The following is a 72,089-nucleotide window of genomic DNA, read 5'->3' as shown; positions in this document are numbered from 1 at the left end:
CTGGGGTGATCTCGGCGGTGACCCAGCCAGGGCACATAAGCTGCGCATGCATCTGGAATCTGAGATAAAAGAGCACTCTTGGCCAAGATAATTGATTTTGTCTAATTCACCACACTCAGATCGAATAGCTCCTTCTTTTAAAAGAACTCTCTCCTATCTATCTGTTCCCTTCTCCCTCTACCCCAGCCGGCTTCATTAAGAGTTGATTTCCCTGTGCCTGCGATAGTTCCTGATGTGCTTCCTGAGCCATTCTTCTGGCTTTGGAGAAGGAAAAAATTAGCAAACGGGGGAAAAATAGTCCTAATCTGGAAGCTCAGATCAGAAGTGGCTCCAGTCCGGGCACAAGCAATCCACAGGCTTTGTCATTCACCCCTGCGTTGATCCAGGTGGCTCGACTACACCAAATATTACCTGGCTATTGTATTGCAAGGGCAAATCTGTTAGAGGTCTGACTGTAACTGTTTCAGCTGTGCGGTGGAGAACCAAGTTTTGGAGGTTTGATACCTATGAAACAGGGCCTTCACCTACCCACAGCCGGGGCCTGAGGACTGGAGGCTCCATCCCCTGCATAGCCACCTGTGAAAGGGGTCCAAAGATAGTGGTACCTTCCAGTCCTTAGAGGTATAAGCATTGGGTGCCTAAGGTACAGTTGCAGAGCGCACCCACCAGAGTGCTCTAGAGAATAGGGATGCTCCTTCCTCACTGACACCTCAGAGAAGCCTGCCAGCCCCCTGCCTCCCTCAGAGTGTGACCTCCTGCTGCTACCAGAAACCTGTGCATACACCCATCACCAATACTCCTCTAAGATAGTAAGTGAGAGCCTACACCACACACTAGATGACTGACTATAAGGACACCTGAGCTGAATCTATCCAAGAATAGTGAATGGACTCCCAGGCTTATATAGCTGGTAATAGCTCTAGCCATCTGGCAACAGGGCATTAGTGCTTCAAAGGCTCCAATAATCACGTTAGCTCACTCTAGTAGTCTATCTGAGTATATCAAAACAAAGCAAAGCAAGAAACTAGGGCACAGAGAGCAAAGAAAAAATAAATTAATTCAATCACTTATAGATGGCTGGAGACAACAGTCAGTATCAAATCACGTGAAGAAACAGACCATGATTGCTGCAACAAACTCCCAAAACAAAGAATCAAGGACTCTTCTGGATGAAAGATGTATTCCTGGAATTACCAGATGTAGAATACAAAAGATTAATATGCAGAACTCTTCAAGACATCAGGAACGACATCAGGGATGAGATCAGGCAACACACAGAAAAAGCCAAGGACCAGACAAATAAAGCAGTTGAAGAAATTCAAAAGATTATTCAGAAATATAGTGAAAAATTTAGTAAAGTGCAAGAACCCATAGAGAGACAACAATCAGAAATTCAGAAGATTGACAACGAAATTACAGAGTTGGACAACTCTGTAGAAAGCAGAGGAGCAGAATTGAGGAAGTGGAAGGCAGAATTAGTGAGATTCAAGATAAAACACTTGGCAACAATATATTTGAAGAAAAATCAGGTGAAAGAATTTTTAAAAATGAAGAAATCATAAGAATCATGTGGGACTCTATCAAGAGGAATAACTTGCGAGTGATTGGAATACCAGAACAGTGAGGGATAACAGAAAATAGAGAGAGAATAGTTGAAGATTTGTTGGGAGAAAACTCCCCTGACATCGTGAAAGATGAAAGGATATCTATCCAAGATGCTCGTCCAACCCCATACAAGGCAGATCCCAGAAGAAAATCACCAAGACATATTATAATCATAATCAAACTTGTCAAAAACGAAGATAAAGACAAAATTTTTAGAGTGGCCAAAAAAAACCAAAAAGTCACCTACAAAGGAAAATCAATAAGGATAAGGTCAGACTACTTGGCAGAAACCATGCAAGCAAAAAGGCAATGGGAGAACATATATAAAGTATTGAAGAACAAAAATTGCAAGCAAAGAATCCTATATCCAGCAAAACTTTCTCTCAAATATGAAGGCGAAATTAAGACATTTACAGTTAAACAGAAGCTTAGGGAATTTGTAAAAACCAAACCAAAACTGCAAAAAATACTAAAGGGAATTCTCTGGCTAGAAAATTTATAACATCAGCTATCAACCCCACATTAGAACACAGGACAGAGCAACCAGATATCAACTCAGATAGGGAACTCACAAAAATAAATCAAGATAACAAAATGCTCAAACAGGGAATCAGTGATGTCACATATAAAAGATGACAACATTTAATCAATAAAGAGGGACTAAATAAAGTAGGCATAGGTCTTCCATATGTAGTGGAAATCAAGGCGACATAGGGAGATACAAGTTAGGCTTAAACTTAGAAAAATAGAGATAAATATTAAGGTAAGCACAAAGAAGACTAATCACCCTACACTTTAAAATAAAAACACAAGAAAAACATAAACACTCACCAAAAACAAATTCAACTACAATGAAACCAGGGAACACACAATTTACAAAGAAAAACTTCTCAGGAGAAAAAAAGTAAGTGGAAAAATGAAACTTTCAAAAACACATACAAATCTAAGTCAATTGGCATAATAAAATCTATTAAGAAAACATTCTGCATCCCACTTTGAAGAGTGGCATCTGGGGTCTTAAACGTTAGCAAGCAGCCATCTAAGATGCATCAATTGGTCTCAACCCACCTGGATCAAAGGAGAATGAAGAACACCAAGGACACAAGGTGATTATGAGCCCAAGAGACAGAAAGGGCCACATGAACCAGAGGCTACATCATCCTGAGACCAGAAGAACTAGTTGGTGCCTGGCCACAACTGATGACTGCCCTGACAGGGAGCACAACAGAGAACCCCTGAGGGAGCAGATCAGTGGGATGCAGACCCCAAATTCTCACAAAAAGACCAGACTTAATGGTCTGACCGAGACTAGAGGAATCCTGGTGGTCATGGTCCCCAAACTTTCTGTTGGCACAGGACAGGAACCATTCCAGAGGACAACTCATCAGACATGAAAGGGACTGGACAGTGGGTAGAAGAGAGATGCTGATGAAGAGTGAGCTATTTGTATCAGGTGGACACTTGAGACTGTGTTGGCATCTCCTGTCTGGAGGTGGGATGGGAGGATAGAGAGAGTTGGAAGCTGGCAAAATTGTCACGAAAGGAGAGACTGGAAGGGCTGACTCATTAGGGGGAGAGTAAGTGGGAGCACGGAGTAAAGGTGTATATAAACTTATATGTGACAGTTTGACTTGATTTGTAAATGTTCACTTGAAGCTCAATAAAAGTTAATTAAATAAATAAATAAAGTGTTCTGTCCCAGGTGTTCAGCAGCTTAATTCTGATGTGTCTAGAATTTTATTTACTCTTTTTGGAATGATTAGACTTTTGAATCTGTGAGTGGTATCTTCTGCGTGCTGGAATTGCCTAGTCCCCCTGCTGTCCCTTTTTTCGGGGCTCTTATTAGATTCCTCATAGACTTCAAAGTCTATCCTCATTCCCTTCCCTTCACGGTGTGCATTTCTTTGTCTCCCTCTACATAGTTAAGCAGAGTCATCCAGGCTAGTTTCCAGTACACTAATTTGCTCTTCAACTGTGGCTAATCTGTTGTTAGCAACCAGTTATTTTTTTTTTTCATTTCATTGATATTTTACATTTTTATAAATACTATTTGGTTCTTTTAAAAATCTCTTGGTCATTTCTTTTCCTTTACACATTTCTGTTCCTTTCAGGTATTTTTTCATGTTGGGTTTTATTTGTTTAAACAATGTTTTGTTTTGTTAAATCCAATATCTGAAATCGTTGGGCGTCTGTTTCACCATACAGGTACTCTTCGACATATGGTTTCTCAAGTTACAACTAACTACACTTACTACCATCAGTGTGTCTGGATCATTGGGTCTTCCTGGGTGGAGGTTACTGGAAAATGCATGCAGGAGATATGGAAAAAATTCCTGAGTTATGTAAACATGCTCCAAACATTTGATTAAGATAATGTGATGGAAGGGATCAATGGAAGAATTGTCCATATGGCAAGAATGCTGAATTTGGAACTTGATACCACCAGTGTGGAATAGCTCATAGGTTAGGAAGAAGGGGAATTGACTGCTCAGGACTTAATGGATTTTGAAGAGGAAAGAAATTCCGAAGAAGAAAGAAATAATGAGGAAAGGGAAAGAGAAGTTGTCCAAAAATTTTAGTGAAAGGATTAGCTGGAGTTCTAAACTAAATTAGGGGCATCAGTTGCTTGAAACATGGACCCAAAAGCTGATTGCTTTGCTAAAGTCAGTAGGCAGATTCAGGAAGCAGTGAGATGTATGGCAAAATATATGAAGAAAAAAAGAATAGGATCATACAGACAACTCTTACCCCTCGCCACAGAGGTCACTCAGAGGGGAGCCTCTGGGGGGTCTGGGGCCCCAGACCCCCTTAGCCCTATGGCAGTCACGTTTCCCAGGGCACCTCTTTCTTTCTAGGCCCCTGTGTGAGCCACTAAGTCCCACTCATACAGTCTGTGTTGCATGTTATCAGCGTGACTACCACCCTGCCTCATTTTCTGCTTTCCTCCTCCATCCACCTTTGACCTGGTACTTCTCACACACACTCACTGCTCCTTCATTTTACCATTGGTCACACACGCACACACATACATACTCACACTCATACACTTTCACACAAAAAAACACATGCAACTTCCACACTCACGCAAACATGTAGACGCACTCACATACATACGATTCACGTGCAAGCACATTCACACATTGAAACATCCACACTCATAAAACATACACCCACACACATACTCACACACATGCTTATAAACACAAACACGTCTTCATCTCCATAGCCTACTTCACGGTGAAGAAATAAACTCCTCTTTGTTAGAGACATCCACTTGTGGTATTTCTGTTATAGCAGCGCTAGATGACATTTTACACTCCATCTGTTTCTCCCACATACATGCCCCACAGTTAAGAGCACTTTCTGTCCCTCACTTTACTTTTCCTCTACTCCTCATCCACCCCTGTCCCGGTTTGGGTAGCATCATTGAGTTCTCTATAAGTGCAGTCAGACAACCAACACAGAACGTTGTTCTACCTCCGGATTGGGGCGAGCCTGGGTCCTCTATCTGGCACTCACCCTGCGTCCATGTGCAGGACCTGGCAGCTGTGGGCTTCCCTTTGGCCTTGAGTTCTCTCAGTGGATGGTGTAGCTGGAGCACAGACTAGGGCCACTGACAGGTGGCAGGGACTCCTTGGGCTTCTTTCTGCTGGAAGGGACAGGAAGAAAGAAAGGCACTTCTATCCGCAAAGAAGAACCATCGCTTGGGGGAAAGCTCATTATGGAACGGCCTCAGTTTTGAGGTCCCCTTTACCTGCAGCACCTTAGGAACAGCAGCTGCTGGGAGCTTCTGTGCAACAGAGGAACAGTGGGGATAGAGCTCACGGTGTGAGGAAGACACAAAGGCCAAGGACGACTCAGTTGATGTTGAACTGGGAGACGCTTCACAGTCTCAGATAGGACAGCAGCAGCTGGTGGGATGTCTCAGGAGGAGAGAACAGGGCTATGCTGTGTGGGGTAGGGAGTGAGGTGTCTCTCCCAGTAGAGGCAGGGCACCCTCATCTGTGGGAACACAGAGGTCATCATGATCTCACAGTGAGCTGATAGTTCAAAAGAGGAACCACTGTTCCTTCTTTTCTCTCTCAACTCTTCCTTTTCAAAGAGGGAGGCTGGCACCAGACTAGAAATCCCCACCAGTGTCTCGGTGTGCCCACCACCCTCCCCTCCGTCTTGGACCCAGCACCATGGATGTGTCTGTGCAGGGAGGAGAGGCTGGGGCAGCCAAAGCAGCTGAGAGCTCTTTGTAGCTGCTCCTGTGGTCACACAGTTGGCAGATCCCCTTCATCTGAGATCTCAGAAGCATTGTCCATGGGGATAACCTGGATTCGAAGCACTGTGCCGGCACCTGGCTCAGGGGCCTCCCCTTAGGGGCTGCTTGGCTTCGGATTGAGGACAGAGCAGAGGCCAATGCTTGACTGCCCCTGAGCTCCCAAGGGGCCTGCGGCCACTGGGCTAGCCAGTGTGGCCCTGCACAGAGCCTCCTCCTCAGTGTCTTCTGGCAGCTGGTCGTGGGGGAGGGGGTCCACAATGCGGATGACCTGCTCTTCTTCTGGGTGGCTGCTCAGACTAAGGGTTCTGGACGTGGAGCTGCAGGGCTTCTGGCTCCTCTGCGGGACACTCTGGAGATTTGTGGAGGAGAAGCTGATGCCCGAGTGGGCTGAGTACTGGGGCATGAGGCTGGAGTGGCTCAGGTCGCCGGGCGGTATCTTGATGGATAAGGTGTCCAAGTTGAAGGACCCAGACAACATGAACGACTCCACTCCTGCAGAGCAAAAGAAGCATCACTGTGAGAGACTTCAAAGAAGATGGCAGAAGTGGGACCCCCATCCTAAAACACTAGGTCCAAGTGCATGGGGTCCAGTGGAAGCATGATAAGGACTGCTCTAGTGCTCTTGCTCTCATTTACAATTTTGAAATGAGAATAATTGCCTTCCTTGTACCTAAGCAAAAAAAAAAAAAATTTATTTTTTTTTTTTACCTGAACAGGTGAGGGGTAATATCCTGGAAGGGCTCCCAAGTTTGACCCAGGTGCCCCCTCTCAGTTGGGTCCTAGCGAGTTGCCCTCCTCCTGAGCAATGCCACCCTCACTACATTCAGGCCCCTGTGTACAGGCTTCTCTCCCAACCACCCTCACCTGGAGGTCACATTCCTTCCCTCCATTCCCACTCCTGTGACCACATCCTGTTCCCCTGACCACCACCCAGGGGGTCACATCTCCTCCCCTCCATTGCCACTTCCCTACACACACCTGGCTGGGTCGCCTACCCTCCTCACCACCCCCATTTGGGGGATCACAGTTGAAGTTTAAACAGATGGGGTTAGAATTTGTGAGTTTTTGTGGGACTTGCTTCTTTCACTCCATGTGATGATCTGTTACTAGCACTCATCCACATTGATGTGTTGACCTGTTTGGGATCCTCTTTTATTATGTGAATGCACCGCTGTTTGCTTTTCCAATCTCCTGTGCTGGGCATTGTAATTGTTCCTAGTTTGGGGCCATCATGCACAATGCTGGGAGAGATCTTCTTGATTTTCATCTTCTAACATTTCTTCCTGGTATGTAGAAATGCCTTTTTCATCCTTATCCTCATTCTTAAAGGCTACGTTAGGTAGGCTTAGAGTTCTATGTTGACCTTGTCCCCAGCATATTAAAAATATGATCATACTCTGTTTTGGCTTCCGTTAGTATGAAGTTAACTAATCAATAACTCCTTAGAAGGAAATCTGTCATTTATCACCTAATATTAAAAAAAAAAAATTGTCTCAGGTGTTGAGCCGTTTAATTATAAAGAGTTGAGAATTTTCTTCTTTTCTTGGGTTCACCGGAATGGTTTATTTACCAGTGGTGCCTTCGAGATTTGCTGGTAAATTCTCAGCTAACATGACTTCAGATATTGCCTTTTCCCAGCTCTGTCTCTTCTTTCTTTCTGGGTCCTGATTAGATTTATCAGAATGTGAAACTCTATTCTCAATCACACTCCTTCACAGTTAGCATTTCTTTGTTTCTTTATACCTGGCTAAGTAATTTCTTCAGGTTGAGTTTCCAGTTCACTTCAACTTTCAACTCTACTTAATATGTTCTTAAATCCGTCAAGTTAGGGTTTTTTTTTTTAATTATTTCAATGATTTTTTTCATTATTATTATTATTATTTTTTCCAAATGTCCTTGATATTTTTTCCTTTGTATTCTTTTACATGTTTTCAAGTGTGTCGTCTATGTAGTTAACTGAAATAATCATTGTTATTCCATGTTTTGTTCTTCTAAATCCAATATCTGAAATCTCTGTGAGTCTGTTTTGTTGAAGTTTGTATGTTCGTGTGTAATTAGTCATTTTTAATTGGGAGCTTCTCATGTTTTTGTAGCCTTACTGCTTTCACCCCTTCCAGTTGCACACAGTGAGGGCAGGGGAGCTAGTTCCTCTGCCCTCACGATGTTCCCACGAGCTCCACCTGCGCCTTCTCATGTTTGTCCTCCCTCAACTCAGCCATTTCTCTGCAGCGTCTATCTGCTCCTGCTCTGCTCCCAAGATTGTCTTTCTGCTGCCTCATGTACAGTGTCTTACAATCCTCCCATTCTCACACATCTCGCCTTCAGCTTGACTGACTTGTCTCACATATCTTTCACTTAATGACTTCTCTTCCTCTTTCCTGGTCACCGTGTGTTTGGCATCTCAAACATGGCTTTTCTGGGGATCAACCTGGAATGTCAAGAGCACCCCTGACCTGCTCCAGGCTCTGAGACATCTGCCGTGCTGGGGCAGCTGCCCAGGGCACAGAACATGGAATCTTACCACTGTCTTGATTTTTTCTCCTGGCCTTTGGCTTCTCCTGTGGAGATGACATCCCTCAGGATAAAGTACACCCTACTTTGTTCTATAGCTATAGCTGTTGTTTGGGTGGTACCTTCTAAGAAAGACTGAGCAGAAGGTGCTGAGTGGGGGTAGGTGGGGTCAGGGAGTTCATGTTAACTCAGAATACATACAGCATGGGGAGAGGGCTGAAGTCCCTTTTTTCTGCTATAATCCTATCTCAGGTTCCCCAACGGGGAGCAAGTTGCAGGAGAGGGTGAAGAACATGTTCCCCTGTCTTCAGGTTGACAGGCCTAGGGTATCTCCATAGCAGCGTATGGCTGGACAGTTTGCCAACTGTGTATGTGTGTGTGCTTTTGTGTGTGTGTGTATGTGGGTGCTTGTGAGATCAACTTCCTTTGGCCTTATGGTGAGTGAATTCCTCCCTGTGTCTGGGAGTAAGCTTTCCTTAGTAAGTTTTCCCTGCATCCTATGGCTCTTCTTACTTGTTTTTGCAGAAAGGAAAGCCACCTGAAACTGCAGGAATTTGTCATTTTTTAAAGTTCTTAGATCAGCAGGAGCAGGGAAAAATAATTCTTAACACAGACTTGAAGATGAGAATAAAAATCAGCAACTACAATCTAAAAATGTCCACTGTGGTGGAAACAATGAAAATAAATCACTATTTTCTGCAAGAGACTTCTTTTGGAAATGGACACTAAGCCATGTCTTTTCAAGATTGCCATTGGCATCAATAGGCAAAGACCTCAAAGATGCAGAGCAGCAACTACCAGTCACTCATGGCAGACGGAGCACATATGTTTGTACACTCCCTTCAGTAACACCACTGAAATGACAGCAAAGGAATATCACTGGATGAAAGCCACAGAGATGTGGAGAACCAGAAAACAGAGGCAAACAGTGAGAGCTGGCCATGCATTATTGGGAGATGGACGGCGACGGAATGAAGGACTAACTCTGCGGATTAGAGGAACCTCTGGTTTTGATGATTTCCCTTAATTTCTCTTTACCTGGAAATGTACTAAATTTGCTACCATATTTTTTTGGTTGGCAGTTTTTTTTTTTTCCTCAAAGTTTGATATACGTATCATCACATTACCTTTTTGCTTGTAGAGTTTCTGTCAAGTAATCAGCCCTTAGGGTTTTTCTTTCCCCTTTGTTTGTGCCATTTCATTTTTCTCTTGCTCCTCTCAGGGTTCTTTCCTTGTGTTTGGTTTTGGCAACCGTGATTATGATATGCCTTGGTGACTTTCTTTTGGAGTCAATCCTATATGGGATTCTTTGAGCTTCCTGGATGGTCAGCTTTTCATCTTTCATGATATGAAGGAAATTTTCTGCCAGCAAACTTTCATCAATCTTCTCTGTGTTCCAGAGCCCTGATTACAAGCAAACTTTTGGTCTGGATTGTGTCGCACACAAATCTCAGGTTTTTCTACATTCTTTTCTCTGATTTTTCCTGAAAGAAAGTGACATCCACGGATTTGTCTTCATTCTTGCTGATTCTGCCTTCCAGTGTTTCAAATTTGCTCCTAAAGCTTTCTATTGAGTTGTCCTTTTCTGAAATTTTGTTGTTTCTCTTTTGTATTTCTACTTGCTGTTTTTGTATGATTTTTAAGTGTTTACTTCTTTTGACATTTTGTCCTTGTATCATTTTCCTGAGTTCTATTGCTTTATCTGTGTTTTCCTTGATTTTGGCTGTGTTTCTGTTGGTTTAGTTGAGTTTCCCTTGATCTCTTTCCTAAGTTATTAAGGAGCCCTACGGAAGAGTATTTTGAATTCTGTATCAGGTACTTCTACTGCTTTTTCTCTTACTGTCAGGTTATCTGATTCTTTGTTTTGTTCTCTGCTGGAGCCATCTTGTCCTGCTTTTTAATTATGTTTTCATATTGTGCCTGAGACATAAAGGTAATATTTCATGTATTGGTTTAATGTTTGTTAGTTTCATCCTTTTTTTTTTTTTTTTTGATATGTCAGTGTGAGTGGCCCTGGTGTGCTTTAGTAGTTGGTCACCTTTGGATATGATAGCTCTTTCCACCTTGTACAGGTAGGCAGGGCACCAGCAGTCGTATCTAGCCTGCTTCACTGTACACTGGTTTGGCGAGATGGCTGAGGGCAGACTCAGAAGGTGCTACGTTCCTCTTGATGTTGGTCCATCAGTATAGAAACATTCAAAGCCCCTCAACAGATGGGGAGGGGTGTCAGACGGGGAGTTGTATGAGTCCACTTCCCACTGTCTAGCAACTAGACGAGTGGTTGGATTTGAGGAGTGGACTGGGCCTGGTTCAATGTCAAGAATGAGTGTTGGGGATGCTCTAGCTGTGGTGTAGTTGTGTGGGCCAGCAGCAAGTGTGGGGGAGGCCACAAGGGGCTAGAAGAGAGGGAGAAAGGATGGAAAAGAAAAAGAAGAAAAAAATGTGCAGTGTGGTGGTAGCCTGTGTGGTTGGGGTGGTCGATTGGCCGGAAAAGGGTGATGTATGGGACTAAATGGGAGGGGGAAAGAAAAGAAAGAAAGAAAAGGGAAAAAAGAAACCGTAAATAAAATAAATGGTTGCATGGTCGAGGCCTGCATGCAGTGTTGGGGCAGGCCAAGTGTAGCAGCTGGCCAATGCTTTGGCAGCACTCTGTTTATGGCTGTTCAACAGGGGCCAGTGGGAAGCGGGGGAGGTGGTATACAAAGCTAGATGGGAGGGAGACAGAAAAGGAAGAAATGAAATAGGAGAAAAAAGGAACAAAAAAGTTAGGACAGTGGAGGCTGAAGGTTTGGGTGGAGTAAACCCGAGGAAGCAGTGAGTTGTTGGCTCTCTAGCTATGGTGGTGGAGTGGGAGTCAGTAGGAAGAAGGGGAGGTGGTCTATGAAATTAGGTGGGAGGAAGAAAGAAAAGGAAAAATGAAAGAAAAATTGTGGCAGCATAGAGTGGATCTATGGGCTGGGGCCACATGGAACTAGGGCAGCTCTGAGCTGGTAGCTCTCTATCTGCAGTGGTTTTTAGGGCTGACAGAAATAGGGGGAGGTGGTATACAGGGTTAAGTGGGTGTTAGAAAGAAAAGAAAAAAGAAGAAAAAAAATAATGTTTCTGCAGGAACCAGTGTATTATGTGTGGAGGACTTGGGCAGTGGCTAACTGGTGGTTCCCTTGATGAGGCTGCATGCACATTTTGTGGGGAGAGGGGTTGGTGATGTGTGGGGCTAGGTTGGAGAGAGAAAGAAAAGGAAGAAATAGGAAGAAAAAAGGCAGGCTGAAGGAGTTGTCAGGTTGGGCCTGGATGTCTTCGTATTGTGGACTCCAAAGTCGGGGCTGTTGAGGTCCTGGGTGTCATGGATTAAATTATGTCCGCCCCCCCTAAATGTGTGTATTAACTTGGCTGGGCCATGATTCCCAGTATTCTGTTGCTGTCCTACATTTTGTGACTGTAATTTCATGTTAAAAAGGATTAGGGTGGGATTGTAACACCCTTATCAGGCCACATCCCTGATCCAATGTAAAGGGTGTTTCCCTGGGGTATGGCCTGTACCACCTTTTATCTCTCAAGAGATAAAAGGAAAGTGAAGTACGCAGAGAGTTGGGGACCTCATACCCCCAAGAAAGCAGCATCAGGAGCAGAGTGCGTCCTTTGGACCCGGGGTCCCTGCACCTGAGAAGCTCCTTGACAAGGGGAAGATTGAGGACAAAGTCCTTCCCCCAGAGCCGACAGAGAGAGAAAGCTTTCCCCTGGAGCTGACGTCCTGAATTTGGACTTTTAACCTACTTTAATGTGAGGAAATAAATTTCTCTTTGTTAAAGCCATCCACTTGTGGTATTTCTGTTATAGCAGCACTAGATGACTAAGACAGGGGGTTCTTGCTTCAACTCACCAGAAGGGTGAGGGATGGGGAAACACATTTTTCTGGTTACCCCTTGCTTTGTCTCCTGTTGGAATCTCTGTGAATTTGCCTTCTGGTACTCCTGATCTGGGGTCATTGCTGACTGTGTTCCAAAACGGTGATGCTGTGCTGTGTTAGTTGGCAGGTGACCTCTACTCTGCATCCCTCCTCACTGTCCATTTCCCCTCATTTTATTCTTCCATTTGGAATTTGATTTATTCTTTATCTCTTCATTTGGTGCTTAGGGTTTCAGAATTGACAACTGTATTTGCTTTACTTGGTTTTTCAGGTCTTTGCTTCAGAGGCACAGCACAGTGCACCCGTCTAAGGCTCCATGTTGGCCTATATGCAAGTTTTGTAAAACTTCAAGGAAAAGAACATCCCAATTTTATACAAATGCTTCCACAAAATATGAAGAGTGGGAATGTGCCCACCAACAGCCACGAAAAAACACAGTCACGCAGAAACATACACACAATCTCTCTTACATACAAAGATGTACACATACACACATACACACCACTCACAAACATACAGTCAGATAAACATAGAGACACTCACACACTCACACGCACACACACTCGCATACACGTGCACATTCACACACACAAACACACTCATTATTTTACATTTCCTTATCCCTATCCATTCCCTACACATATAGTTACTCCCTGATGTTTCATTATGAAAGTTTTTAAATATACGGAAAGGTTGGAAGGGTCATTCAGAGAACAACCACACACCAATTACCTAGATTTTAGAACTGCTGACACTTTGTACTATAACCTTTGTCACAGTACTGTCCACTGCGACTTGTGTTCATGGTGCATCAAAGCCAGCCACAGGTTTCATGCGGTTCAGTTTTCACACCAATTTTGTACTCCATTTTTTTCTGTCTCACACATTCATGCCCCATGGATAAGAACAGTATATGTCCTTACTTTTCTTTTCCTCTACTCTCCACCCACCCTTGTTCCAGTTTGAACTGCATCTGGCTTCCCTGTGAATGCAGTCAGACAAGCAATTCAGTAAGTTGTTCTACCTCAAGTTAGGAGGAAGCCTTGGAACCTCCATCAGGCACTCATCCTGTGTCCATGCACAGTGCCTGGATCTCTGGGCTTACCTTTGAGCTGATGAGGTCTCTGGATGGATGGTGTTGTTGTAAGACGGACTACTGCCACTGACAGGTGTCAGGCACCCCATGGGCTTCTTTTTGCTGATGAGGCAGATGGAAAGAAACACACACCCATGAGCAAATGGGGACCCTCTTTAGGGGTAGAGCTCATCACATAATTGTGATGCCCTTTTTACCTACAGAACCATGAGAATCAGTAGCTCCTGAGAGGTTGTGTGTGACACGGGAAGAGTGGGAATATAGGTCACAGTGTGGGGCAGAGACAGATATCGAGGGGGACTCAGTTCGTTTTGAATGGGAAGAAACCCCAGAGCCTTGGCCAGGGGGACAGCAGCTGTGGGGAGTCAAGAGAGAGAAGACAGGGCCGTTTGGGGTGGAGCAGAGAATATGGCAACACCCCAGGAAGTGCAGAGCAGCCTCAGCTGTGACAACACAAAGGTCTTCACAATCTTATTGTGAGCCAAAAGCCCAGAAGAGGAGGGTTGTCTCCTTCTTTGTCTTCACTTATAGAGGAGGCCAGTGCCAGGCTGAGAAATCTTCTTTGGGAAGTGGCCATCTGTTTGACACTGTGGGTGTGTCTGTGCAGGGAGGAGATGTTGGGTTGGATGGCATGAAGTTGGCGGGTTGCCTTCATCTGAGATTGCCTCATCCCTGGGGATAACGTGGAGCCGCAGATGTACACATGCCACTAGCTTGACGTTCTCCCCTGAGGAGTAGTAGGACTTTGAACCCAGGATAAGGGAGAGGTCGATGATCATCTTCCCCAAGCTCCAGGAGTTGCTGTGGCTGCTGGGCTGGAAACCCTGTACGCAGCCTCCTCCTCAGCCCCTTATGGCAACTGGCCGTGCAGGCAGGCAGTCCACCTTGTGGACGTTCTGCTCCTTCCCCAGCTGGCTACTGAAGGTGTGGAGTGTCCAGCTCCTCTGGAGGAGACTCTGAATCTTCTATGAGGACACATTCCAAGTGGAGTGAGTGTAGCAGCCTAGGGCTCTCCCTGGTCAGTCCTGGGTGAGATCTCAATGTAGGAGAAGTTCAACACTCCTGCAGAGCAAAGAAAATATCACCCTGTGAGGTTATAAGGTGATAGAATCAGGACGCCTACCCTGATAGACCACCACAGCCTCTGGATGTGTGATGAAGGCCAGTATGTGGCCCTTGGTGCACCTTTTATCAAAGTGTCCTTGTGCCTGGACAGGTGGGGCTAATGTCCTGGAAGAACCCTTGGGTGCAGATCCAAACTCTCCACTCTCAGCTAGGTCTCAGGAAGTCACCCTCCTCCTGAGCAAGGCCCCTCTCTCTACATGTGGGCCTTTTTTGCACAGGCTGCCCTCCTAGCCACTGGGAGTCTCTTTCCTTCTCTCTACCCGAACACATGTGAGCACATCCACCCCCACTGGTCTCCACCCAAGAGGTCACAGCCTCACCCGTCCACTCAACCCAGGAGCTCATATCCCTTCCTTCCACCCCCATCCAGGAGTCACAGATGAAGTTTACACAGATGGAGTCAAAGCAGGCATGTTCTTGTGTGGCTTGTTTGTTTTACTCCATGTGAGGTTCCATTAGTGAGACTCATCCACACTGATGTTCTGGGCTGTAGCTCCCTTGTGTCACTATGTGGTCATCTTTCAGTATACGAATGTACCCCAGTTTTCTTACCCAGTCTCCTGTGATGGGTATTTTAATTGTTCTCAGTTTGGGGTGATTATCCTGGTGTGATTCATTTTCTAATGTTTATTTCTGATAAGTAAGGATCTCTATTAGATTGTCGTTCTTAAAAGCTACATTAGCTAAGCATAGAATTCTAGATTGACTTTCCCCTAACATTTTAAAGATGTGATTCCCCTCTGTTCTGGCTTCCATTAGTATGAAGTTAGCTAATCAATAATGCCTTGGAGAGGCAAGGCCAAGACAGCGAAGTAGTCAAATGCTTCCAGTGTTAAGGAATTGGACTGAGTGAGGGAGGAGGGACAGATGATACAGGAGTAGCGAGGAGTTCCTGATTCCGTGGCAGGACCTCAGCTCCCATTCCCTGGCAAGTTCCTTGGCGCGAGTTCGACGAGGCTGACGGTAGTTTCCTGGGACACAACCACTTCAGCGAAAGCACTCAAGCAGAGTGGTGCACCCCTGACCTTGTGGTTTATCTACAATGGGGCTGGCCTTGGCATTTAAGAAGCGGCTGCTTCAGTGAAAGAAGGCAGTCAAAGTGCCAGCACCACTGACCCCCTGGTGTGATGGCTGTGTGACTGGAGGTGGTGTTTAGGATACAACCGCTTCAATGAAAGAAGGCAAGTGGGGAATGCAACTCTAACCCCCTGGGGTGATCTCGGCGGTGACCCAGCCAGGGCACATAAGCTGCGCATGCATCTGGAATCTGAGATAAAAGAGCACTCTTGGCCAAGACAATTAATTTTGTCTAATTTTCCGCACTCAGATCTAATAGCTCATTCTTTTGAAAGAACTCTCTCCTATCTATCTGTTCAGTCCTCCCTTTGCCCCAGCTGGCTTCATTAACAGTTGATTTCCCTGGGCCTGAGATAGTTCCTGCTGTGCTCCCTGAGCCATTCTTCTGGCTTTGGAGAAGGAACAAATTAGTGAGCAGGGGAAAAATAGTCCTAATCTGGAAGCTCAGATCAGAAGTGGCTCCAGTCCAGGCACAAGCAATACACAGGCTTTGTCGTTCACCCCTGCGTTGATCCAGGTTGCTCGACTACACCAAATATTACCTGGCTATTATATTGCAAGGTCAAATCTGTTAGAGGTCTGACTGTAACAGTTTCAGCTGTGCAGTGGAGAGCCAAGTTTTGGAGATTTGATACTGCTCTGCCTATGAAGCAGGGCCTTCGCCTACCCACAGCCAGGGTCTGAGGACTGGAGGCTTCATTCACGCACCTAGCCACTTGTGAAAGTGGTCCAAGGATAGAGGTACCTTCCAGTCCTTACAGGTATACGCATTGAGTGCCTAAGCTACAGAGCCCACCCACCAGAGTGCTTTAGACAACAGGGATGCTCCTTCCTCACTGACACTTGGGGGAAGCCTGCCAGCTCCCTGCCTCCCTCAGGGTGTGACCCCCTGCTGCTACCAGAAACCTGTGCATACATCCATCACCAATACTCCTCTAAGATAGTAAGTGAGAGCCTACGTCACACACTAGATGACCGACTATAAGGACACATGAGCTCAATCTATCCAAGAATAGCGAAGGGACTCCCAGGCTAATATAAAGCTGGTAATAGCTCTAGCCATCTGGCAACAGGGCATTAGTGCTTCAAAGGCTCCAATAATCAAGTTAGCTCACTCTAGTAGTCTATCTGAGTATATCAAAACAAAGCAAAGCAAGAAACCAGGGCACAGAGAGGAAAGAAAAAACAAATTAATACAATAAGTTATAGATGCCTGGAGACAACAGTCAATATCAAATCATGTGAATAAACAGACCATGATTGCTGCAACAAACTCCCAAAACAAAGAATCAAGGACTCTCCTGGATGAAAGATGTATTCCTGGAATTACCAGATGTAGAATACAAAAGATTAATATACAGAACTCTTCAAGACATCAGGAACGACATCAGGGATGAGATCAGGCAACACACAGAAAAAGCCAAGGAACACACAAATAAAGCAGTTGAAGAAATTCAAAAGATGATTCAAAAGCATAATGAAAATTTTAATAAACAGCAAGAATCCATAGACAGACAGCAACCAGAAATTCAGAAGATTGACAATGAAATTACAGACTTGGACAACTCAATAGAAAGGCAGAGGAGCAGAATTGAGGAAGTGGAAGGCAGAATTAGTGAGATTCAAGATAAAACACTTGGCAACAATATATTTGAAGAAAAATCAGGTGAAAGAATTTTTAAAAATGAAGAAATCATAAGAATCATGTGGGACTCTATCAAGAGGAATAACTTGCGAGTGATTGGAATACCAGAACAGTGAGGGATAACAGATTATAGAGAGAGAATAGTTGAAGATTTGTTGGGAGAAAACTCCCCTGACATCGTGAAAGATGAAAGGATATCTATCCAAGATGCTCGTCCAACCCCATACAAGGCAGATCCCAGAAGAAAATCACCAAGGCATATTATAATCAAACTTGTCAAAAATGAAGATAAAGAGAAAATTTTTAGAGCAGCCAGGGATAAGCAAAAAGTCACCTACAGAGGAGAATCAGTAAGGATAAGGTCAGACTACTTGGCAGAAACCATGCAAGCAAGAAGGCAATGGGAGAACATATATAAAGCATTGAAGAAGAAAAATTGCAAGCCAAGAATCATATATCCAGCAAAACTGTCTCTCAAATATGAAGGCGAAAATAAGACATTTACAGTTAAACAGAAGCTTAGGGAATTTGCAAAAACCAAACCAAAACTACAAAAAATACTAAAGGGAATTCTCTGGTAAGAAAATCGATAATATCAGCTATCAACTCCACACTAGAACACAGGACAGAGCAACCAGATATCAACTCAGATAGGGAACTCACAAAAATAAATCAAGATAACAAAACGCTCAAACAGGAAATCAGTGATGTCATACATAAAAGATGACAACATTTAATCAATAAAGAGGGACTAAATAAAGTAGGCATAGGTCTTCCATATGTAGTGGAAATCAAGGCAATATAGGGAGATACAAGTTAGGTTTAAAATTAGAAAATATGGATAAATATTAAGGTAAAAACAAAGAAGACTAATCACCCTACACTTTAAAATAAAAACACAAGAAAAACATAAACACTCACCAAAAACAAATTCAACTACAATGAAACAGGGGAACACACAATTTACAAAGAAAAACTTCTCAGCACAAAAAAAGTAAGTGAAAAAATGAAACTTTCAAAAACACATACAAACCTAAGTCAATTGGCATAATAAAATTTATTAAGAAAACATTCTGCATCCCACTTTGAAAAGTGGCATCTGGGGTCTTACACGCGAGCAAGCAGCCATCTAAAATGCATCAATGGGTCTCAACCCACCTGGATCAAAGGAGAATGAAGAACACCAAGGACACAAGGTGATTACAAGCCCAAGAGACAGAAAGGGCCACATGAACCAGAGACTACATCATCCTGAGACCAGAAGAACTAGATGCTCCCCGGCTACAGCCGATGACTGACCTGAGAGGGAACACAACAGAGAATCCCTGAGGGAGCAGGAGAGCAGTGGGATGCAGACCCCAAATTCTCATAAGACCACACTTAATGGTCTGACTGAGACTAGGAGGACCCTGGTGGTCATGGCCCCCAGACCTTCTGTTGGCCCAGGACAGGAACCATTCCCGAAGCCAACTCTTCAGACATGGATTGGACTGGAAAATGGGTTGGAGGGGGATGCTAGTGAGGAGTGAGCTTCTTGGATCAGGTGGACACTTGAGACTATGTCAGCATCTCCTGCCTGGAGGGGAGATGAGAGGGTGGAGGGGGTTAGAAGCTGGTGAAATGGACACAAAAAGAGAGAGTGGAGGGAGAGAGCGGGCTGTCTCATTAGGGGGAGAGTAATTGGGAGTGTGTAGCAAGGTGTATATGGGTTTTTGTGTGAGAAACTGACTTGATTTGTAAACTTTCACTTAAAGCACAATAAAAATTTAAAATAATAAAATAAAGGACAAGGAAGGATCCCATCTTCCTCTATTCTTTAAGAATTCACTTTAGATAACTGGTAACAATAGAATCTTTGTCCTTCTGAAAAATATGTAAATCAAGGATGTTTCCCCGAATCTGGGAGCCATCTTTTTTGAAATGTAATCATCCAGAAAGCTCACACCCTATACCTCCCAGATTCCTGGAAGCAAATCAGCATAACTTCAGGTACCCTGCTAGAGAGAAACTGGAAAATTAGCAATAGTGTCTTAAACATGAATGCACTGAGTGGTATCTACTCAGCTATATAAAGGTGAAGATTTCTGTCTTTGCAATCTCTTTAGCAGACTGCCTGTGACACATTACATTCTGCTTTAATGCTTATTCAGTAATAAAACTTTACTTTCCACAACAGACAACCCCTGAGGGAGCAGGAGAGCAGTGGGATGCAGACCCCAATTTCTTGTAAAAAGACCAGACTTAATGGTCCGACTGAGACTAGAAGGATCCCAGAGGTCATGGTACCCAGACCTTCTGTTAGCCCAAAACAGGAAATATTCCCAAGGCCAACTCTTCAGACAGGGATTGGACTGGACTATAAGATAGAAAATGATACTGGTGAAGAGTGAGTTCCTTGGGTCAAGTAGACTCAGGAAACTATGTGGACAGCTTCTGTCTGGAGGGGAGATTAGAAGGCAGAGTGGGACAGAAGCTGGCTGAATGGACACAGAAATAGAGGGTGGAGGGAAGGAGTGTGCTGTCTCATTAGAGGGACAGCGACTAGGAGTATACAGCAAGGTGTTTATAAGCTTTTGTATGAGAGACTGACTTGGTTTGTAAACTTACACTTAGAGCACAATGAAAATTAAAAAAAAAAGTACAAAAAGGCATCAAAATGACTCATACCTACGTATAATTATGCTGAATGTAAGTGGAAAAATTGCATCGATAAAGAGACAGAGAGTTGCAGAATGAATTAAAAAAAAAAAACACAATCTGTCTATATGGCGCCTACAGGAGACACACCTTAGACTTAATGACTCATCCAAACTAAAATTCAAAGAATGGAAAAAAACACATCAAGCAAACAACAATCAAAAAAGAGCAGGAGTGGCTATAGTAATTTCTGACAAAACAGACTTCAAACTGAAATCTACCACAAAGGATAAGGAAGAACACTATAGAATGATTAAAGGGACAATAAACCAGGAGGATATTACCATATTAAGTATTTAGGCACCCAACAACAGGGCTTCAAGATACATGAAACAAACCCTAACAGTGTTGAAAAGTGAGATTGACAGCTCCACAATTACAGTAGGAGACAACACACCACTTTCAGTGAAGGACAGAACATCCAGAAAGAAGCTCAGTAAAGACATGGAAGATCTAAATGCCACAATTAACCAACGCATGAGACTATGTGTGCAGCTCTTGTCTAGAGGGAAGACGTGAAGGCCAAGGGGGACAGAAGCTGGCTGAATGGACACAGAAATACAGGGTGGAGAGAAGGAGTGTGCTGTCTCATTGGGGAAGAGCAACTAGGAGTATATAGCAAAGTGTGTATAAGGTCTTGTGTTAGAGACTGACTTGATTCGTAAACTTTCACTTAAAGCACAATAAAAATTAAAAAAGAAATTCCTTGGAAAGAAACCTTATTATCACTGGATATTAAAATAAAGTGTTCTGTCCCAGGTGTTCAGCAGCTTAATTTTGATGTGTCTAGAATTTTATTTACTCTTTTTGGAATCATTAGACTTTTGAATCTGTGAGTGGTGTCTTCTGCGTGCTGGAAAACTCTCGGCTATCACTTCAGGTATTGCCTAGTCTCCCTGCTGTCCCTTTTTTGGGGGACTCTTATTAGATTCCTCATAGACTTCAAGGTCTATCCTCATTCCCTTCCCTTCACGGTGTGCATTTCTTTGTCCCCCTCTATGTAGTTTTTTTTTTTTTAATGTAGTTAAGCAGAGTCACCCGGGCTAGTTTCCAGTACACTAATTTGCTCTTCAACTGTGGCTAATCTGTTGTTAGCAACCAGTTATTTTTTTTTTCATTTCATTGATATTTTTCATTTCTATAAATACTATTTGGCTTTTTAAAAATCTCTTGGTCATTTCTTTTCCTTTACACATTTCTGTTCCTTTCAGGTATTTTTTCATGTTGGGCTTTATTTGTTTCAACAATGTTTTGTTTTGTTAAATCCAATATCTGAAATCGTTGGGCGTCTGTTTCACCGTACAGGTACTCTTCGATGTATGGCTTCTCAAGTTACAACTAACTGCACTTACTACCATCAGTGTGTCTGGAACATTGGGTCTTCCTGGGAGGAAGTTACTGGAAAATGCATGCAGGAGATATGGAAAAAATTGCTGAGTTATGCGAACATGCTCCAAACATTTGATTAAGATAGTGTGATGGAAGAGATCAATGGAAAAATTGTCCATATGGTAAGAATGCTGAATTTGGAACTTGATACCGCCAGTGTGGAATAGCTCATAGGTTAGGAAGAAGGGGAATTGGCTGATCAGGACTTAATGGATTTTGAAGAGGAAAGAAATTCTAAAGAAGAAAGAAATAATGAGAAAAGGAAAGAGAAGTTGTCCAAAAATTTTAGTGAAAGGATTAGCTGGAGTTCTAAACTAAATCGGGGCATCAGTTGCTTGAAACATGGACCCAAAAGCTGATTGCTTTGCTAGAGTCAGTAGGCAGATTCAGGAAGCAGTGAGATGTATGGCAAAATATATGAAGAAAACAAGAATAGGATCATACAGACAACTCTTACCCCTTGCCACAGAGGCCACTCAGAGGGGAGCCTTTGAGCGGTCTGGGACCCCAGACCCCCTTAGCCCCATGGCAGTCACATTTCCTAGGGCTTCTCTTTCTTCCTAGGCCCCCTGTGTGAGCCACTAAGTCCCACTCACACAGCCTGTGTTGCACGTTATTGGCGTGACTACTGCCCTGCCTCATTTTCTGTTTCCTCCTCCAACCACCTTTGACCTGGTGCTTCTCACACACACTCACTGCTCCCTCATTTTACAATTGGGCACACACACACACACGTACATACTCACACTCACACAGATACTTTCACACAAAAAACACATGCAACTTCCACGCTCACACAAACATGTAGACACACTCACATACATACGATTTACATGCACGCACATTCACACACAGAAACATCCACACTCATAAAACATACACCCACACACATACTCACACACATGCTTATAAACACAAACACGTCTTCATCTCCATAGCCTACTTCACGGTGAAGAAATAAACTCCTCTTTGTTAGAGACATCCACTTGTGGTATTTCTGTTATAGCAGCGCTAGATGACATTTTACACTCCATCTGTTTCTCTCACATACATGCCCCACAGTCAAGAGCAGTTTCTGTCCCTCACTTTACTTTTCCTCTACTCCTCATCCACCCCGTCCCAGTTTGAGTAACATCATTGAGTTCTCTATAAGTGCAGTTAGACAAGCAACACAGAACGTTGTTCTACCTCCGGTTTGGGGGGAGCCTTGGTCCTCCATCTGGCACTCACCCTGCGTCCATGTGCAGGACCTGGCAGCTGTGGGGTTCCCTTTGGCCTTGAATTCTCTCAGTGGATGGTGTAGCTGGAGCACAGACTAGAGCCACTGACAGGTGGCAGGGACTCCTTGGGCTTCTTTCTGCTGGAAGGGACAGGAAGATAGAAAGGCACTTCTATCCGCAAAGAAGGACCGTCGCTTGGGGGAAAGCTCATTATGGAACGGCCTCAGTTTTAAGGTCCCCTTTACCTGCAGCACCTTAGGAACAGCAGCTGCTGGGAGCTTCTGTGCAACAGAGGAACAGTGGGGATAGAGCTCACGGTGTGAGGAAGACACAAAGGCCAAGGACGACTCAGTTGATGTTGAACTGGAAGACGCTTCACAGTCTCAGATATGACAGCAGCAGCTGGTGGGATGTCTCAGGAGGAGAGAACAGGGCTATGCTGTGTGGGGTAGGGAGTGAGGTGTCTCTCCCAGTAGAGGCAGGGCACCCTCATCTGTGGGAACACAGAGGTCATCATGATCTCACAGTGAGCTGATAGTTCAAAAGAGGAACCACTGCTCCTTCTTTTCTCTCTCAATTCTTCCTTTTTAAAGAGGGAGGCTGGCACCAGGCTAGAAACCCCCACCAGTGTCTCGGTGTGCCCACCACCCTCCCCTCTGTCTTGGACCCAGCACCATGGATGTGTCTGTGCAGGGAGGAGAGGCTGGGGCAGCCAAAGCAGCTGAGAGCTCTTTGTAGCTGCTCCTGTGGTCACACAGTTGGCAGATCCCCTTCATCTGAGATCTCAGAAGCATTGTCCATGGGGATAACCTGGATTCGCAGCACTGTGCCGACACCTGTCTCAAGGGCGTCCCCTGAGGGGCTGCCGGGATCCGGATTGAGGACAGGGCAGAGGCCGCTGCTTGACTGCCCCTGAGCTCCCAGGGGGCCTGCGGCCACTGGGCTGGCTGATGTGGCCCTGCATAGAGCCTCCTCCTCAGTGTCTTCTGGCAGCTGGTCGTGGGGGAGGGGGTCCACAATGCGGATGACCTGCTCTTCTTCTGGGTGGCTGCTCAGACTAAGGGTTCTGGACGTGGAGCTGCAGGGCTTCTGGCTCCTCTGCGGGACACTCTGGAGATTTGTGGAGGAGAAGCTGATGCCCGAGTGGGCTGAGTACTGGGGCATGAGGCTGGAGTGGCTCAGGTTGCTGGGCGGTCTCTTGATGGATAAGGCGTCCAAGTTGAAGGACCCAGACAACATGAACGACTCCACTCCTGCAGAGCAAAAGGAGCACCACTGTGAGAGACTTCAAAGAAGACGGCAGAAGTGGGAGCCCCATTCTAAGACACTACTGAAGACCAGACCTAGGTCCAAGTGTGTGGGGTCCAGTGGAAGCGTGATAAAGACTGCTCTATTGCTCTTGCTGTCATTTACCACTATGAAATGAGAATAGTTGCCTGCCTTGTACCTGAGCAGGTGAGGGGTAATGTCCTGGAAGGGCTCCCAAGTTAGACCCAGACCCCCACTTTCAGCTGGGTCCTAATAGGTTGCCCTCCTCCTGAGCAATGCCTCCCTCACTACATTCAGGCCCCTGTGTTCAGGCTTCTCTCCCAACCACCCTCACCTGGAGGTCACATTCCTTCCCTCCATTCCCACTCCTGTGACCACATCCTGTTCCCCTGACCACCACCCAGGGGGTCACATCTCCTCCCCTCCATTGCCACTTCCCTACACACACCTGGCTGGGTCGCCTACCCTCCTCACCACCCCCATTTGGGGGATCACAGTTGAAGTTTAAACAGATGGGGTTAGAATTTGTGAGTTTTTGTGGGACTTGCTTCTTTCACTCCATGTGATGATCTGTTACTAGCACTCATCCACATTGATGTGTTGACCTGTTTGGGATCCTCTTTTATTATGTGAATGCACCGCTGTTTGCTTTTCCAATCTCCTGTGCTGGGCATTGTAATTGTTCCTAGTTTGGGGCCATCATGCACAATGCTAGGAGAGATCTTCTTGATTTTCATCTTCTAACATTTCTTCCTGGTATGTAGAAATGCCTTTTTCATCCTTGTCCTCATTCTTAAAGGCTACGTTAGGTAGGCATAGAGTTCTATGTTGACCTTGCCCCAGCATATTAATAATATGATTATACTCTGTTTTGGCTTCCGTTAGTATGAAGTTAACTAATCAATAACTCCTTAGAAGGAAATCTGTCATTTATCACCTAATATTAAAAAAAAAATTGTCTCAGGTGTTGAGCCGTTTAATTATAAAGAGTCGAGAATTTTCTTCTCTTCTTGGGTTCACCGGAATGGTTTATTTACCAATGGTGCCTTCGAGATTTGCTGGTAAATTCTCAGCTAACATGACTTCAGATATTGCCTTTTCCCAGCTCTGTCTCTTCTTTCTTTCTGGGTCCTGATTAGATTTATCAGAATGTGAAACTCTATTCTCAATCACACTCCTTCACAGTTAGCATTTCTTTGTTTCTTTATACCTGGCTAAGTAATTTCTTCAGGTTGAGTTTCCAGTTCACTTCAATTTTCAACTCTACTTAATATGTTCTTAAATCCGTCAAGTTAGGGTTTTTTTTTTTTTTTTAATTTCAGTGATTTCTTCATTATTATTATTTTTTTTCCAAATGCCCTTGATATTTTTTCTTTTGTATTCTTTTACATGTTTTCAAGTGCGTCTTCTATGTAGTTAACTGAAATAATCATTGTTATTCCATGTTTTGTTCTTCTAAATCCAATATCTGAAATCTCTGTGAGTCTGTTTCGTTGAAGTTTGTATGTTCGTGTGTAATTAGTCATTTTTAATTGGGAGCGTCTCATGTTTTTGTAGCCTTACTGCTTTCACCCCTTCCTGTTGCACACAGTGAGGGCAGGGGAGCTAGTTCCTCTGCCCTCACGATGTTCCCACGAGCTCCACCTGCGCCTTCTCATGTTTGTCCTCCCTCAACTCAGCCATTTCTCTGCAGCGTCTATCTGCTCCTGCTCTGCTCCCAAGATTGTCTTTCTGCTGCCTCATGTACAGTGTCTTACAATCCTCCCATTCTCACACATCTCGCCTTCAGCTTGACTGACTTGTCTCACATATCTTTCACTTAATGACTTCACTTCCTATTCCTGATCACCGTGTTTTTGGCGTCTCAAACATGGCTTTCCTGGGGATCAACCTGGAATGTCAAGAGCACCCCTGACCTGCTCCAGGCTCTGAGACATCTGCCCTGCGGGGCGGCTGCCCAGGGCACAGAACATGGAATCTTACCACTGTCTTGATTTTTTCTCCTGGCCTTTGGCTTCTCCTGTGGAGATGACATCTCTCAGGATAAAGTACACCCTACTTTGTTCTGTTATAGCTGTTGTTTGGGTGGTACCTTCCAAAAAAGACTGAGAAGAAGGTGCTGAGTGGGGGTAGGTGGGGTAAGGGAGTTGACTTTAACTCAGAATACATACAGCATAGGGAGAGGGCTGAAGTCCCTTTTTTCTGCTATAATCCTATCTCAGGTTCCCCAATGGGGAGCAAGTTGCAGGGGAGGGTGAAGAACATGTTCCCCTGTCTTCAGGTTGACAGGTCTAGGGTATCTCCATAGCAGCGTATGGCTGGACGGTCTGCCAACTGTGTATGTGTGTGTGCTTTTGTGTGTGTGTGTATGTGGGTGCTTGTGAGATCAACTTCCTTTGGCCTTATGGTGAGTGAATTCCTCCCTGTGTCTGGGAGTAAGCGATTCTTAGTAAGTTTTCCCCGCATCCGATGGCTCTTCTTACCTGTTTTTGCAGAAAGCAAAGCCACCTGAAACTGCAGGAATTTGTCATTTTTTAAAGTTCCTAGATCAGCAGGAGCAGGAAAAATAATTCTTAACACAGACTTGAAGATGAGAATAAAAATGAGCATCTACAATCTCAAAATGTCCACTGTGGTAGAAACAATGAAATGAAATCACTATTTTCTGCAAGAGACTTCTTTTGGAAATGGACACTAAGCCATGGCATTTCAAGATTGCCGTTGGCATCAATAGACAAAGACATGACCTGTGTCCACTCCTCTCACTTCCCGTTGGTGATTTTCTCTTCTTAGACAATATTTTAAAACTGGGAAACCTGTCTTGGGCAGACCTGTGTAGGGTAGATCTGAAAGTTTCTCACCTGTGGCCAAGTCTCCGTCGACCACCTCTTTTCCTTCCACAGGATTTCTTGCTCCTTGGGCCTGAACCACCACCTTCTACAGAAAGAAAAGTAAGCGGGAGTATACAGTGAGCCCATGTTGTACAGAAAAAGGGGCCAACACTCAGCAACAAGAGTGCATTTTAGAGACACGTACACTTGTTCTCCTTTTGGTCAGCTCAGGGACGTGGGCTCACTGCCCCTCTCTGAGTTCCAGAACACACACATGTCCTGTGGGGGAAGGAACATGATTGCATTGGCCATAGTGTGTTGGTTGTTCTTCTGTGTACTCATCAGGATGGAGACATGCTATGCTTTTCCTAATGAGCACAGGTTCTTATGGTAGACATGGATCCCTTTCTGTGTTTGTGTTTCAGGCTGAAGAAGAGAAGAGCGTGGTACACACATAGGTCTTCTTATGCTTGGTGCCTTCTCTACACACTCAGGCTTGCTGGTGGTGAGTTCTGGCTGTGTGGGCGCTCCATGGGTTTCTACACCCACATCTGAAGTACAAGGTGTCAGTGTTCCTTGTTCTGAAGTTAACCCAGCTCATCCAAATGATGACTGTATTGCCCCAGGTACCCCACCTAGCAGACAGCAGGATTGAACACAGTTCCTGTACAGATTTGCTAAAGTTGTTCTCATTTTAACTTAAAAAAAACTAAAACAAAAACAAAATCCGGTGCTAAATTTGGCAGGAACCAGAGACTAGATCTGTAAGTGGAAAAGTTACCAAGAGGCTTTGAATATAACAGCAGACCTATCATACGCTAAAGTCTCCATTCCCCAATCCAATCCTTAAAGAGTATTGTTAGCATGTAAAATGATGCACAAATGAGTAAGGATATAACTTCATAGGAAAACAAGAAGGGGAAACCTTGTTTTTCTGTAAACTACGAGGACGCCTCGAAGAGAGAAATCAAATGGGAGCCAATGGCAGTACAGGAGCACATGGTCAGAAGAGTGCACTGGAGGAGACGGGAGTGACCTCAGGAATGACTGTCAGGGAGGGAGTGGTGTCGAGGGGGACAGGATAGTGACAGTGAACTGGTGGTAACAGGTGGGGATACAGGTCTGTGGGAAGGGCATATAGGTGACATGGTGGGAAAGGTACGTTTAAGTCTGTAAGTCAAGGTCTAAATCTCTGGAAGAAGTAACATCAATTCACTGGGAAGGTAGCTCCTTTCCTTGAGTGAGAACTCATCGTTCCACCTTGGAAGAATTAGAATTAAGTGTAGAAACTTTTAAGAAAGCCAAGCCCATAATATTAATATTTTACATTACCCAGTCAATTACATTTGATACTTTCTGCTCTTGAACGCAGGAGAGCAATTGTCTTGGTGAGGATGGGCTGGGGAGAGTGTAGGCCCTCTCAGTCTCTAAGGCAGTGAGCGTGGCCTTGTGATCTAAGCGTGGCCACCAAATGAGGGGAGGTGAGTCCCATCTGGGGGAATCCTGAGCGGGATAAATCTCGTGATTGATGATAAGTAGCTGGCAAAGGGCCTTCCAGGTGGTGAGTTCAGTGGTGTCCCTGTGGCAGGCTGTGGAAAGGTGTCAGCGAGCTGACTCTGTGACACCTCGTAGAGTGTGTGCTGTCACTCCAAATGTGGAGAAGGGGTCTAACAACGTTTCCCCTGAATATACCTTTACAGTTCAGCAGAGAGCAGGGTCAGCAGGATCATATCACTTGCTTTTTCAGAGCCATCCTTCCTGTCGCTCCGAGGACCCTGTCCTTCAGCCTTACAGAGGTGAGGAGCCAGTTGCTCAGGGCACTAATGGACACTGGGTCAGCCGTGGCTACTTCTGTGGGCCTGGAGTGGAGTGTTGTCCTCATCCTCCTCGTGGGCTGGCTCTGGGCTCAGCTCCAGTCATGGAAGTAAGAGGCTCCCCACACAAAGGTACCCCAGGTTGCAGAAGGTAGAAGGAAGGATCAGTCTGGCCATGGACTTAGGCTCTGACTGGTTCAGCCACCACAGTGTCCCCAGCACTCCACCTCTATATGACTCAGGAGGTGACAATATTGTCCTGGCGTGTTCCTTCAGACCTGGACTCTTGTCCCTCCCTGACTTGAGAGACTCTCATGGGAGCCTTTCCACTGCCCTCATAAAGGGGTGCTGAGGTCACATGGTCATGGACCTGAACAACAGCACCCTAGCTCAGATGTGGCCAAGTGACGTCAGGAGCATGCACACATTTCTACATGGAAGACCTGCCCACTGGAGCCGTGTTCCTGACCTTTGTTGATGATGCAGTGATTTCATTGAGAGCGACCAGCCAGTCATTTTCCCCCGGAGGATAGCCGGTTCCCACCCTTTTCTCAGAGTTCAATTAACAGTTTGGGATTAGGTGAATTCATTACTCACTTTGGAAAACCTTCTTTCCCTGCTCAAATCAATTTTAACTGGACCCCTAGGAACCTCCATAATGACTTACTTGAACAAAGTTTTCCGTATAAATCTGGCACCTTAGGAGTAAAGACAACTGCCGCTGGGATTTGCAGAGTCAAGGACGGTGTTTTCTGCTAGGAGAGGCTTTGCTCAGTAAAGTCCCATTATTTTCAGATGGAGTTCTTTTCAAAGCTACAAACTCTGAACAAAGTCTCCTTTCCATAGCCTGTCCTGGATTCCGTGATGACTCTGGGTGAGAGTCATAGCGAGAACCTCACTTTTCTGGCTCAGACAGGAAATTGTGGTAGGTTAAATGTAGGTTGGAAACTCTGGTGCTGTAGTGGTTAAGAGCTACGGCTGCTAACCAGAAGTTGGCAGTTCAAACCCACAAGGCCCTGCTTGGAAACCCTATGGGGCAGTTTTACTCTGTCCTATAGGGTCACTAGGAGTGGGAATTGACTCGATGGTAATGTTTTTTATTTATTTATTTTTTAAAACGTATGTTAACTGTATAATTCATCATCCAGACCGAGATACATTGAGAGTCAAGGGGACATTTAATGATCACTCCAGGATATCAGGTATGGACTGGGGCGTTTCCAAGCAAACAGAACATAGGTTCTCTCTGGCTATCAAGGTAAACCCAAAAAACCCATTGCCATCGAGTCAATTCCCACTCATAGTGACCCTATAGGACATTGTAGAGCTGCCCCATAGAGATTCCAAGGAGCACGTGGTAGATTCTGAACGGTTGACCTTTTGGTTAACAGCCCTAGCACTTAACCACTATGCCCCCAGGGTTTCCGGCTATAATGGGTATAATGGTAGCTGGGAAAAACTATAGCCTCTTGCTCAAGGTTTGGAGTGAGGGGAAGTTTTTGTGGCTGAGTCTGTGTATTGACAAGGTGAGGTCATGATAGACAGTCTCCACTAAATGGGTCTCCAAATTTTCAATAGCAAAGACTTTGCTTGCAATGTCACCTCCTTTCCCGTTTGTCGTTCATTACAAACAACCCTTTCTATTTGATCCCTACAAGGACTGTGGTGGCTGAAACTCCTACTGCAGAAAAGGTGGAGGCACCGGTAACCTTCAGAAACCAACAAAGGAAAAAAAACCTGCCCTAAACAAAAACCAGAGCCCCGGGAAACAGTCATCTGGAATGGGTGCAGAGGAGGGTGCGCCCAAAAGGAGCCGGCCCTCCTGGCTTGATTGAATGAAGAGTGGACAAGGAAACCACAGAGCACACTACACATGCATGCACACACAGACACACACACTCACGTGCACTCACACCCACACTCACATGTACTCACACTGAACCTCACAAGCACTGACACCCACACTCACACACTCACAGGTGCTCGCACTCAGTTTCACATGCACTCACACCCACACTCACACTCACATGCACTCACACTGACACGCACTTAACCTATCCACACACCCTCACATACACTCACACCCATACTCACACACTCACGTGCACCCACACACATTCACACTCACATGTGCTCACACTCACTCCCACACTCACAAGAACACACAGATGCACTCACACCCCTATGCAATCACACCCATCCACACACACTCACATGAACTTACACACATACTCACATGCACTCACACACCCCCACACACTCACACCCACACTTAGCCACATGCACTCACACTCACACACACTTAAGCTCTCAAGCACTCACACACACACACTCACATGTACTCCTGTACACACACTCTCTTACTCTGATACACATATTCACACAAACACACTGACACACTGAAAATTGTACTCATACACATGCATATGCACATATACTCACAAACACACACTCACAACCCTCCCACTCTCTCATGTACCCTCACACACATACCCTCACACGCATATGCACACACAGACAGCCTCACACACACACTCAGTCACACCCATACAAATGCATGCACACGCATGCACGCACACTCACGCACACACACAATCATCCGTGTAGCAATGCAACGAGCCAAGCTAGGTAATTCCAGACATGTGACCACTCTGGGTTGTGTCCACAGCCACGATAGACATCAGTGGTGACACAGAGGAGCACGTGGTACCTGTGCATGGCCTTCCTCCATCTGGGCCAATGGCTGTTTCCTAGGTCTTGAGTTTTCCCTGCTCTTACTGCGCCCTTGCTTTAGGTACTCCAGTGTGGTCAACCCCTTAGCTCCTAGGAAGAAGAGAGAAGAAAAAGGGTCGACAGTCACCATCCCCCATCAGAGGGCACATGTGGCCATGACTTCTCAGCGAGGCCAACAATCCCTGGACTGGCCCCAGGCATCTGAGAGCATTGGAACTGGATTCCTAACTGACACACTGTGGCCCTGCTGAACTTCTGGGTGCGTGCGGGGGAGGAGTGACCCTTGGCCACTCCAGTGCCCAGCTGGCCTTTGAGAGCACCTGCTCTTACCTGTGCTACCTGCTGGCCGAGCCCCAAACTCTCCAGCAGTGAGGTCACCATGGTCTCTGTGTACCCTGTCGCTTAACCTCTCTAAGCCTCTTGTTTAAACTCCGTACAGTGGGGGCTCAGTCTGCTCTGCAGATTTCACAGGGGACTATGAAGTGAGGCAGGGCTGGGAGTGGCAAGTGCCCCATGGCCTGGGAACAGCGATGCAGTCCCGCCTCATTACCTGACCCAGCAGCCAGTTTCAGTAGCAGGAGGTAGTAGGGGGAATCTGTTCATCTTGGGGGGACAAGTCTGTGCTCTGTGGCCCCAACAACAGCTTGTTAAGTCCATGTTTCCAGGGGGATGTGAAAAGAGAAGCCTGTCCGTGGTCACCTCTCCCTGGGCCCCTAGGCCTTGCCCTGGGGCAGCCTAGGAGGACCATGCAGAAACCTGGGGGACTGCGAATGAGGATTGAGGGACAACTCAGAGAAAGGCCTCGCAGCCTGCATGGAGAAGTTCAACGGCCAAACAGCCCCAGGCAGAGGAGTTTGCTGAATGTGTCCACAATTTGCCCGTTGCTCCAGTGGCTCACGCAGTGTCTCACCTGCTCACCTGTACTTCCCCCTGTGTTTTCCAGAGGGACCCGGCCAGGCCCAGAGCAAGGACAGTTTGAGCAGGTCCCCAGGGAGTGTGCAAAATAGTGCTGCATCTGGGGACAGGAGCTGACTCCTGGCACTCTCAGCCCTAACTGAATTCCTAAAACTATAGTCTTCAGTCACATGCCCCCAAGGGGCTGTGGGCACCTGCCTCCCAGGTCACCAGGCTCCAGAAGTGTGTCCAGGCATGGGGTTCCAGGAGCAGAGGCACTGCTTCCACTCATCATGCACTGGTCCTATGTGGACAGGAGGGGCACAGACCTCACCCGACCTGGAGTGGGCTGGCGGTACTCACGGATATACACGTGGAACACGAACAGATACCCCAGGATCAGGAGGCCTGAAAAGACCAGCACCAGCACGGCTGCCCCGATGGTCAGGAGCACTGGGGCCTTAACTTTTAGAGGAATGAAGGGGAGGAAGAGCAGCCAGGTGTTCTCATCCGTGATCTCTGTCAGAGACAAGGGAGAGACCACGTAGGCTCAGCGTGGACTGGGCACGGGTGGATGGGGTGGATGGAGGAGGACTGGGTAGAAAGGGAGTGAGTGTGGGTGGACAGGCAGTGGATGGGTGTGTTCACAGTGGTCAGAGGTGGATGTCGTGGACAGAGGTTGACAGGGTGTGGGCGGGGTGGATGGAGACTCGATGGGGAATGGAAGGGGTGTAGAGTTATGGATGAGAAGTGAACAGAAAGTGGACTGAGGAGTGGGTAGGGTAGCAGGGAGTGGACAAGGGTAAATAAGGAGTGGAAAAAGGAGTAGACGGGTCTGACAGGGAATTGACAAGTGGATGAGAAGTGGACAGAGAGTGGACTGATGTGGGCAGGTGAATGGCAATGAACAGGATAAACGAGGAGTGGATGTGGAGTAGAATGGAGAGTGGACGAGGGCGTGTGGTTAGTGCACAGAGTGGAGAGTGTTGATTTGAAGTGGACAGGGAGCGGACAAGGAGTGTCTGTGACGAGGACGGGGTGTGGATGGGGTGTGGAAGAAGATGCACAGGGGAGAATGGGGGTTGATGACCAGTGGATGGAGGTGGGCAAGGAGTGGATGGGGCTGGAGACACATGTAGCAGGGTGTACAGGTAATGGAGGTGGAGAGAAGTAGGCGGGAAGTGGGTAGGGAGTGGAGGGCAGTGGGCAGGGAGAGAGGCCCCACTTCCTGTAACTGACCCAGCCTGACCAGCACAGCCTCCATCCAGCTCATGGATGTTTGACAAGCTTTGGGATGAAGGTTGGACACTGATGCTGCCCCCAGCTCAGGGTGGGAGCCTGCCAGGGAGCATGGGTGAGGAGCCCCAGGACATCTTTCTGCTCAGGCCATGCCTGGCTAACTTGCCTGCATGGGGCCAGCCTGGCTGTCTGGCTCTCACACTAGGAAGGTTTTGCCTGGAATGATGGTCACAGGGTAGGGCTAAGAGGCCAGCTCTAAACCCCGAGTCACCCCAAGCTGAAGTAATACAAGAAAGGGCCACTACATACTTTGAAACTGGGGGTCCGAGCGAAGTGCCTCCTGGTCCACCCAGTATATTATCATTACATGGGTGACAACGGCCATTAGGCAGAGGAGGCAGGCCACGGCTGACAGCACAGATGTGAAGAACCACCTGAGAAAGAGAACCAGAGACAAGAGCTGTGAGACAAGCAGAACTCACTGTGCTGAAACTTGCCAGCATGAGGATTCAGAACTGGTCTCTGGCTCCACAGCTCATGGCCTCACTGTCCTTCCTGCCTCCCATGTTGTACAAACCAGGGCTTCTTCTGGTCATGAGGGGTATGCTCCCGTCACTCCTATGATGCCCAGGGGCCAAGCCTGTGCCTTCAGCTGAGGCCCTGCCAACCTGGCACTGCCCAGCTTCGGGGCCCATCCACTCCCCTCATGACAGGGCCATACACCCCCACCTTGTTCCTAGACAGAACCCTCCCAAAGGGTGTCTGGGGCCTGAGGGCCTGAGCCATGTGGTGACAAGCAGTGCCGACAGAGGTTCCTCAAGGTCCATGCAGGAGGGGCTGCAATACCAGTGTGGGACCTGCCCTCCACGGTGACCAAGTGTCCTGGGGTTCCTCCCCATGGAGGCAGGGGTCTGGGGAGGCATCAAAAGGTCCTTTCCCCAGGCAGCTCTGATGGTGCTGGTTCAATTGTCAGGGCCTTGGCTTTCCTACTGCTCAACAAGGGCACAAACCTTGTCACAGGAAGCAGGGATCTGTGTTCTCATATGGCCTCAGTACCCTGTCTGATCACAGGTATTCTGAGACCATGTCTGCTACAGAATGGCAGAGGAGCAAATAGATTCGAGTCTCCACGGAACATGTCATGATACATGGTCCTCAGGAGGCACCCTCCACCCGCACAGCACCCTAGAGGCCTAGTCCCAGGCCCCCAGCAATGGTCTTTTCTTGGTAGTATTGCATAGGTGAACAGAGAAGGTGGCTGACTGTCAGGGAAATTGCAGGTCTCTGATGCCTGGAGGTGTTCAGAAACTGAGCCTAGAGCATCAGGGTCCTTTAGACCAACAGACCAGCCCCTCCTCAGAGAGGAGCTGCCTCCCACCCCGAGCTGAGATTCTCATCCCCACCCAGCCTGGGACAGCAGTCGATGGTCAACCAGCTCCCTCTGCCGTGTGGCCACTTTCTCTGTGAGCTCTGTGTCCAATAACTGCCTTTTTTTAACAGGTTAACTGTGTGTCTATTTAACTGTTGGTCTAGGGGCTCACAGCCTGTTTGGACAGAAGCAGACACAGTACGACAATGAGCTCAGCAGCCCTCAGCTCCTGTTCTTTCTGTGCCCCCAGGGGAGAGGACCCCTAGCAGGGATTTCCAGGCCAGCATCAGGGGAGTTCCTGTGCTCCTGTGGTCTGAACACAAACGCTCCTGGTACTAAGGAGCTAACTGAGCACGTCCAAGAACGACTCCACTCAGGATGGGTTTCAGGACCCCACAGAGGAGGCTGCTGGGTGTGGAGCTGAATTCCTGCCATGTGGGGTCTGGCCCTTGAGCCCCTGCCCGCTCGCCCTTGGCCAGGCTCACCAATAATTCCTGCTGCCCACGCAGTTGTTTAGCCACTTGCAGTGGTGATCAAAACCTGCAGTGCACTTGTTGCAGGCCCTACAGTGTTTTGCTCTCGCGCTCCTGGAAGAAAGGGTTCGGGAGAAGGATCTGTCACCCTGCACTTGAGGGCCAGGTGGGATCAAGTGGGGTCCCACCAGCAGGAGCTGTGCAGGTGAGGAGGGGATGTCCTGCTTCTGGGCTCCTCCTCCTCAAACCCCAGCACAGACACTGTCAGCTCTCAGTTCTCCTGAGCTAGCATCTGGGAGGAAAGAATGAGGACCCTGGAGGAGAATCAGGAACAGTTCTGGGCAGAAGCATCCATGGGTTCCTAGAGCAGTTGAGGGCCACCCTGAAACCCTGAGAGCCTCCCTACATCAGCCTCAGGCATGAGTGTTCTGGGCAGCCTGGTGCCTCCAGTGGAGGTGATGATGTCGTGTGTTTCCAGGGCCTGGATTTTGGGCTCAGATGCCACCCTGAGCCCTTTGGGCTTCCTGCATCCCAAATCAGTCAGATTGACCCCCAGGACCACATCCCATAGACTGTCATGGCATCTGGAGACCTCAGACCCGGCTAGGCCACGGGCTTATGATTCCTTCCACCTCCTCACCATGGGGGTTGAAGAAACCCAGGGAAGACAGCCTGGTCCCTCCTCCTTGGCTCCAGGAGAGAGAAAGGAACCCGTCCTGCACAGGAAGACATTGAGATATGGGAACACTTTCTAAGGACCCCTGTTCCTCATTTAAGAGGAAACACCTCTTTGGAAGGGCACAAAAATGGGTGGCCCCCACAAAGCAGACCTTAACCTTTCTCAGCATCAGCTTCCACATCCGTAAAACGGGGACAACGGTGGTATCCACTCATGTGGGGAAGTGAGACTTTAAATGTGGAAGTCTCTAAAAAGTGGGGACACAGTGTCTATGCCAGGCAAGAGTCCCCTAAATGTCAGCTCTGGTCCCACCCAGGGCCACTGCACGGGATGGTAGTGCTTCCAGAGCACTGGACATGACCACGACATCACAGGGAGGCCAAGAGTTGGGGTACTCACACAGTGACCCCGCAGAGGTGGCAGTAGCGGGTCTCAGTGAAGAGCAAGAGCTTAGACCGGTCAAAGATGGTCCTGGGCCTCCTGTAGTTCTTGCGGCGAACATTGGGCTCCGCTGGATCGATGGTAATTGTAGCCACAAGAACTACTAGATGGAATAGGAGGAGCCCACCGGTCACCTGCGAGTGTGTCAAGGAAACTTGGCCTCTGGTTGTGGTCAGACTGGACACTGGGGGCCAAGTCTGAGATGGCAACTGGTGCTGGGGCCTGTCTGTCTGTCCAGGCTGTAGATGGAGCTCCCTCCACATTTGGCTCAGTATGAGCATCTCAGTGATGTCTGGATCTAGTGACAGCCCTCCTTTCCCCTTCCTGTGGCCAAGAATCCCCAACCAGCTAAATCCCCACACGGTTTGGAGTGGCAAACTGCCCACCCAGACACATGCTTCGTCCTCAAGTCTAGGATAGAAATCAAAGGCCTCGACCTCCACTCCAAGCTCGCCAGCAGGCGATTCCTTCTAGGACCCAAGACAGCAGTCTGTTGAGCAATGGTGCTCTAAACTGAAATGACTGACCAGGACACTGACAGACTGTTCAGATGAAGGTCTAGACTCCACCTGCATTAGTAACACCTGGGCAGGCCACAGTGACACAGAGACATGTCCTGTCACAATGCGATGTTAGAGTGGAGTGTCTTTCCCTGAGGGGACCTCATGTAGGAGTGGTTTGAAGAGAGAATTATTTCAAGAAGAAATAAACACATGCATGCTTGTATGAATGAATGAATGGTTGAAACAGCGAATTCAATGAGACTTTTTAGGACAACAAACTTTCGAAAGGGTGGACGCCTGTGTGAGTTGGCCCGGTGTGACCAAGGCTATGAAATGGATTAACACTGTGAGTGGTGGTCCTGGGACTCATAGGACTGATCATTCTATGTGTTTCTGTGAATCTGGATGGAAGGTGGTATCCTTGGGGAGCTTCATCCCTGGGAAGCTCCTCCAAATGTCCTTGGGCAACCCTCTTGACAGGGACATGCTGGCCAAAGGCACCCCTGACATTTCTGTCCCACCTTCCCTTGACCCTGATCAGACCCCAGGGCGCATGACCGCAGGCCTGTGAAAATCACGTTTTCCACTGCTTTCCCTAGGGAGGAGGGGGGCAAAGGGGGAGGCTGGCCATAGCATCCCAGCATGGTCAGTCAAGACAGAGAGACTGGCTGTGACGTGGGTACTCCTCACACAATTGAGGGTGGCTTTGACAGGAACCCTGGTGTCTCCTGTTTACTTTGTCCTTCGGCCTCCAGGGCCTGGTTGTCCTAGGTTAGGGTCAGGGCAGACCCTTTCGCTGCTCAAATGTCAATGCTCGAGGCAGTCACGTGACTGAGGTGGAACCTGCGTGATAGTCCCTCAGATCCCCTGTGTGTGTGGTCACAGGACACTGGGAGTGTGTCCAGAGTGGCAAGATGATAAGACTGGGTGGGCTGGATGGGCAGGAAGTCCACTGTGGGCCCCAGTGTGGCTCCTTCTGCAGTGCAGAGGGGTGGGACAGGGATGGCTGGGCAGAGGCATCAGTGACAGCTTGCAGTGAGATGGTGTGGAAGAATGTAGAAAGGCTGGATTCAGAGTAGAAGTGAGGTTCCTGGGAACAGAGGGGTGGCCAAAATGGGAAGGTGGGTGAAGCAGGTCAGAGTGCCTAGGGGTTGGGGGTCCTCCACTCGGGGCAGCTGATGCCTATACTGGGAAGCTGCCTGTGCCCTTTGTCTTAGGACCTGTAGCAACACCACCTTCTCCTAGATTTCAGGGCTTCCACACTCTGCTCCCTGGGCCCACAAGGAGACTGGCCGCCCTACCTCTTGCTCTAGAGACCTGTGAGGCTGCAGCAGGGGCCACAGAGCCTAAGTGCTTGTGGGCTGACAAAGCCGGTGTCCTTTCTAGGCTGGACGTAATGAGCAAACCCTGCAAGACTGCCCATGGCCAGGTTCTCTAGCTGTCCCCACACCCGAAGGTCACAGCTGTGACTGTGAGGAGACCCTGAGGACTCCCATTGAGGCACAGAGAGATGGCCTGTTCTTCTGCCGAGTGTCAGCATGGAGGCGGGTCTGTGATCATCTGTCTGCTTCTGTTCCATGTTCCACCAGCCCTGGGGATCCCAGCCGTGGTCCCTCTGAAGTCTGTTCAGAACAGGGCTGCGTCTTGAGCCCGACCGGACCCCACCTCCTTGGGGCACGGCTGGACTGTGGGTCTGGGTGGTCACCTCTCCTACCCACCCTGTTCCTGCCTCAGATGGATGTTGGTGCCCCCCAGTGGCCAGGGCATTGTGGGAGGGGCTCCTGGTCTCTGGGACTGGGGGACATCATGGGAGTGGGAGGACAGTGGGGTGACACTGGGCTCTGGAGTCCCAGATCCATGGTAAGAGTGATTCTGTTGGAAACTGAGCCTGCGTCCAATCACTGAGGACTTGGCGCTGAGCCTCCCTCTGGCAGGGAGAGGACTCAGGCCTGGGCTCCTGAGGAAACTTGACTCCAGATGTGTACAGGGGTATAGGTAGCAGGTGGACCAGGGCAGCTCTAGAGAACCCCGTGGGACAGAGGGCTATGATAGGGGTCAAAGGAGAATGGTGACGATGGAGTGAGCACTGGGAGTTATGAATCCCACAGCCCCAGGGTGATGTCAGAGGAGAGCCTGAGTGCAGGGCAGGGAGTGTCCTCGTTGCAGATGGGGGCCAGAAGTGAGGCAAGGCCAGAAGGAATGTCGCTCTCCCACCAGCCCCAAGGGCACTGCAAAAAATGGCCCCACACATCTCATCATCTGCTCAAAGAGATTTCTAGCTACGACGGAGGAGGGGTCTTCTTAGTGGAGAGTCTTGGGAGGAGGTATCCCATACAGGCAAGAATGTGGCAACTTGGAACTGGGACCCAAGCACCGCTGTGGGGACGAGGAGCCCTATCCCCTGGTACTTCCAAGAGACCTGATAAGTGCCACCTCCCCTTCCCTCTGGGAGAGACCTCCAGTCTAGGCAGGTTGGAGTTGTCCTCGGACACGATGCAGTCATCCCACTGTAACCACAGGCAAGGTAGGCACTCAGTGTGTGAGAACTGGGTGGGAAAGACATCCTGTGGGGCCACAAGGGTTCTGTGTGAGATGTGGAAAAGGCCAGGGGCAGAGTGGGAAGCTCAGCTCGTGGGATGATTCATCCTAGTCTTCATGGGACAATACAAAAGTGCCTCAGTGCTCCATCTACTGTGGAAAAGGCGGCTGTCTCCTCCCTCTCCTCGAGCTTCTTGTCCCCTCCTGCCCCTCACCCACATCATACTCCCTCTCCTGTCACCCAAGTTCAGGATCCGGTGAGGGCAGATGAGGAGCAGTCCCTTCACATGAAAGTGTGTCCTTTCTACCAGGACGTGAGCCCATGAGCTGCCCAGAGAAGGAATGCTGTTGGGGATGTCCTGGATACGGGACAATTGGGGCATTGAGGTCAGAGGCCAGGTGGAATCACACCTGCAGGTTGGCTCTGCACACAGAGAATGACAGAGGGCCCTGCAGCAGCTGGGGAGGTGGTCCGGCCTAGGAGGGATAACTAGGGACACACAGCTCTGGGTCTAAGGCAGTGATCCCACCACCGGCTCAATTAGAGGCACCCTCAGCACCTCTCCCCAACACTTACAAAATAGGTGGCCAGGGTGAGCCTCACCAGCGAAAAGGATACACTGTATGCAACAAGCTTCAGGCCATAGGGCAGCAGGGGGATGAAGATGCCAAAGCCGGTGAAGGCCAAGGCCAGGAGACTGGTCCAGACTACCACCGGCGGGGTGTGGATCGGCCGGGACCAGCCATTCACTCTGGGCCGAGGTGGTGGAGACCTGGGCTTTGTCATGCTAGAGCCAGCTTCCGGGGCGACCCGTTGACTGGTCCAGCCACAGAGGTCCATCTGCAGGAAGGGGCAGGGAGAGCACCAAGAGCCTGCCTAAAGTCCTAGGTCTCCACCCCCACATCTTAGCCTCAGGCCCCAGTTCTCCCATGGGTTCTTACCTGCAGCCACCCACACCCCACGGGGGTCTGTGCCCACAGCCACCAGACCCGCAGGAGGTCTCACCTGCAGTCCCAGCCCCCACATTGTCTCTACCTATGCAACTGCACTTAAGAGGGCTCCACTTGTCACCCATAGGCCCCAAGTAGTCTCTGTCCTTACCCCCGGAGCCATCCTTCCTGCAGTACTGCTAACCAAGTGCTTGCCCCTCCCACCCTGCTTGGGGTGTTCTGCACAGGGACTTGGGGCTGGCTGGATCAGCATCCCCACTACCATCAAGGAGATTAACAAAGGGATATAAATGGGCCATTTGCCAATGGGATAATCCAAACAATCAAAAGCAGGTAAAAGCCTACCCTCACCCATAAATAAGTACAATCTGAGGAAACGATGAGATAGGACTTGTGGCCTATCGAACTGACAAACTTCATAAAACTGTTCAGTATGTTGGCTGTGGGAGGCTTTGCATAGAAGACCTTGGCCTTTACCACTAAGGAACCCACCCCTACCTGGGACCTGAGCCCTGGAATTCTGGGCTCCTCTGGCACCAAGCCCCCATGCTCTCTGGATGCCCTGCCCCACCCAGACTGGCCAAGGCTCTGTGAGCAGGTGGCTTTCTCTGTGTTCCCTCTCCTCTGTCCTTCCAGCCCAGCCCAAGCTTCCTGGGGGACGGTTCAGGCTTCTCCCCTTAACGCCACCCTCATGAGCTCTCTCCACAGTGGTCCAACCATCCCACAGGAAACTCAACGGCTTTTGAGTTGTTATTTCCTGTGTGCGTGTTTGGTCCTGAACGGGCTTTAGGAAGTCCAGAGATTAAAGGTGCCAGGACACAGGCAGGAGTAAATTCAGCTCTACTACATTCACCACTAGATCCTGCCATGCCATCCTCACCTCCGAACAGGTTCAAACAGACAGAGCAGAGTGAGAGCCTTCCTCATCGGTCCAGGCCAAAGAGGAAAGTGACCCCTGCCTGGTTGACATGGCAGCCGTGGAATCCCAGGACACCTCATAAAGCACTGTCCAATCGGAGGAATCACCCTGCTGCAGAGCTCAAGAGGCCTGAAATACATGGAAAATGGGGAGGGGCAGTGAGCGAGAGAAGGAAGGAGTTAGGAAGTGGAAGGTGAAGGAAGGTGAAAGAAATGGAGGAACGTAGGGGTGGGGGGAGAGAAGAGGAGAGGGATGTGGATGGAGGAGAAGGGAAGACAGAGTGGAACAGGAAAGGGAGGAAAGCGGAAGAGGAAGAGGAAAGAAGGTGAGGGTTTAGGAAGGGGTGACGGGGAGAACACCTCCTCGCTCCCCTCACCTTCTCCCTGCAGTAAACTCACCTGGCCAAGCCCAACCCAGGTGGGAACTTACCCCTGCCACTTTCATCTCTCTGAGCAGCTGATCCTGGCTGGAGAAAAACACAGCTTGGGACAGGGCAGAGGTGTCTAGTATCCATCTAGGACTAATCCCCTTCTTTCTTAGGAAACAATCTGGGTGTTATTTGCAAAGATCTCATTTCCACCTGCAGTTAAGTTGGCCATAGATGTGAGCAGAAGTCATTGGGTGGGCCATCTGGGAAGCTCTGTGAAGGGAATCACTCGATAAGGAGAGTAGGTGCTTCTTCATGCTTGGCTTGATTGTACTTCCTCCCTAGGATAGAGATGTAATGGCAAGAGCTTCAGCAGTCATTTTGACACTAAGAGTTGAGCTTGAAGATGGAGGCACATAGGATGGATGGTGGAGCAGAGACAAAAGGCACATGGTCCTTTGTTACAACAGCCCTGGACTGCCTGCCTCTGAGCTTTATTTCATGGATAAAACAACTGCTCTTTTGTTGAAATCACTGCAGTTGGGTTTCAGATTCTAAAAGTCATGTGTAATTTTTAGTCCACACTCAGGGGAGGGGGGTCCTATGTTACCTCATGTCCACAAGCTACACATGTCCTGTAGGGACTAACAAGCAAGCACTGAAGCTCTGTCTCAAGCAGGGCTCCAAGAACAGACTTGGAGATGGAAACTTGGGTGCCAGGTTTCCTCGGGTGCTCTCGGGACCCACACCCAGGACAAAGTGGGAAGGGCAGGGTGGGAAGAAGAGGAACTTGAATGTGGTTACCACCAAGCCTCCTCTGCCCATGGGAGCTTGGAGCAGGATGGGCCTGTCCCTACTGTGGGAGGGGCTGATAAGTGTGCTCTCTCTCACTGTGGGAAGGGGCTACAAGACCTCAGGCAATTCCCAGCTTCTCTGGGGACTATCCTGGAAGGGGGATATTGGGGAAAGGAAGTTGGTGCAGGGAGGGAGCCATACCTGTGTCCTCTCGACAGGCCATCAGATCAAGTCCCTCCCCGAGCTTGGGGGTGAGACAGCCATTCTTCACTTATGCTCTGAACTTACCACCTCCAGTCCTCTAAGGGGTCTGCCTTGAGATTCTTGCCCTTGTCCCCCACACCAGGTCTTGTGCCCACCAACCCTATAGCTACCCTCACTCTCTATCTTGTTTGTAGGCAAACTTCTGCCTATTTTGTCCTGTCCGAGGTCTTTCTCCCCCCGTTCCCTCTGGAGTGCTTGTCTCCACCTCTCCCTCTATTCTGTCAGCATTACCCAAGACCCCCAACCTTCCCCCCCGGCAGAAAGCTCTTGCTGGTCCTTGGCGGTTTGACTGGACTGGACATTGCATGCCCCCCAGGAATGATGCTCTGGAGCTTTGGGAGAGGAAGGCACCTCCCGCTCCCTCACTGGCTGCTCCTACTGCCTCCACTTCCTCACCTGGGGAGGTGGAGCCTCAGGTGTATTCTGGCCCTTTCCTCTTTCCCAGCCTTTCACTCCCAACCTCTGGCCCTGTCACCTCTGGTGCGTTCTGCCCCCTGACACACCCATGACACCACATCTGACTTCTGTAACCCTGAACTAACCCCTGACTCAGATGTACACACACTGCTCCACCTCAGCCCTCTTCTCGGTGATAAAGGCCCCTGACTTGGCCCTTGTCAAATGGAGCTCTCCATGCCCCATCTGACCTCTGTAGCTGTGACCTCTTCCTTGACTCAGATGTCCACATACTGGTCTACCTCAGCCCTCTTCACGGTGATAAAGACCCCCTGACTGGGCGCTTGTCCGATGGAGCTCTCCACGCCCTGTCCTTCTCCGTCAGTAACCCTTCCTATCTCGGGACATGGGACAGAGCCATGGAGGTGGGGCCCCAGCATGTCCCAGGGGCATCTTTGCTCTCCGTTTGTGGAGAAGACCCTGGAGGCCTCTGGTGGTCAGAGAGGTCTGGGATGCTACCTTCCTTGTGGCTATGTGTGGTAGAGAAAAGGGTGTGACCCCTGATACTGAGAGGGGCCTCAGTGGACCAGGGGGACTGAACATGCATCTGCCGGAGAAGGTACCACTGCAAGCCGTGGTGGCGCTGAGCCTGGGCAGTGACTGCCCCCAGTCCTGGGAATTGAATCTCCTTGCCCCACCCCGTGATGTCTGTCCAGGGTGCTCAGGAAGGCCCTGCCAGGACAGGGGGCCCAGGAGAAAGCTGAGGGTGTCCAGGGAGTAGCTGTAGCAAGGGGTCTCTTATAACACTCAAACATTTCCCATGAGGTAAAGAGTCATTTTAATCCTCTTCCAGGTCCAGGGAATTCAAAACCAAACTGGAAACAACCAGCCAGGTAAGGACTTCTCTGCCCCTTCCACCTGCTCCCTCCTGTAGACTTCACCCTTTCTCCTCCCCCTTCTCCCCCAGCCACATCCTCTGCTCTCTCCCCTACCTGGAATTTGGCCTCCACAGGACCCTGTGAGAGTCTCAATAGGGGCTCTCCTCCAACTTGCCTTGTCCTCACTTCCCAGATTTGTAAGTTTCCTAGCCCTCAAACTTGGGCACTAAAAACAGCAGAAATTTATTCTCTCATGGTTTGGAGACCGGAAATCCAATATCCAGGTGTCACCAGGGTTGCATTGCCTCCAGAGTCTCTAGGGGAAGGTTCTGCCTTGCTTCTTCTAGCTTCTGGTGGACTCAGGTGATCCTTGGCTTGTGGCTGCATCACGGCCATCTCTATCTCTGTCTTCACATCGCCTTCTCCTCTGTGTCTCCTCCCCCCTCTTTTCTTCTAAGAAGGCCTTTCAGTGAATTTAGGGCCCACCAGGTTAATTCATGATGCTCCCCTCATTTCAGACCCTTACCTTAATTACATCTGAAAAGACGCTGTTTTCAAATAAGGTCACATTCACAGGATCCAACTGGACATTTCTCTCAGGGAGCTACCATTCATCCCATCCCCCAGCAAATCTCCTTCTCACTGGGGTTGGGGACAGATAACGGCAGGTTGGGGACTGTGTGGGGCCTTTTCCTTACTCACCATGACTTCTCTGACTGGTGAAAGCCTCAGGTCCCCGAGACTTTGCCTTGGGCCGAGGTCAGTTTCCTGGACCCCAGGTAGGGTAGAGGGATGACCCAGGCAGAGGAGCAGTCAGGGAGCTGACTCAAAAGGGAATGTGCCTTCAGGCTCTGCTCACATGTACGTGAGTGTGCAGACCTCGGACAGCTTTGGAAGATCACAATCACCACGCCAAGGTGCTGACAGGTTGGGTTCTCAGTGGCTCCAAAAGTGGGGCTGGGCCAGCCGGGAACCAGGTGTCCTGCTCATACCTGAGAGCAAAACTGACTCAGACAAAGCAGTGGTTAAGGCAGCTACAGCTGAATGTGAAACAGAGTTTTCTTTTTTGAAAATCTTTCTACAAATAAAATTCATTAAAAAATATAACTAATGATTAGTGCATATGGGCCTTTACCATTTTAATAAGTTTTTAAATTTTTGTTGTAGGTCCCTGAATGGCACAAACAGATTTCTCTCTGCTGCTAAGCTACAGGCTAGTGGTTTGATCCCACTCAGTGGCACTGTGGAAGAAAGGCCTGGCATTCTACTTTTGAAGATTTATAGACTAGGGAACTCAGTTCTATTCCGCAATACATGTGGTCACCATGAGTCCAAACTGACTCCACAGCAGCAGGTTTTTGTTGTTGTTCTCAAGAAAATCGAAGGAGTAGAAAAGCTTAATGTCAAGCTGTCTCATTCAGTGAACACACCCAAGAAATTCCATGACCAAGACAACATGATCAAGGCACCGTGACTGCCTATAACCACCTTCCCTAAACCCAATTCAGAGTTGGAATAACGTTTCCAGGTCTAACCTGACATCTAATGTCAACCATCGACCAACCAACCTATCCATCTAACCATCTATACTGCCATTCATCCCTCCATCCATCCATCCATCCTGATCCATCATCCCATCCTTTCATCTATGAACTCTTGATCAATCTATCCACCTAGCCTTCCATTTCCTCTTCATGCATTCCTCCCTTCATCTACTCCATTACCTACCCATCCATCCATCATTCATTACTCTATCCATCCATCTACCTGTCTGTCTCTCCATTATTCCATCCAACCATCCATCTCTGTGTCCATCCATCCATCCACCTGTCCATCTATTCAAAAAGTGTTTATGGAATACCAACCCTGCCAGACATGGCACTATTGTCAGAAGTTTGGGAGTAGAAAGAGGCTTAATACATGGTACCTGCCTACCAGCAATTTGAACTGAGAGGAAACACAGATACAAGTACACTAACAGTTCAAGACTACAGGGCGTAAGTGCCAGGACCTTGTTTTTCCACAGCTTCACAGGAATCAGAAAGAGAAGAAAAAGCTCAGACTATGCCCAAAATGGGAGACCGATTAATGGTTCTCCCTTCATAAACCTGGAACCCCCAAATGACTATGCCCTCATTGGACTTTATTCTGGTACAGCTTGTGTTTGGGTGGTGCCTTCTAAGAAAGACTGAGAAGAAGGCACCGAGCAAGGATGGGATGAGGTTGAGAGAGCTCACTTTGACTCAGAATGCAAACAGCGTAGGGAGATGGGTCAAGTCCCTTTTTCAGGTACAATCATGTCTTATGTTCCTCATCTGTGAGGAAGCCATAGGGGAGGGCAAAGAACATGCTCTCCTGTCTTCAGGTTGACAGGCCCAGCCTAACTCCACGGCAGTGTGTGGCCAGATGGTTTGCTGACTGAGTATGTGTGTGTGCTTCTGTGTGTGTGCTTCCGTGTGTGTGTACGTGGGTGCTCGTGAGATCAAATTCCCTTGGCCTCATGCTGAGAGAATTCCTCCCTGTGTCCAGGAGTGAGTGATCATTAGTCCCACAGTAAGCTTTCCCTGCCTCCAAGAGTCTTCTCACTCGTTTCAGCAGAGAGCTTGGAGAGGCAGTGTGATAGCTTTTCAAGCAGAAGCCATCTGAAACCACAGAAATTTGTCATTTTTAAGGTTCTTAGATGAGCAGGATCAGGGAAAAATAATTCCTAACACAGACTGGAAGGTAAGAATAAAAATGAGCAGTTTACAGTCTAAAAATGTCCATTGTGTAGAAAACAATCAGAATAAATAAGTTATTTTCTGCAACACACTTTTATGGAAATGGCATGGCATTCAAGATAGCCATTGGCATCAAGAGACAAAGGTGTGACCGGTGTCCTTGGCTCTGATTTCCCGTTGGTGATTTTTTTCTTTTTAGACAGTATTTTACAACTGGGGAATCTGTTTTGGGTAGATCTCGACATGACACGAACCGTAAAGTTTCTCACCTGTGGCTGAGCCTCTGATGTCCACCCCTTTTCCTTCCACAGGATTTGTTGCTTCTTTGTGCCAAACCACCACGTTCTACAAAAAGAGAGGTAACAGGGAGTATAGGATGAGCCCATGTTGTGTGGTCAAAGGGGCCACGACACAGCAACACGAGTGCATACATGAGACACATAGACCTGCTCTCCCATTGGTCAGCTCTGTGACGTGGGCCTCACCGCCCCTCTCTGAGTTCCAGAGCACACACATGGGATGTGGCGGTAGTGAAATGGTTGCAGTGGCCATAGTGCATTGGTTTTTCTCTTGTATACTCATCAGGATGGAGACATGCCGTGCTTTTCCTAATGAGTAGAGGGTGTCACGGTAGACATGGATACCTGTTTCTGCTTGTGTTTCCGGCTCAAGAAGGCAGAGTGTGGGGACATACATGTCGTCTTATGCATGGTACCATCTCCACACACTCCTGCTTACTGGTGCTGAGTTCTGGCTACATGGAAACCCCACGGGTTTCTACATCCACAGCTGAAATACAAGGTGTCGTTGTTCACTGTTCTGTGGCTAACGTGGCTTGTCCCGCTGGTGACCATATTGCCCCAAGTATACTAGCTAGCAGACAGCAGGATTGGCCACAGTTTCTGCACAGATTTGCTAAAAGTGTTCTCATTTTACTTGCAGTGCTAATTTAGCAAGAACCAGAGACTAGAACTTTAAAAGTTTTTCCCTGAAATTTTCCAAAGTCTTATAAATGGAAAAGTTACCAGGAGACTTCTAAATACAACCGTAGATCTATCATATGCTATAGTCTCCCTTCCCTGATTCAATCCTTAAAGAGTATTGTTAGGATGTGAAAAGATACACAAATGAGTAAGGATATAAGTTCATCGGAAAACAAGAGGGGATAACCTTGTCTTTTCGAAAACTACGAGAATGCCTTGAAGAGAGAAATCAAATGGGAATCAATGGCAGTGCAGGAGCACATGGTCAGGAGAGGGCGCTGGAGGAGATGGGAGTGACCTCAGGAATGACTCACCAAAGTGATAATCCAAACAATGAAAAGCAGGTAAAAGCCTACCCTCACCCATAAATAAGTGCAAACTGAGGAAACAATGAGATAGGACCGGCTGCCTATCAAACTGACAAATATTAAGAAAACTGTTCAGTATGTTGGCTGTGGGACACTTTGCTGATAAAACCTAGGCCTTTACCAGTGAAGAGCCCACCTCCACCTGGGACCTGAGCACTGGAATTCTGGACTCCCCTGGCATTGATCCCCCAGCTCTCCCGACGCCCGGCCTCGGACTGGCAGAGGTTCTGTGAGCAGGTGGCTTTCTCTGTGCTCCCTCTCCTCTGTCCTTCCAGCCCAGCCCAAGCTTCCTGGGGGATGACGGTTCAGCCTTCTTCCCCTTAATGCCACCCTCATGAACTCTTTCCATAGCAGTCCACAGGTTCTGAACCCCCATCTCACATGTACCCAGCAGCTTCTGAGTTATTTTATATGAGCGTGTTTGGTCCAGGATGGGCTTTAGGAATTCCAGAGATGAAAGGTACCAGGACACAGGTCAGAAGTCACACATTCAGCACTGCATCACTCACCCCTAGAATCTGCCCGTCCCCCCCAGACCTCAGATATGTGGCAGCCATCCTGGGCCTGGGTCTGGGTCTGCCGTCAGATTCCTGCCCTGTCCCCCACACCAGGCCCTGTGCCCACCAACCCTGCAGCTGTCCCCACTCTACCTGGTTGGAAGTGAAACTCCTGCCTGTTTTGTCCAGTCTGAGACCTTCCTCTCCCAAGTCCTTCTGGGGCACTTGTCCCTACCTTTCCAAACTGCCTCTCGGCATTACCAAGGAATCCCATCCAATGGCTGAGCCATGGTGGTTTTTCAGCAATGGACCTTGCATGCCCTCCTGGAATACTGTCCTAGGGCTTCGGGGGAGGGGAGGGTGGCTCTTCCTCTTACCTCACTGGCTGCACCTTCTGCCTCCTCTTCCTCACCCAGTGGTGGCCCTTCCCTCTTTCTCAGCCTCTCACTCCTCACCACTGGCCTTCTTACCTCTGTTGCTTCTGCCCCTTGACACAACCAAGACACCCCATCTGACCTCTGTACCCCGACCTCTCCCCTGACTCAGATGTACACACTCTGGCCTACCTCAGCCCTCTTCACAGTGCTAAAGGCTCCTGACTTGGCCCTTGTCAAATGGAACTCTCCACGCCCCGTCCTGGTCCTTCAGTAACCCTTCTCGTCTCAGGAGACGAGACAGAGACATGAAGGTGGGGCCCCGGGATATCCCAGTGGTCTCTTTGTTCTCCGTTTTTGGAGAAGACCTTGGAGACCTTTGATGGTCAAAGAGGCCTTTAAGCCGCCCCACTTGAGTTTATGGCTGGTGGAGAGAAGGTTTTGACCCCTCTGTGCTGAAAGGGGCCTCGGTGGGCCCGGAGGGCTGAATGAGTGTCCCCTAGAGAAGGTACCACTGCAAACAATTGCACTGCTGAGTCTGGGGTGTGATTGCGCCCTGTGTTGGGCCTTGGATCTCCTTCTACCACCCTGTGGTGTCTGCCCAAGTTGTTCAGAAAGGCCCTACTGGGACAGGGGCCCAGGGGAGAGCTGAGTGGGTCTAGGGATCATCTGTAGCAGGGGGTCTCCTGCAACTCTCAAACATGCCCATGAAGTAAAGAGCCATTTTCAACCTCTTCCAGGCCCAGGGAATTCAAAACCAGATTGGGAGGTACCAGCCAGGTAAGGACTTCTCTGTACTTTACACCTGCTCCCTGCTGCAGACTGTATACCCCTTTCTCTCCTAAGATGATCAGGAACTTCCCCTTCACATGCTGGGGGAGGAAGGAAGGAGGATATTGGACAAAAGAAGTTGGTACAGGGTGGGAGCTAAGCCCGGGTCCTCTCCAAAGACCTCAGGCTCCAGTCTCTCCCAGACCCTGTTGTGTGACAGCCCCTGAAGAGCTGTAAGGGTTTACCTCCTCGGAACTCACCCTCTTCCTTTCTCCCTACCTCTCCCTCCCTCCCTGCCTGGCACCCTCCTCCCTTGTAGTCTGGGGAGTGAACTCAGGGACTCAGTGAAGGGGGCATGAAGGAGATTTCCAGCCTGAGATGCATGGTCCACCTGATCTGTGTCTCTTATGCTTGGTTAATGTGATTTTAAGCTACGAGCGGAGAATTTAGGAGATCACTTTTCATTTCTACTAAAATTGAATGTGAATTCTGAGAGCCTCTGTGGGCTGATAACCCCTCTGGATTCTAGAAAAGCACACACATCAGTGCTCAGTCCCCTAACACAGAGCCAACAGAGAGAGAAACTCTTCCTGTGGAGCTGGCGCCCTGAATTTGATATTCTAGCCTCCTAGACTGTGAGAGAATAATTTCTGTTTGTTAAAGCCATTCACTTGTTGTGTGTCTGTTACAGCGGCACTAGATAACTAAGATAATCCCTAAGCAGATAGTTGACAAGTGTTAACTTGTGTGAAGGGAAGGACAACACATGATAAAGAGGAAGTCAGCACAACTTGACCAAGGCAGTCATTGAGGCTTGCAAGACACGTCCATACACCCTGTGGGACTGAGTTACTGGGGCTGAGAGCTGGGCCCACAGTCTCGTGGGACATCTAAGTCAATTGCCATAACATACTTTGTAAAGAATATGTTCTACATCATACTTTGTTGAGTAGCCTCTGGAATCTTAAAAGCTTGCCAGTGGCCATCTAAGATACATCTATTGGCCCCATCCTGTCTGGAGCAAAGGAGAATGAAAAAAACCAAAGCTACAAAGAAAATATGACTCCGAAGTACAAATGGACCACATGACCCACAGCCTCCACCAACGTGAGCCCAGAAGAACTAGATGGTACCTGGCTACCATCACCAACCTCTCTGACACAGATCACAGTAGAGGTTCCAGGGGAGAGCAGGAGAAAAATGTAAAACAAAATTCAAATTCACAAAAAAAGACCAGACTTTCTGGTCTGACAGAGACTGGAGGGACCCCTGGGACTGTGGCTCAACATACCCTGCCTACTCAGAAGTGCAGCCATATCCAAAGTCCACCTTTCAGCCAAAGATTAGACAGACCTTAGAAAGAAACCAGAACACACTTGAGGTATGTGCTTCTTAGTTCAATCAAGTATACAAGACCAAATGGGCAACACCTGCCATAAAGCAAAGACCAGAAGCCAGCAAGGGACAGGAAAAGTGAACAAATGGACACAGGGAATCTGTGGTGTGAAGGGAAAGGGAAGAGTGCTGACACATTGCAGAGATCGTAACCAATGTCACAAAATAATTTGTGTATGGATTTTTGAATGAGAAAATATTTTGCGCTGTAAACTTTCACCTAAAGTACACACACATATACAAAATTCTTGGGCAGAGGGTTAGTGAGTGGTGTGTATAAATGGGGACAGTGATGGCTGTTACAAGCATGTACATATGTGCTAGAATCACACACAGACATGCACGCAGATGCACGCATACGCATACATGCGCCTGCATGGAGGCACACAGGCATACCCACACCCAAAGACAAGTGTACATACATATTCAGAAACATAGAACATATGCACAAGCACACCCTTGCACACACTCAGGAGCGTGCAGGTACAGCTGGTGGAATCTGAATGAGCTCTGTGGATCCCACTGACTCTGTGTCCTGCTTGTGCCATTGCTCTGTAGTTTTTCAAGATGGAACCTTTGGGGAAACTGGGAGAAGGATACATGGGATCTCTCTGTAATCACTGGGCAACTTCCTGTGAATTTAGAATTATTTTAACATAAAAAGTGAAAAAATGATTGTTGTTCCATTTGTTTTATATTCATGCTTATCTCCTAACCTTGGGTACCCTGTCCACCTTTCACTCCATTAGACAGTGACAGCATTTGCTCTTCTGCAGGAAGATCCCAAAACCTGGGCTTTCTGGACTCCTTTGGGACAGAAAATATGTCTTACTCATCTTTCTTGTTGTTAGCTGCCTTGGCAACTCTAGGCACAAGGAGAGAAAACACTGCCCGGTCCTGTGCCATCACCATGATGTGCTGAGGATTGGAGCGCTGTGGTTCATAGGGTTTTCATCGGCTGACTTTTCTGAATGAGTTCAGCAGGTCTTCCTTCTAGTTCACCTTAGTCTTGAAGCTCTGCTGAAGCCTGTTCGGCATCCACTGGGCAATAACACACATGGGAGTGGAAACATTTAGTGAGATATCCATCAATCCTTTTTTTGTTGAACTTCTAAATGTCCATCAGTGAGAAACTAGCCCCTAACTCAGTGGTTCTCAGAACAGGCTACTGTCCAAATCACCTGAGTTGAGAAACGGCTTTAGAAACACACTCACAGGCCCTGATGGTCAGGAAGGTCCCGGGCCTGGAACAACAAACTCTGGTTATCGTTGTTATTGTTATTTGCTGTCGAGTCGGTTCCAACTCATATGGACCACAGAACAAAACTCTACCCTGTCCTGTGCCATCCTTACAATCGTTGTTATGCTTGAGCCCATTGTTACAGCCACTGTGTCAATCCATCTCGTTGAGACTCTTCCTCTTTGCTGCTGACCCTGTACTTTACCAAGCCTGATGTCCCTCTCCAGTGACTGATCCCTTCTGACAACATGTCCACAGTATGTAAGATGGTGTCTTGCCATCCTTGCTTCTAAGGAGCATTCTGGTGGTACTTCTTCCAAGATGGATTAACTCGTTCTTTTGGCAGTCCATGGTATATTCAATATTCTTTGCCAACAGCACAATTCAAAGGCGTCAATTCTTCTTCAGTCTTCCTTATTCGTTGTCCAGCTTTCACATGCCTATGTGATTGAAAGTACCATGGCTTGGGTCAGGTGCACCTTAGTCTTCAATGTGACATCTTTGCTTTTGAACACTTTAAAGAGGTCCTTTGTGCAGATTTGCCCAGTGCAACGCAACTTTTGATTTCTTGACTGCTGCTTTCACAGGTCTTGATCCAAGTAAAATGAAATCCTTGACAACTTCAATCTTTTTTCCATTCATCATGAGGTGGCTTATTGGTCTAGTTGTAAGGATTTTTGTTTTCTTTATGTTGAGGTGCAATCCATACTGAAGGCTGTGGTCTTTGGTCTTCATCAGTAACTACTTCAAAGCCTCTTCACTTTCAGCAAGCAAGGTTGTGTCATCTGCATATCTCAGGTTGTTAATGAGTCGTCCAATCCGGATGCCCAGTTCTTGTTCATATAGTCCAGCTTCTTGGATTATTTGCTCAGCATACAGATGGAATAGGTGTGGTGAAAGGATACAACCCTGATGCACACCTTTCTCGACTTTCAACCACGTGGTATCCACTTGTTCTCTCTGAACAACTACCTCTTGATCTGTGTACAGGTTCCTCATGAGCACAAATAAGTGTTCTGGAATTCTCATTCTTTGCAATGTTATCCATAACTTGTTATGATCCACACAGTCGAATGCCTTTGCATAGTCAGTAAAACACAGGTAAACATCCTGGTATTCTCTGCTTCCAGGCAGGATCCATCTGACATCAGCAATGATATCACTGGTTCAATGTCCTCTTCTGAATCTAGCCTGAATATCTGGCAGTTCCCTGTCGATATACTGCTGCAGCTGCTTTTGAATGACCTTCAGCAACGTTTTGCTTGGGTGTGATATTAATGATATTGTTTGGTAATTTCTGCATTCAGTTGCATCACCTTTCTTGGGAATAGGCATAGATGTGGATCTCTTCCAGTTGGTTGGCCAGGTAGCTGTCACAGACGAGTGAGCACTTTCAGCACCGCATCTGTTTGTTGAACCATCTGAATTGATTGTCAATTCCTGGAGCCGTGTTTTTTGCCAATGCCTTCAGTGCAGCTTGGACTTCTTTCTTCAGTACCATAGGTTCCTGATCATGTGCTATCTCTTGAAATGGTTGAATGTAGACTAATTCTTTCTGGTATAATGAGTCTGTGTATTCCTTCCACCTTCACTTGATGCTTCCTGCATCATTTAATATTTTCCCATAGAATCCTTCACTACTGCAGCTCGAGGCTTGAATTTTTTCTTCAGTTCTTTCAGCTTGAGAAACACTGAGTGTGTGCTTCCCTTTTGGTTTTCTATCTCCAGCTCTTTGCACATGTCATTATAATACATTTATCTTCTCGAGCCACCCTTTGAAACCTTCTGTTCAGTTTTTACTTGATCATTTCTTCTTTTTGCTTTAGCTGCTCCACGTTTGAGAGCAAGTTTCAGAGTCTTCTGTGACATCCACATTGTCTTTTCTTTCTTTCCTGTCTTTTCAATGACCTCTTGCTTTCTTCATGGATGATGTCCTTGATGTCATTGCACACCTCATCTGGTCTTCAGTCATTAGTGTTCAACGTGTCAAATCTATTCTTGAGATGGTCTTTAAATTCAGGTGGGATATACTCAAGGTCATACTTTGGCTTTTATGGACTTGCTCTGACTTTCTTTAGTTTCAACCTGAACTTTCATATGAGCAGTTGATGGCCTGTTCCACAGCCGACCCCTGGCCTTGTTCTGACTGATGATGTTGAGATTTTCCTTCATCTTTTTCCACAGATGTAGTTGATTTGATTCCTGTGTATTCCATCTAGTGACGTCCATGTGTAGGGTCACTGTTTATATTGGTGAAAAAAGGTATTTGGAATGAAGAAGTCTTTGATCTTGCAAAATTCTATCATTTGATCTCTGGTATTGTTTCTATCACCAAGGCTGTATTTTCCAACTACCGATCCTCCTTCTCTGTTTCCAACTTTCACATTTCAATCACCAGTAATTATCAACACATCCTGACTGCATGTGTGATGAATTTCAGACTGCAGCAGCTGATAAAAATCTTAAATTTTTTCATCTTTGGCCTTAGTGGTCGGTGCGTAAATTTGAATAATAGTCGTATTAACTGGTCTTCCTTGTAGGTGTATGGATATTACCTATCACTGACAGTGTTGTGCTTCAGGATAGATCTTGAAATGATCTTTTTGACTATGAATGCAACACCATTCCTCTTCAAGGTGTCATTCCCGGGATAGTAGACTATAAGATTGTCTGATTCAAAATGGTAAATACCAGTCCATTTCAGCTCACTAATGCCTAGGATATTGATGTTTATGCATTCCATTTCATTTTTGACAATTTCCAATTTTTCTAGATTCATACTTTGTACATTGCAGGTTGTGATTATTAATGGATGTTTGAAGCTCTTTCTTCTCATTTTGAGTTGTGCCACATCAGCAAATGAAGGTCCAAAAAGCTTTACTCTGGAGGCAGGGCCAAGATGGCCGACTAGGTAGACGCTAACTTGGATCCCTCTTGCAACAAAGAATTGGAAAAACAAGTGAATTGATCACATACATGACAATCTAAGAACCCTGACCATCAGACACAGATCTAAAGAGTTGACCTGAGTGACAGGTAAGCGAAAAGCTGTGCCCTGAACCAGTGACTGCTTCTGGAACCTGCGACCCACTCCACAGCCTAGAGCCCTTGCGGTTCCCTAGACCCTAGTGGCGGGGTTGATAGCGGCTTGCCAAGGTGGGGCAGGCATGGGACACAGCCCTAACCCCTAGCCCCCTGGCGTAACCTCTGTAGAGACTCAGCCAGCACAAGCAGGCTGCACACTGATGTGGCTAAGGAGAGAATGAGCAACCACGGGGAAACAGCGACTGTTTTCAGAGCCCGGAGCCAGTGTCCCAGTCAGAAAACCTTGGTGCTGGGCTTTGGACTGGGTGCAGGGGAGCTGAGCACGGCATCCTGAGATGGCACAAACATGGGACACAGTCCTAGCCCCCAGAAGTGACCTTGGGGGAAGCCCAGCCAGTGCATACAGGCAGCGCAGTGATGCAGCTGACAGGATGAGAAGTCACTGGGAGGCAACGACTGGTTTTGGAGCCTGGAGTGTGGCATCCCAGCTGGGGAACCTTGGCCCTGGGCTTTGGACTGGGAGAGGAGGAACTGACCACAGCATCTGAGACAGCACATGCACAGGATGCGGGCCTGACCCTCGGGGGCAATCTTTACCCAGCCAAGGCACACAGGCTACACACCCCTTGGGAATCTCAGATAAAACAGTCCTCACGGAGTAAGACAAGTAACTTTGTCTGTATTCCTGGGTGCTACTCTCTCCTATCTATCTGATTCCTCCCCTCCCCTTCCCAGGTGGCTTCATTAACATTGGAATTTCCTGGGCCAGAGAGTGAAGTCCTCTGTGGTTTTTTGGTTTGTTTGTTTTGTCTTTTCCTAACCCATTCTCCTGGCCTGAGAGAAGCAGCTACAAAAAACCCAGGGACCAAAAAATCCTTCCCTGACTTCCCGAAATTGGAATACAAATACAGAACCAGCTCCAGCGAAGCATATGAGATCCACAGTCTTGAGCTTTCATCCCTACAGGGAACAAGGTGGCTATTATAATGCAAAGGCAATTCTGATAGTGATCTGACTGTAATTGTTTTAGCGGATTACTGGAAAGACAAGTTTCCCAGGTCTGATATCTCTACCTATTGAACAGAGCCCTCACTGACCCACAATGGGGAACTGAAGGCTGAAGCTCCACCCAAACCACCTAACCTCCTGCCATAGGGGTCTGAGGATAGTGACAACTACCAAACTGTAGAGGTACATGCATTGGGTGCCTAAGGTACAGCTGCAGAGCCCAGCCACCAAAGTGCTTTAGGAATAGAGACACATCTACCTCACTTGCACTTGGGGGAAGCCTATCAGCATCCTGCCACCCCTGGAATGTGCCCCCTGCTGCTACTAGAATCTGGTGCACACAACTATCACCACTACTCCTCTGAGCAAATAGGTGACAGCCTATCCCAAACACTTGGTGACCCAAAATCAGATTCTACTCAAGAATAGTGAATGGACTCTTAGGTTTATATTTCTGGTAATGGCCCAAACCAGCTGGTAAGAGGACATAAGTGATTCAAAGGCTACAACTTTCAAGACTGGGCAATCTAGTAGCCCATCTACGTATATTGAAAGAAAACAAAACAAGATAAGACTCAGTGAGCAAATATAAAATAAATCATTACAATAACTTATAGATGGCTCGGAGAAAGCAATCGATATCAAAGCACATAAAGAAGCAGACCCTGATTGCTCCTACAACTCCCCAAATTAAAGAATCAAAATCTTTCCCAAATGAAGATACAATCCTGGAATTGCCAGATGCAAAATATAAAAAACTAATTTACAGAATGCTTCAAGACATCAGGGAAGACCTCAGAATTGAAATAAGGCAATCTACAGAAAAAGCCAAGGAACACACTGATAAAGCAGTTGAAGAAATCAAAAAGATTATTCAAGAATATAGTGGAAAAATTAATAAGCTGCAAGAATCTATAGAGAGACAGCATTCAGAAATCCAAAAGATTACCAGTAAAATTACAAAATTAGACAACTCAATAGGAAATCACAGGAGCAGAATCGAGCAATTGGAATGCAGAGTGGGGGAGGTGGAGAATAAGGCAATTGACACCAATATAAAAAAAAAAACCAATATAGTTGAAGAAAAATCAGATAAAAGAATTTAAAAAATTGAAGAAACCCTAAGAATTATGTGGGACTCTATCAAGAAGAATAACTTGCGAGTGATTGGAGTTCCAGAACAGGGAGGGATAACAGAAAATACAGAGGAATAGTTGAAGATCTGTTGGCAGAAAACTTCCCTGACATCATGAAAGATGAAAGGATATCTATCCAAGATGCTCATCGAACCCCATATAAGATTGATCCAAAAATAAAATCACCAAGACATATTATCATCAAACTTGCCAAAACCAATGGTAAAGAGAAAATTTTAAAAGCAGTCAGGGATAAAAGAAAGGTCTCCTACAAAGGAGAATCAATAGAATAAGTTCAGACTACTCAGCAGAAACCATGCAGTCAAGAAGGCAATGGGATGACATATATAGAGCACTGAAGGAGAAAAACTGCTAGCCAAGGATCATTTATCCAGCAAAACTCTCTCTCAAATATGAAGGCGAAATTAAAACATTTACAGATAAACGCAAGCATAGAGAATTTGCAAAAACCAAACCAAAGCTAGAAGAAATACTAAAGGAAATTGTTTGGTTAGAAAATCAATAGCATTAGATAAGAACACTACACAAGGTCACAGAACAGAACATCCTGATATCAACTCAAATAAAGAAATCACAAAAACAAATTAAGATTAATTTTGAAAAGAAAAAAATGCTCAAAACAGGGAATCATTAAAGTCATTACGTAAAAGATCACAATAATCAAAAAGAGGGACTAAATACAGGAGGCATAGAACTGCCATATGGAGAGGAAAACAAGGCGATATAGGGCAATACAAGGTATTTCAAAGCATAGAAAATGATTTTTTTTTTTTCATTCTATGAAGCCACCATATCCCTGATACCAAAACCAGGTAAAGACACCACAAACAAAGAAAATTACAGACCTATATCCCTCATGAACATAGATGCAAAAATCTTCAACAAAATTCTAGCCAATAGAATTCAACAACACATCAAAAAAAATAATCCACCACAACCGAGTGGGATTTATACCAGGTATGCAAGGTTTTTTTATGCAAGGTTGGTTTAATATTAGAAAAACCATTAATGTAATCCACCATATAAATAAAACATATAAAACAAAAGACAAAAACCACATGATCTTATCAATTGATGCAGAAAAGGCATTTGACAAAGTCCAACACGCATTCATGATAAAAACTCTCAGCAAAATAGGAACTGAAGGAAAATTCCTCAACATAATAAAGGGCATCTATACGAAGCCAACAGCCAACATCACTCTAAATGGAGAGAGCCTGAAAGCATTTCCCTTGAGAACGGGAACCAGACAAGGATGCCCTTTATCACCGCTCTTATTCAACATTGTGCTAGAAGTCCTAGCCAGGGCAATTAGGCTAGACAAAGAAATAAAGGGCATTCGGATCAGCAAGGAAGAAGTAAAATTATCTCTATTCGCAGACGACATGATCTTATACACAGAAAACCCTAAGGAATCCTCCAGAAAACTGCTGAAACTAATAGAAGAGTTTGGCAGAGTCTCAGGTTACAAGATAAACATACAAAAATCACTTGGATTCCTCTACATCAACAAAAAGAACATCGAAGAGGAAATCACCAAATCAATACCATTCACAGTAGCCCCCAAGAAGATAAAATACTTAGGAATAAATCTTACCAAAGGTGTAAAAGACCTATACAACGAAAATTACAAAGTACTAGTGCAAGAAACTAAAAGGGACCCACATAAGTGGAAAAACACACCTTGCTCATGGATAGGAAGACTTAACATAGTAAAAATGTCTGTTCTACGAAAAGCATACACTGCAGTTCCGATCCAAATTCCAATGACATTCTTTAAAGTGATGGAGAAACAAATCACCAACTTCATATGGAAGAGAAAGAAGCCCCGGATGAGTAAAGCATTACTGAAAAAGAAGAAGAAAGTGGGAGGCCCCACTCTACCTGATTTCAGAACCTATTACACAGCCACAGTAGTCAAAACAGCCTGGTACTGGTACAACAACAGGCACATAGACCAATGGAACAGAATTGAGAACCCAGATATAAATCCATCCACATATGACCAGCTGATATCTGACAAAGGCCCAGTGTCAATTAATAGGGGAAAAGATAGTCTTTTTAACAAATGGTGCTGGCATAACTGGATATCCATTTGCAAAAAAATGAAACAGGACCCATACCTCACACCATGCACAAAAACTAACTCCAAGTGGATCAAAGGCCTAAACATAAAGACTAAAACGATAAAGATCATGGAAGAAAAAATAGGGACAACGTTAGGAGCCCTAATACAAGGCATAAAAAGAATACAAAACATTACTAAAAATGATGAAGAGAAACCAGAGAACTGGTTTCTCTAAAAATCAAACACCTATGCTCATCTAAAGACTTCACCAAAAGGGTAAAAAGACCACCTACAGACTGGGAAAAAATTTTCAGCTATGACACCTCTGACCAGCACCTGATCTCTAAAATCTATATGATTCTGTTAAAACTCAACCACAAAAAGACAAATAACCCAATCAAAAAGTGGGCAAAGGATATGAACATGCACTTCACTAAAGAAGATATTCAGGCAGCTAACAGATACATGAGAAAATGCTCTCGATCATTAGCCATTAGGGGAAATGGAAATTAAAACTACAATGAGATTCCATCTCACTCCAACAAGGCTGGCATTAATCCAAAAAACACAAAATAATAAATGTTGGAGAGGCTGCGGAGAGATTGGAACTCTTATACACTGCTGGTGGGAATGTAGAATGGTACAACCACTTTGGAAATCTATCTGGCGTTTTCTTAAACAGTTAGAACTACCATACAACCCAGAAATCCCACTCCTCAGAATATACCCTAGAGAAATAAGAGCCTTTACACGAACAGATATATGCACACCCATGTTTATTGCAGCTCTGTTTACAATAGCAAAAAGCTAGAAGCAACCAAGGTGTCCATCAACAGACGAATGGTTAAATAAATTATGGTATATTCACACAATGGAATACTACGCATTGATAAAGAACAGTGAGGAATCTGTGAAACATTTCATAACAAGGAGGAACCTGGAAGGCATTATGCTGAGTGAAATCAGTCAGATGCAAAAGGACAAATACTGTATAAGACCACTATTATAAGTTCTTGAGAAATAGTATAAACTGAGAAGAACACATTCTTTGTGGTTACGAGGAGGGGAGGGAGGGAGAGTGGGAGAGGGTTATTTACTGATTAGTTAGTAGATAAGAACTACTTTAGGTGAAGGGAAGGATAATACTCAATACAGAGAAGGGAAGGATAATACTCAATACAGGGAAGGTCAGCTCAACTGGACTGGACCAAAAGCAAAGAAGTTTCCAGGATAAACTGAATGCTTCGAAGGTCAGCGGAGCAAGGGCGGGGATTTGGGGACTCTGGCTTAAAGGGACTTCTAAGTCAATTGGCATAATAAATTCTATTATGAAAACATTTTGCATCCCACTTTGAAGCGTGGCATCTGGGGTCTTAAATGCTAACAAGCGGCCACCTAAGATCCATCAAGTGGTCTCGACCCACCTGGATCAAAAGAGAATGAAGAACACCAAGGTCACACGATAACTATGAGCCCGAGACAGAAAGGGCCACATGAACTAGAGACTTACATCATCCTGAGACCGGAAGACCTAGATGCTGCCCCACCACAGGTGATGACTGCCCTGACAGGGAGCACAAGAGAGAACCCCTGAGGGAGCATGAGAACAGTGGGATGCAGACCCCAAATTAACCTAAAAAGACCTGACTTAATGGTCTGACTGAGACTAGAAGAATCCCAGCAGTCATGGTCCCCAAACCTTCTGTTGGCCCAGGACAGGAACCATTCCCAAAGACTACTCATCAGACGTGGGAGGGACTGGACAATGGGTTGGAGAGAGATGCTGATGAGGAGTGAGCTACTTGTATCAGGTGGACACTTGAGACTGTGTTGGCATCTCCTGTCTGGAGGGGAGATAGGAGGGTAGAGAGGGTTAGAAACTGGCAAAACGGCCATGAAAGGAGAGACTGGAGGGAGGGAGCAGGCTGAATCATTAGGGGGAGAGTAAATGAGAGTATGTAGTAAGGTGTATGTAAGCTTATATGTGACAGACTGACTTGATTTGTAAACTTTCACTTAAAGTACAATAAATATTAAAAAAAAAAAAAAAAAAAAAAAAGCTTTACTCCATCCGCATCATAAAGGCCGACTATACTTTGAGGAGGCAGCTCTTTCTCAGTCGTCTTTTGAGTGCCTTCCAACCTGGGGGGCTCACCTTCCAGCACTGTATCACACAATGTTCCGCTGCTCTTGATAAAGTTTTCACTGGCTAGTGTTTTCAGAAGTAGACTGTCGGGTCCTTCTTCCTCGTCTATCTTAGTCTGGAATCTCAGCTGAAAACTGTCCTCCATGGGTGACCCTCTTGGTATCTGAATACTGGAGGCATAGCTTTCAGCATCACAGCAATATGCAAGACCCCACAGTACAGCGAAAGGACAGACATGTGGGGGGCACCCTGGTTACCCTTCCAGAAATGGAAGAAAAAGAAAAAGCCTTCCATTGTTTCCTGAGGACTCATTTATCCCACCTTGCCTAGTCAGTCCTGTCTTACTTCTGCAGCTCCAGCTCCATCACTCCATGATTCACTCAGTGAGTCACTGAGCCTCAGGAGCTCTCTGCTCCTGCAGCTCTGTCCTCGGCCAAGGACAGCCCAGTCTGCTAGACATCTGCAGACAAAGTTCCCGTGCACCTCCAATGGCCTCATCTCCTGGTCTCTACCCCACCTGGACTTTCGCCTCCACAAGACCCTGTATGAGTCTCAATAGGGCCCCTCTTCTGACCTGCCTTCTCCTCACTTTGCAGATAAGTTAGTTTCTAACCCTCAAACTTGGGCACTTAAAATAGTAGACATTTATTCTCTCACATTCTTGAGACCAGAAGTCTAACATCCAGGTTTCATCAGGGCTGTGTACCCTCCAGAGTCTCTAGCGGAAGATCCTTCCTTACCTCTTTCAGTTTCCGGTGAATCAAGGCAACTCTTGGCATCTGTATGCATCACTTCAGTCTCTGTCTGTCTTCACATTGCCTTCCTTTCTGTCTCATCCCTTCTCTTGTCTTCTGAGAAGGCTTTTCATTGGATTTAGGGCCACAGTTAAGAGCTCAGCTGCTAACCAGAAGGTTGGCAGTTCGAATCCAGGAGCTGCTGCTTGGAAACCAGATGGGGCGGTCTTCTCTGCCCTATGGACTCGCTAAGGGTTGAAACTGATTCGACAGCAACGGGTTGGGTTTTCGTGTGGAGGTTAACCCAGAATGATCTCCTCATTTCAGAGGTTGATCTTAATTAAACCTGTGCAAAGACACTGCTTTCAAAGAAGGTCACATGTACAGGTTCCAGGTGGACGTATCTCTTAGGCAGATAACATTTACCCCACTACACCAGGGATTTCTTTTCTCGCTGGAGTTGGGCCAGATAAGGGCAGGGGGGAATGTATAGGTTCTTTCCCTTATTCACTATGACTTCCCTGACTCTGGTGAAAGGCTCAGGCTCACAAGCCTTTGGTTTAGGGTAAGAATGGGTTACTGGACGCCAGGTAGGATAGAGGGATGACCAAGGCAGAGGACCAGTCAGGGATCTGACCCACAAGGGGACATGCTTCCAGGTTCTGCCCATAGGCAAGTGACTGTGCAGACATTGAGTGGGCTTGGAAGACCACCTTCACCACCTCAACGTACTGACAAATTGAGTTCCCAGTGGCTCCAAGGCTGGATGGGGCTGGGCCAGCAGGGAACCAGGTGTCCTGCTCATGTCTGACAGCATACCAGACTCTGAGAAGGCACCATTAAAGCACCTAAAGATGGATGTGAAACAGAATTTTCCTTTTCAAAAACCTTTCTACAAGTTAAAATCACTAAGTAATATAGCTAATGATTCGTGCATATGGGTCTTTACCATTTTAATAACTGTTTACGATTTGTTACAGGTCCCTGGGTAGTGCAAGCGGTTTGCACTCTCTTCCTAAGCTAAAGGTTAGTGGCTCATACCCATCAAGTGGGAAACCCTGGTGCCTTAGTGGTTAAGTGCTATGGCTGATAACCTAAGGGTTGGCACTTCGAATCCACTAGGCCCTCCTTGGAATCTCTATGGGGCAGTTCTACTCTATCCTATAGGGTCGCTACGAGTCAGAATCGACTTGACACCACTGGGTTTTTACCCATCAAGTGGTAGTCCTGAAGAAAGGCCTGGCAATCTACATCTGAAAGGTCACAGCCATGAAAACCATGAGGAACTCAGTTCATTCTGTAATACATGGAGTCACCATGAGTCGAAATTGATTCAACGGCAAAGGTTTTTTTTTTAGTGATTTATTAAGAAAATCAGTACAGTAGAAAAGCTTACTGTCAGGCTGTCTCATTCAGTGATCACACCCAAGACTTTCCGTGACCAAGGTACCGTGACCAACACACCATGACTGCCTATAATCACCTTCCCTGAACCCAACTCAGGTGGAAGATAAATGTTTCCAGGTCTAACCTGATATCTAAGGTCAAAACATCCACCAACCCATCCATGCATTCAACCACCCAACCTGCCATTGAATCCCTCCACCCATCCAACCACCCATCCATCCTGATTCATCAATCCATCCTTAAACTATCATCTAATGATCAATATATTCATCTATTCTTCCATTTATCTCTTCATCTGTTCTTCCATCTACTTCTTTGTTTATCCATCCATCAATCCATCCACCCAATTATCCACCCATTCTTCATTAGTTTTTCCATCAATCCATTCGTCCATCTGTCCTTCTGTTCACCTATCCATTTGTTTATCCATCAGTCTGTCCATTCATCCATCTGCCTGTCCATCCATCCAGTCATCTGTCCATCCGTTCAAAAAATTTTGATGAATACCAACCCTGCAAGACTTTCCACTATTTTCCAAACTATGGGAGTAGAAAGAGCCTTAATACATGATGCCTGCTTACCAGCAGGTTAACACTGAGAGGAAATAAAGATATAAGTGCACTAACAGGTCAAGATTACAGGGCAAAAGTGCTAGGGGCAGCATGAAATCACAATACTTTTTCTGAGTTCTGAGTTCAGAATGAGGGAACATTGCTGAGAAAGTGGGATAAAGTCATCATGGAAGGAGTCCTGGAGAGATGTGTCCTAATCCAGGGATTTGGGTAGCTGAAGAGTACTCAAGTTGACAAATGTGGTGATTTTAAAATATGTCTATAATAACTTTGACCTCATTCTCTCAAAAGTAGAGCCTAACACCTCTCCCATGGAATGTCTTCCAAGGCTAGGTCCTAAGGCACTTTGCTACCTCCAGTTGGCTTCCTGGATCACTTGCTTTGGGGGAAGCTGGTCACCAAGTAGTAAGGACACTGAACCACTCCAGTGGAGAGGTTCCCATGGTGAGGAACTGGGACCTCCCGCTAAGAGCCATAAAAGTGAGCCACTTCAGAAGCAAATCCTTCAGATGACGCAGCTCCAGCCTCAAGAGTCCCTGAACCAGAAACATCCAGCTGAGCTGATCCAAAATGCCTGACTCACAGAAACTGAGATAAAATAAATAGTTGTGGGTTCAACCCACCAATTTGGGGGGTAATTTGTTATGCACCAAGAGATAACTAATACAGATAGTTTGAAACAAAGCAAGGTGTCCTGATTGGTACATTACCTAATCAGAGAATCTCATAATGGAAAGTACCTTAAAAATGACTAGGTGTCAGCCTTACCTGAAGCCTAAATCTTCCTATATCACTCCCCAAAAGTCACATCCTGATCACCTTCACTGATGCAGCAACATTCCTCCATGCAGAAGCCCATCCTTCGAGCCGAAACTCCCCCCAAATGGAAGCTTCCAGAAACCTGTCTCCCTATAATAATATTTATTAGGTGTAAGCCTTTTTTTTTTTTTTTAAGCATCAGTATTTGCTACTCTCTGAACATAGGCAGATGATTCTACTGAAAGTCCTTCAAATATGTGAGAACTGGTATTATTTGGACTCCTTTCCCTCAGGATAAAGGACCCTGGTCCACCAAGGGCTCACCACAGGGAGTGGTTTATCACTCTCCCTTGGTTGCCTGTAGAATACTGTCCTGATCAGACATTTCAAGGGAGCAGCAGTTGCAAGTACAGAAAAAGTGTGGTCACTTCTTCCCTGGTCTGAGGGAGCCTTTGCCTGTGGTTGACCTTTTAGTCTTCACAGCAAAGGATTAAAAAAAAAAAGATTAAGTCTTATAAAATGTAAAGTCACTGGCCCTTCACGGGAGTTGTTCTGACAGGCGCTGCCCTGCTGTATTTGATTACACAACATGTCACAGCCTGTAGAAATGCCTGGTTCCCTCACATCTGTGACACAGTTCCCAAGGATGTTGCTGCCAAGAACAGGTCCTAGGTTGTTCTGAGCCATTCCTCTGAGCAGAGGTTGGAGGAGCCTCTGGGCTGACATGTGTCTTGGAAGGGCAGAGCAAAGCTGCATTGGGTGGGCTCAAGAAGAAGCAGATTCCTGGGGACCCGAGGAGGATGGGAGGGGCTTAGCTCCTGCCTCTGCAAGACCTCACAGCTGGCCTTCCCTCTACCACCCTCAGGGCTCAGCTCTCCCTGCCAGCCCCCTTTCCTGTACCAGGACCTTCCTGTAACCCGGGCCCCTCTGCATTGTGCTGGCACTGCCCCCTGGTGCCCAGAGGATGGTGGCCTGGGGATTGGCCTGCAAGGTAGTGTGCACAGGTGGGTTTGATTCACGGTTGGCAGGTGCTGAGAGGGACCCCTATTGGTGCAACAGCCTGAACCCTGGGAAGCAACTAAACTCTACACTCATTCACAGACTTACACCGTCTCCACTGGGTCTTTGGAGTGAGGAGAGAGGAGTGGACTTTGAAAATGGGCAGAGGTCACCTCTGTGTGGGCCCTAGGAAGAGTGTGGACATGACCACAGGGTGAGTGTCAGCTAGGAAGCATGGTTGCCCAGAAAGCATAAGCAGTTAGAGTAACAGCTCCAATGTAAAGTAGTCACCACAGAGCACCTGCCTATCTGAGCATGTTCTCTACTGTTTATGCTGGACTCTACCCCAAGGATTCCCTCACACACAAGGCGGTGAACACAGAAAGCACCCACCACTTGTGCTTTCAGGAATCTAGGCTACAGCCAGGAGCATGGTTCCCCAATTGATCTCCTAGCTACCACCCCTCTATTCTCTGTTTTCAAAGTGGTGAAGGCAATCCACTGAGTTGAACCTTGGCTCATAACCCTACCGATCCCCGTGGACATCCAGAATCAAAGTTTATATGACTTACAGCCTTTATTTTGCTCTTTTTCCTGAAGAAAGCCATTGCAGAGAACATGGGTCTAGGTTGACAGATATTTTCTCTCACCCTTTTGAGAATATTTTTTCTTTCTTCTGCTGTTGTCATTGAGAAGTCATATGTCCACCTAACTGCTGCTCCTATTCAGCTGATGTACTGATTCTTCTGGGTTGTTTTTAAGGCCAGTTTGTCTGTGGTCTTCTGCCTTTCAGTACAGAGTGTGGGTTTCTGTTTTTTATTTATGCTGCTTGTTTTACATGATGCATCCTATACCAGTGGAGTCAGGTCTTCTTCTTGAAAATCCTCAGTATTATCTCTCACAATCCTTTCTTTCTCACATTCTCTTTATTCCTTTCTTCCTGGACTCCAATTAAATGTATTCTAGATCTCATTGTATCCTCTATCTCTGTTAACCTTTCTTCCATATTTTCCATTTCTTAGCTTCTCTGCTCACCCTTCATCATTTCTTCATAGTATCTTCCTGTTTACTAATTCTCTTTTCAGCTGTTCAGTTGTCTTAGGCTGGGTCCTCTAGAGAAATGAAACCAGGAAAGCATATAAATATAAACAGAGAGAGACAGAGATTTACATCAAGGAAATGGTTCATGAGGTTATAGAGGCTTCAATGTCCTGAGTCTGTTGGTAAGGATAGAGGCTTCTCCTTATGCACGTAGCCACAGGAGTTGGCAAAGCTAAGATTGGCAAGTCAGAGAGCAGGGGTCTTGTTCAAAGGCTGTGAAGATCAACAAATCCCCAAGATTGACAGGCAAGACTGCAGGTCAGCTGCTAGCCAATGTTCTAAGAACTGGAAATCAGATGAACAGCAGCCAGCTGCAAAATTTAGAACCAACAAAAGCTCACAAGCCTTGTGAGAATATCCACTTCTATTCAAAGCAGGTCACAGGTCCAAGGAAACTCGCTTTAAACTGATTGGCTACTCACAGCACATATCCTCATGGAGCTGATCACATAATATCAAATCTTATCATGGAAGTCAACATAGGACTATGAAACTACTGAGAATTATGGCCCAGCCCAGTTGACCCACAACTTTTACCATCCCAGTAATAATCTTCTGTTTAGTCTACCTGCTAAGTTCATTAACAGTTCTGTATTTTTATTTATAAAACTTCTATTTGGCTCTGTTATGTATTGTCCTTATCATTTTTTAAATTCTCTCTCTCTCTTTTTTAGTGATGATACCATATCACATCTTTAAGTACATTGTTGATAAAAAAAAATGTTGAATATTATGATTTGATAAGAGTAAATTTCAGTTTCTGAGGGTCTAAACCTATTTAATAGTGTCTCTGCTTATTCCTTTCTTGCTGAAAGTGAAGAGGACTTGAAGTACTTACTAATGAAGATCAAAGACCACAGCTTTCAGTATAGGTTGCACCTCAACATAAAGAAAAGAAAAATCCTCACAACTGGACAACTGGACCAATCAGAAATGTCATTATAAATGGAGAAAAGATTGAAGTTGTCAAGGATTTCATTTTACTTGGCTCCACAATCAACAGCCATGGAAGCAGCAGTCAAGAAATCAAAAGATGCATTGCATTGGATAAATCTGCTGCAAAGGACCTCTTTAAGGTGTTGAAGAGCAAAGAAGTCACCCTGATGACTAAGGTGCGCCTCACCCAAGCCATGGTGTTTTCAGTCTCATCATATGCATGTGAAAGCTGGACAATGAATGCGGAAGACCGAAGAAGAATCGATGCCTTCAAATTGTGGTGCTGGGAAAGAATATTGAATATACCATGGGCTGCCAAAAGAATGAACTAATCTGTCTTAGAAGAAGTACAACCAGAATGCTCCTTAGAAGCAAGGATGATGAGGCTGTGTCTTAAATACCTTGGGCTTGTTGTCCGGAGAGATCAGTCCCTGGAGAAGGACATCATGCTTGGCAGAGTACAGGGTCAGCGGAAAAGAGGAAGACCCTCAACAAGGTGGATTGACACAGTGGCTGCAACAATGAGCTCAAGCATAACAACGATTGTAAGGATGGCTCAGGACTGGGCAGTGTTTCATTCTGTTGTGCATAGGGTCGCTATGAGTCGGAACCGACTCGACGGAACCTAGCAACAACAATAACAACAACTGCTGATTCCTACTCATGGTGGTTTGCTTTGTTGGTGATCTTTGATGGTGAGCTTATTTTGGTTGATCTTAGCCTATGAAAAATATAGGTTGTTAACTTAGACCACTTTATTTTAGTTTATTTCTGCTACATGCCAGCAACTCTCCTACCCTGAGACCATACTAGTCCCATTGCAGTGTCCCAGGTTAATCTTGGAATGTTGTACCCATCTCTCTCACCTTGTGTGTGGCTAGAGGCGTAGTTTCAGAGAAGACTCACCTTTCTCGAGTTATCCCCACTGTCTATCAGCTCACCATCTTTCTTCAGCCTCTGAAGATTTTCTCACCTCTCGGAACTCAGCACACAACACAAGTACATGTTTATCCCAGAGCAGGGAGAGGTTCACAAGCAGCCCAGAAGTCCTTTCTTTACGCCTGACTTCCTAAATCTTGTTCCAAGTTCATGACTGCAATGACCATACAGCACCCATCTCAATGCCTGGTTGGCAGCACCTGCCACTCTTTCTGTCACATTTTCTCGGGGAATCTCCTTGCCACGTACAACTCCCAGGGGAAGGCAAAGGCTTACCTTCCTTCTAGGGCTCTGAGGACAAGGACCACACGTGCTGTATTTACCTTGTGTACCAGATTTTCTCCCAGCTCCCAGAAAACAGGGCAAGGTGATAAGTAAGTGTGTGTTGAACAGAAGAGATTTCTGAAGGAGCTCTTTAGCAAAGTGTGAAGGATGAGCTGTGTTTGAACCTGGATTCCCTAGAAAATAGTCTGAGGGTTAGATGCTACCACTGGTGGAATGAAGTCCCAGGGAAGCAGGGATGAGGGGAAACAGGTGTGAGGTAGGGAAAGAGAGAGAAAATACAAGGCAAGGTGTTATGGATTGAATAGTGTCCCCCCAAAATTTATATTGAAGTACTAATCCCTCATACCTGTGAACATGACCTTGTTTAGAAATATGGTCTTTGAAGATGTTATCAGTTAACATGGAGTCATGCTGGGCTGGGTTGAGTCCAAATCCAATCTGAGCGGTGTCTTTATAAAAGAGGAAAACAGACACAGCAACACAAACAGAGGGAAAATGGGCATTCAATAATGGAGTTATGTTGCAGATGCAAGCCAAAAAATCCCTGGGTCTACCAGGAGTTGTGAGAGAGAGACAAGAACGGATCTTTGTCCAGAGCCTTCAGAGATAATATGGCCCTCCAAACACCTTGCGCTTGGACTCAGAGCCCCGAAACTGTGAGATAGTAAATTTCTGTTCTTGTAAGTCACCCAGTTTGTAGCAGTTGGTTATGGCAGCCCTGGGTCACTAATATAGAGGGCATTGCTGAGCGGGGCACAGCTATGTGATAAGCCGAGTGGATTGCTTGGCCTCGTAAGATATCTTCAGAGGGGTCATATGAACCACACGACTCCACAAAGGCTACCTTGGAGGAGGTAGGGAGAAGAAATTATCGATTAACTCCGATGTGTTATCGTTGTGTTTATTGGGCATCCACCCCAAGGGCCTCTGATCTCTGCCCATCTGTGGGTGCCCTGGGCCTCCAGTACGAAGTAGAGAAGCTGATCCTCAAGGCCACAGTGGCTGCCTCTTTGGCCTCAATTGGAGCATGTGGAGTGAACTGGGGAAGGGGCAGATGCGGAGCACCCCCACCTGCTGCCCTGTAGCCCACAGTTCCTCAGAGGCCTGGCTACCCAACAGCATGTAGAGGGACTTCAGGGTCTCAGTGGCCACAGGAAAGCTCCAGGACAGGAGGAGGAGATGTGCAGCCGGGCCCCTACCGCAAGGCTGTGTGGAGCTCCCAACACTCCCTCCAGTGAGGAGCTAATCTTTCCCTGTGCCTCAAGAAAATGGTAGTCCAGGCTGTGCTCCCAGAGGGTCACAGTGACATCAAGCAGAGAACTGTGACTGAGAAAACCCAGGAGGAATATAAACCGGATGTAGTGCCTGTGTTTTCTCAGCAGCTGTGGTAAAAATCCCACCTCTCCATCAGAGCTGGGGTCCTAGCCCAGACCACTCAGACTCTGGGCTGTATGGTTCTCCTGGAGGAGTGGGAAGCAAAGGGGAGAACCTGAGACTGCAGAAGAGGGGCAGCAGCCAGGAGTGAAGGGGGGATGGCTGAGAGACAGGAGCACTGCTAAGGGGTTTGGGCCCACTGCGTGCTTCTGCAAAGGTGTGGGAATGCATTTTATGCACTGGCAGCGGGCACAGGCTAGCAAACCAAAGCAACCCTGTTGATGTGGAGTTAACTCCCATTCCTGGCCATCCTGTAAGACAGAGTAGAACTACCCCATTGTGTTTCCAAGGAGTGGCTGGTGGATTTGAACTTTCGAACTTCTTTATTTAGGAGCTGAGCTCTTAACCAGTGCGCCACCAGAGCCATCCCCCTGAAAAGCTGCCTTTTGCCACAAATGGGTGTTGGACAGAACCCCTCCATGTAGGGAGGCTTCCTGGGGGTGCCCTGGTGTGAAAGGGAAAGGTCCAGAGGCCAACCACTGCCTCGCTTGAGTTTCTCCAATCTTCTCTCTGTGGAATCCTCCTGCATAGGTTAGGGAAATGCAGACGCTATTTCTGTCCCTCAGACAGTCGCTATGCACGTCGGTACCTTGAAGGGTCTTGGATGTTCTTACGGATTGAATCGTGTCCCCGAAAAATGTGTATCACCTTGGGTGGGCCATGACTCCGGTGTTGTGTGGTTGTCCACCATTTGTCATCTGCTGTGGCTTTCCTATGTGTTGTAAAACCTACCTTGGTGACGTTACTGAGACAGCACTAGAGGCAGTTATGTTAATGAGGGAGGACTCATTCTAAAAGTTTACATTATATTTTGAGTCAATCTGTTTTGAGACATAAAAGAGAGAAGTGAGCACTAAGCAAGAAGAGCCAGGAGTGCATGTCCTTTGGACCCTGGATCCCTGTACCAAGAAACTCCTAGACCAGGGGAAGACTGATGACAAGGATCTTCCCTTAAAGCTGACAGAGACAGAAAGCCTTCCCCTAGAGCTATCACCCTGAATTTGGCCTTTCAGCCTCCTGGATGTGAGGGAATAAATTTCTCTTTGTTAAAGCCGTCCTCCTGTGGTGTTTCTGTTATAACAGCACTAGATGACTAAGACAGATATCTACAGGTAATATACTTGACCCTTTTCTTTTCTGTTTATGAAGAAAACAAACAGTGATTATAGAATTCATGCATGAATTCTGGTAGAGCCAGATGCTGGACCCATGACCTGAGCTCGATCAATCAGGTTTCTCTCCTGAGTCTTTAAAAA

At 46.9% G+C, this 72,089-nt stretch overlaps 1 protein-coding gene across 1 annotated transcript; it reads right to left on the bottom strand.

Annotated features, from left to right (window-relative positions):
- Positions 1-23,292: 23,292 nt before the first annotated feature.
- On the bottom strand, positions 23,293-40,352 carry LOC135232306 (palmitoyltransferase ZDHHC11-like). The gene is made up of 10 exons (XM_064290418.1): positions 40,332-40,352; positions 39,930-40,166; positions 39,567-39,684; positions 37,309-37,382; positions 36,243-36,418; positions 35,177-35,278; positions 33,632-33,756; positions 32,418-32,602; positions 26,673-26,748; positions 23,293-23,795 (listed from the first exon to the last, which is right to left on the bottom strand). The coding sequence occupies exons 1-10, from the start codon at positions 40,350-40,352 to the stop codon at positions 23,293-23,295; spliced, it is 1,617 nt and encodes a 538-aa protein (XP_064146488.1).
- Positions 40,353-72,089: the final 31,737 nt, after the last annotated feature.

Source organism: Loxodonta africana, chromosome 8 (assembly GCF_030014295.1).
Source record: "Loxodonta africana isolate mLoxAfr1 chromosome 8, mLoxAfr1.hap2, whole genome shotgun sequence".
Taxonomy (NCBI): Eukaryota; Metazoa; Chordata; class Mammalia; order Proboscidea; family Elephantidae; genus Loxodonta; species Loxodonta africana.
The sequence above is the reverse complement of the archived record's forward strand: the minus strand, read 5'-3'. Positions and strand labels throughout refer to the sequence as shown.

What these genes read in the sequence shown, in the direction of transcription:
- LOC135232306 (XM_064290418.1), bottom strand. Translation starts at nt 40,352, where the DNA reads ATGTGGGGGCTGGGACTGCAG. An exon ending in TGTGGGGGCTGGGACTGCAG is followed by an intron (nt 40,167 to 40,331) that starts GTGAGACCTCCT and finishes CCCTTCCTGCAG; the next exon opens with ATGGACCTCTGTGGCTGGAC. An exon ending in GCCAGCCCACTCCAGGTCGG is followed by an intron (nt 26,749 to 32,417) that starts GTGAGGTCTGTG and finishes TTCTTTCTGTAG; the next exon opens with AAGGTGGTGGTTCAGGCCCA.